Raw genomic sequence first — 72089 nt, 5'->3', positions numbered from 1 at the left:
TGGTGGCCTCCCTGGAGCTACGGGCGCGCACTCTCCTTGTGATGCGACGCTACAAGGAGGTCGCGCTCCTCTTCGCCGCGGAGCTGGAGAAGCAGGACAACCATGCGCGCCAACGCGGCCGCCAAGGAGCGCGCCACCGGCGCGGCCACGTACCAGCACCCGTCGCAGGGCGCAGCCGGGATCCACGCCCAGCAGGGCTGCAGGGCTACGGAGCTCCCCCGCGGGCGGGCACGTCGAGGACGGCGTTGGCGAGACCTGCCCCATCGCTAGGGGCACCGGCACGGCACGACCTAGCGCCGCGCACAAGGACCCGCCATCTTCTTCGCCGTCGTCTCGCGGAGGCCGTCATCTCGCGCTCTTCTTCTCGTCATCCCGGGGAGGCCTATTTTTAGCAGGGCCATGGATCTAGCAGGGATCCGCGCCATGCAGGGACCAGGGCCATGGATCCGCGCCGCCGCCGGTTGAGGGAGCAGAGCCGTCGCCGGGGATGGGGAGCAGAGGAGGAGGACGGGAGGAGCAGCCGAGCAGGGGAGGAGGACGAGGAGCTGGTGGAGACGAGCGAGGAGAGCGGCGGCACATAAGTGAGGAAGAGCGATGGCCCGCACCGCACGGGATGTGACGCCAATCAGCTACGAGGCTTGGCCAAAGCTTGGCCTCAGAAAAACGACCTCCACCTACGCTAGAGGTGTACGGATGGCCCCCCAATTCTAGGCTACAGCTATACTTGGCCATCGGGCCGGCCCGGCTCGGCACGGCACGGGCCCGTGCCAGGCACGGCCGGAGGATGTCGGGCCGGCACGGCATGTGGGCCTCCCGGGCCGTGCCCAGCCGGGCGTCGTGCCTGACCAAGAGCCCAGGCACGGCCTGCTGGGCTGTTTTTTGGGCCGGGCCGGCACGACAAGGCACGGCCTGCCAAGCGTGCCAGGCTGGCCCGAGCCCCACAGAGAAGGGAAGGGGAGAGTAGGACTGCAGGAGGCAGGGCGCCGCGGCAGGCGGCCGCCGTCGCCGGCGCGCTCGCCCTGGAGGTGGGGACGCCGCGCACGGGAGGAAGACGGCTACGCGTGCTTGAAGTGAAGCCTTGAACCCTAGATCCGCCACCGGGGAGCACGCCCGCCCTCGATCCACCGCCTGGGACGCCACCACCCTGGATCCGCCGCCGGGGACTGCCACACGCCTCCTCGCGCGTGGATCTCGTCGTCCTCCGCCTCCTCGCGCCGGATCTCGTCGGGGCTGCGAGCTCGGTGGATGCGCCGCCTGCTCCTGGCTGCACCGCCGCTGTGGTTGGAGGGAGACGTGGCCGCGCTCGTTGCCGTGGTCGTCTGGTCGAGCCACGCCGCCGTGGTTGGAGGGAGAGGGAGGAGGAGCGCCGCCATGGTGGGAGCGAGGAGGGTCGCCGGTGTGGTTGGAGGGAGAGGGAGAGCCACCGAGGGAGGGAGAGAGAAGGTGGGGAGGCGAGGAGCCGAGGAGGAGGCGGTCGTGTGGGGAGGCGACTGGGGCGAGGTCGTGACTCGCGACTGTGACTCGCGAGGATAGGGTTCGTCCGTTCGGCCTTCGGGCGTGGCCGCGTCCGCGTGGGGACTGGGGAGGGGGCTGCGCTACGCGGGCCGGCTGGTGGCCTGGTGCTCTTAGCAGGCCGGCTGGCGGGGCCGCTGTCGGGCCTCCCTCCATTTCTCGTGCCGGGCCGTGCTGGCCCACGGGCTTGGGGGTCAGCCCAAGCACGGCCTGAGCAATGGGCCGGGCCAGCCTGGGCCCGAGTTTCGTCGGGCCGTGCCGGGTTCGTGTCGGGCTTTTTTTCCGTGCTTCGTGTCGTGCCGTCGTGCCTCGTGCTGCATGGCCAAGTATAGCCTGAGCTCATATACAGCCAACCGAACAAGTCTCTCTGGCCTCCAGCCTACCCATTATGCTCGCGGGTGGGCGGCCTGTCAGCCCAGTGCGGCCTGTTCCGGCGCAAAAAAACTGATGCGTGGATTATGAAATTGAAAACAAAAAGGTAGCCGGCAAGAATCGAACACCTGACCTTAGCAATTGGGCATCGCCAACTTGGATGGGCTACCACCATATGAGAAAAGATGTTCTTGCCAAATGTTGAAAGATTCCATTTACTACATAGAAAACATTAAAAAAAGTGAACCAAGAAAGAATCGAACCTACATACGCACATATGTAAAACGTCGACATTACCGCTATCACATTGTTTTTGTTATTGATAGTCGCACGCTATCCTATATATGAGTGATAGAACTGCTACAATAGAATGATAACTTACTTTAATAATATACTCCCTCTGGTCCGGTATATGTGACGCACACCCATTTTTCGTTTTGGCCGTAATATCTGGCGGATTCGAATACCGAGAGTAGATTAATTACGGAGTTAATTACCGAAGCGTTGCATGTATGCATGCGTAGCTCGGTTGCGTTTTTGACCTACGTGTGGATTAGATTAAATAAAATTGTTATTTCTCTGATTAAATTTGCATGCAAAACACAATATTACTCGATTACGGCCCTGTTTGGTTGGGCTTTTGGCTTTGGCTTTTGGCCCCAAAAGCCAAAAACCCAACCAAAGGGGCTGCTTTTGGAGGGTGCTTTTTCAGAAGCAGCTGCTTTTTCGTAGTTCATTTTTGAAAGCTGGTTTGACACTGCTTTTGGCTTTTGGCTTTCTGCTTTTCGAAATTGGTGGAATAAAAAGCTCTTCCATAGTTGTTTCAAGAGAGATAAAGATAAAAGATATATTTTATAGTTGTTTAACCAAACAACTTTCAGCTTTTCTACAGCTCACAGTCCACAGCAGCTTTTCCACAGCTCACAGCCCACAGCAGCTTTTTCCCACAGCCACAGCTCAACCAAACAGGGCCTGATTATTTATATGAGCGGCTGATAACACCTGTGACTCTTATAAATAGATTTGTTAGGACGGCTCGTTTGATCACCGTCTGTAGACGTTGGTACAAATCCTTTTGCGCCCGGCCACGAAGTCTATCGGTCACAAAAAGAGTTGGCGCGTCCGTCTTTTGGTTTTCCTCCATATTTTTGTCAACCGAAACGAGTTGGCGCTGTCTTCTCGAGAGCTCGAGCATATGAAACCAAAATGAAACCAGCGCCCTTTTCCTCTCCAACTGTTTCTTCCGCCCTTTCCTCTCCACCAATACACAAAAACGAAATCTAATCCACATGTAGCTGAAAAAGGCACACGCAATCTAATCCACACGCAAATGTAGATTTATAGAGACGACTTTATATTGAGGCACTCATACAAATAGACCCCAAATTATAAAAAAAGTAAGCACTAAAATTTGTATTTTTTTTAAATGGTCTCGGATGGAGAAATGACCAAAATAAAAGTTGTAGATCTTAAAAAGTTATGGAACTTTGTTGTTTATAACTTTTAAATTTGAAATCATTTACTGCTTCAAAATATTGTTTAACATTTAATTTTAAAATTATTGAAAAACTATCGACAGAATATCGTCGGCAGTCCTCCGAGGAGTATCCCACGAAGGTAGATTGATCGGCAGAGGAGAGTGAGATCAAGAACAAGAAGGCAACAGAGACACACGAGTTAGACAGGTTCAGGCCGTCCATATGACGTAATACCCTACCCCTGTGGTCTGTTGGTTTGTTTTAGCTATCGTCTGATATTGTGTATGTTTGGAGGGGGTCCCTGCCCGCCTTATATAGTCTGGGAAGCAGGGTTACAAGTCGGTTAGATCTGAGAGATAACCGGAAAGTAATAACTGATTATAGGAATCTTGGGATCATACTTATCCTAACAGATTTCGTAGTATCTTTGGGATATCTTTCAGATGTCTTGCGGAAGGCGCCGACCAGAATCGTGCCCTGCAAGACTTCGTCTTGTGGGCTGGGCCGCCCTTGAGGCCGGAGCCCATGTAGTCTGTCGTGGGTATCCGGGGTCATATCCCCTATAGCTAGTCCCCGAGCACCTTGTACCCATTATGCAACGCCATCTTGAAGTTGTCTGAGTAGGTGCGAACAAAGCCAAGCAATCAAACTCATGGTCCGACCACCGTGATGAGTTATTGAGCAGTTGTGAGTAGTTGCCGAGCAGCGTGTACTATTTTTGAGCAGCAGGAACCGTAGCCGAGCAGCATAACCCAAGCACGGCTTGTCATAAGGGTGTAAGGAGCTCAAGTTCAGAATAAAAAATTTCTTCGTAGTGGATCAAGTGTGCCCACTTAGAGTCCGACCACGAGAAAAGGAGATAATCTTCTTCAGCTTCGAGAGGCGCGGAGTCTTCCAGAATAAAGCAAGCACATTTACCATGAGGTGAAGTGTGCCCACTTAGTCCCAGAGCCTGATAGTAGATGACGTGGTCATATGGTGCCAGGGTCCAAAGTAGAAGAATAGTAAAAGACCAGCCGAGGAAGGAGAGGAGTTCGTAGCCGGTAGTGGAGTGTATAACCTTGTCTATCTGAGGCAAACCGAAGGGGTCCTTAGGGTAGTATTTGTTGAGATCAGTATAATCAACGCACATTCTCCATTCTTTATTCTTCTTTTGAACAAGAACTGGGTTTACCAGCCACTCAGGATGATACACTTCTTTAATAAATTTGGCTGCTAGGAGCCATTTTATTTCTACCCTAATAGCCTCCTTGTCTGGCATGAATCGTCAGAGCTTCTACTTGATCAGCTTGGTTGTCGGTGAGACATTCAAGGAGTGCTCGATCTTCGTGTCTGCAGGTTTCCAAGCAAATACATCAGCGTTGACATGTAGGAAGGAGACGAGAGCGCTTTCCTATTTGGGGTCGAGATGAGCCCCAATCTTGGCGATCTTGGTGGGGTTGTCGAGGCTGAGGCCAACCTCCTTCGTTTCCTTAGACTTGGTGGAGGCACATGGAGGCTCCAGCGCTGGGATCTCTAGGTCATTCGCGAGCACTGTCTTGACGTCGGTGACCGTACTAGGCCATCTAGATGGAGAGGTCGGTGGCTTCGGTAAGGGAGAGACTCTGTTTCATAGGCATAGGCGATGGAGAGGTTGGCCCGCAGGGCCAGAACTCCTGTAGGTGAAGGCATCTTCAATACCAGATAGGCATAGTGCGGTATGGCCATGAACTTGGCTAGAGCTGGCCGACCAAGTATGGCGTGGTAGGCGGTGTTGAAGTCAGCGACGTAGAAGTTGATGTGCTCGACACGGAAGTTGCTAGCCATGCCGAATTGTACCGAGAGGGTGATCTCTTCAAGCGGTCGGGATGCCCTACCAGGTACCACCCCCAGAAGGAGGAGTCAGAGGGAGTGAGGTCTTCTACTCCAAGGCCCGGCTCCTTTAGAGCTCCAGTGAAGAGATGGTTCAGGGCGCTTCCTCCGTCGATGAGTACTTTCCTAAAGAGTACTTTCTTGATGGTTGCATCAAGAACAAGGGGGAAACACCCTGTGTAAGGTATGTACACCCACTGGTCAGTCCTGCTGAAGGTGATGGGGATCTCAGACTAGGGGTCGGTGATGGCGTCTTCTGTGTTGATGGTGAGCACCTGGCGGGTGATGAGTTTTCGATCTCTTCTATTCTCGACGGTGGCAAGGCCCCCGAAGATAGTGGCGACCACTTTGTCATGATCGTAGAAGGCATTATTATTGTCCCCTAGTGGTCAATGACCTCTAGCACCATCGTCGTTGTCGTCATCCTTCTTTTTGGCCTGGAACTCCTTAGCCAAGCCAAGACAGTCCTTCATCTTGTGCTTGTTGTTCTTGTGGAGGGGGCACAGGCCTTCGAGAATTTTCTTGTACTGCTCATCATAGTTACGTTTGGCGCGAGGTTCATCAACGGTGGTGACTGATGTTGTCTAGTCGGCGACAGCGATATTGACCAGCTTTAGACCCTTCTGGCCGATCGCGGCCACTGTCCTGATGGTGGCCGCGGTCGTCATAGCGGTGATCACTATGGCATCATTCGTTGGGGCGATCATTGCTGTGGCAAGTTGGGCGGTGAGTGCTCGCATCCTTGTTGAAATGAATTGCGGCCTCTTTAGCGTCGGCATATTGATTAGTGGTCATGATCTTCTCGTCAATCCCCTTTGGTGGCTTACGATTGAATTTGGAGCGAAGGTAACAGTGATGGAGTCCTCTAATGAAGGCAGTGATGACTTCTACTTCCGTGATGTTGGGAATAGAATTCCTCATCTCGGAAAATCATCTGATGTAACTACGGAGGAGCTTAGACGGTTTCTGATAAATGCGATTTAGATCATACTTGGTGCCCAGTCGAGTACACATAGCCATGTATTTGTCGATGAAGACCTTCAACTATTCCCAAGATTCGATGGAATCTGGGGTGAGGCTCATGAGCCAGTTCATTGTGCTCGGTGTGAGCATGATGGGGAGATAGTTCACCATGACACTGGTATCTCCCTTGGTGGCTCGCACAGCTATGGCAAAAGCTTGTAGCTACTGTGTAGGGTTCATCCGCCCCTCATAGGGCTCGACCCCAGTGATTTTGAAACCACAGGGCCACTGGAGTGTTCAGAGTGCTCTCGTGAATGCTCAGGGTCCTTCGGGATCATCACCGTCGGGATCAGCAGCATTGCCAACATTAAGTGGATGGAGGGCTACATCTAGATTACCAAATTCTTGCTCATATTCTTGACACCGACATACTTCCTCCTCATGCCGAGAGAAATAGTGCCCATCGATGTGACGTCGTGCATCCCAGAGGTTGTTGATGTGTTCTCGAACATCTTGATCGACTTCTTGGTCGTGTTGGTGAGGGTTGTTGATATGGTTCCCCTAGCTCCCCCCTAGAGGGGTTGTCTATTATCACAATGTTGGTTGGTGAAACGGCTTCTGCTAGGGCGGTGATTGGACCTTGGCACGACGGATCGGCGATTCAAGCTTGTCAAGTAGGAAGGTCCCTGATCCTAGTGGATCTCATTGGCCTAGTAGTGCATAGCTTTAAGCATTGTGGCAACCTTGGCGACCTCTGGCTGTTTGCTTGAGCTGAGCAAGCTCATTAGCGGCCAAGGCCAAGTTGGCGCTTAGGGGTCTTATAGACATTGTGGCCATCCACACAGACAAATTCATCATCGAGGTTGCGGTAGAGTGGGCGTGGCCTCCCTTGTGAGTTGAGTTGTTCTCCATTGTGAGCACCCTCAGGCTAGCACAATGGTAGCCTCATTCACTCAGCGCTGTGCACGGTTGGCGTTTCTATCGACGCGAGCTACGCTGGTCCTCATTGGTTTCTCCATCCCACGAAGGGCTGTCGATGCTGACATTATAAATCCCACCTCCACAAAAGGGTGGAAAAGGAGGTTGGGCAGCGGCGGTTTTGGCAACAATCTCCATAGAGCCCTAGGGCTCAAAGTCTAGATTTTCCTCCAGAATGGTGTGGAGGGATTCTTTGGGATGTTGGCCAATTTGCAGCAAGTTGATAGTCGGCGAGAGCTGGTCGGTGATCGGGTCGGCGAGAGGATAGATGTCTCCAATCTGGTTGGTGAATTTGTCCCTTAGGGCATCTTCATGGATGGCAGCCGTATCCCCTAGAGTTTGCCGATCGGCTTCCGATAGATTAGAACCAGAAGGTGGTTGACATTGAACCAGAGTGGTCAAAGCCGATTCCGTGAGGGAGAGGCAGTCGGTGAGCTTCTAGCTGACCTAATTGATAGATGCAATCAGATCGTCATTGTTGGCCTACTTCCTCGGGTAGTGGGGCAGCAGGCGGTGGGTTGTTGGTGAAGATGACCTCGGAAGCGGTTCTATGATCGGATCTGCTGTTGCAAGCATTGGTGTGGTTGGTGTAGAATCAATCTGCATTGGCTTGATGATCTCTCCATTTCTATCAGCATTGATGACCCAGGTGATCGATCTAACTGTAAAGATCTGGCCGGGCTTTGGAGCGGACGAAGAGCCTAAAAAGTGTACCATCTTGTTCCTTATGGAAATAGCACACACACACCCATACCTGGCACACCAACTATCGATGGAATATCATCGATAGTCCTCTGAGCGATATCCCACGAAGGTAGATTGATCGGTAGAGGTGCGCGTAATCAAGAACAAGAAGGCAATAGAGACATAAGAGTTAGATAGGTTCAGGCCATCTACGTGACGTAATACCCTACTCCTGTAGTCTGTTGGTTTGTATTAGCTATTGTATGATATTGCGTGTGTCTTGAGGGGGTCCCCTACCCACCTTATATAGTCGGAGGGTAGGGTTACAAGTTGGTTAGATTTAGGAGATAACTGATAAGTAATAACAGATTATAGGAATCACGGGATCGAGCATATCCTAACAGATCTCGTAGCATCTTTAGGATATCACCCTTGATGTCTTGCGGTACACGACCGAGCAGTACCGTGCACTGTAAGTCTTTGTCTTGTGGGCTGGACCACCCTATGCTGCGTAGCCCATGTAGTCTATCGTGGGTATCTGGGGTTGTACCCCCCACATAAGCGGTTTGTGACTCGATCGATAGATGCAATCAGATCATCGTTGTCGATGGATCTACTAACCCAGCGGTGGGGCACCGAGATCAAAGATGTTGTTGTAGCGGTTGGCACGATTAGCACACGATGATTCTACACCGCCTCCACAATCTCTTCGACCCCATCGGCGTCGATGAACTAGGTCATAGATCCAATCATGAACAACTGGCCTAGCTCGGGAAGGACCATGGAGCTTAGAATGCAGACCATCTAGCTTGCCATGGAATCAGCATGCACACCCCCTACCTAGCATGCCACTGTCGATGAAATCTAGTCGGCAGTCTACTGACGGGTATGCCCACTATAGTAGATGAATCGGTGGAGGTGCATGTGACGAGAACTAGTTGGTGACACAAAACGCAGAGACAGTGATTTAGGTAGGTTCAGACCATTAGCTTGACATAATACCCTACGTCATGTGTCTTTGGTGGAATGTATTATGAGCTGAGATGAAAATGAGGGGGTCCCTACCAGCCTTATATAGCTCGGGGGTAGGGTTACAGGTCGGTTGTATCTATCCTGATTGATTACATGATGTGTGTTTACAAGAAATACAATATCTAGCATATTCTATCAGATTCTCCTTCGTAACCAAGGAAGCTTCATGCAATCTTGCGGCACACGCCGACCTATGATGTGCCCCGCACGGCTTGATCTTGTGGGTTGGGCCTCCCCTGGCGACTCGACCCATGTACAACCCTCTGGGTATCAGGGGATTATACCCCCACAATTCCACGTCCCTCTCTCTCTCTCTCTCTATTTATCGATGGATCCATCCATCCAACCATCCATGGCAGTGTGTTTTGTTGGGAAATATTTTTGCATTGTATGCTGAAAACTGCAGCCTATGCAAGTTTTTGTTGAGATAATAATTTTGTATTAAACTTTTACTTTTTAGGAAACTTGTTTATACAAAAGTTGTAGGGGATTTAGTCATTTGTGCTGTCCGAAAATTTTATGATTTTATCTTCTCAGGTTTGGGAGATATGAATTTTTGAAGTTCACTAGTCAGGTTTTGACTGTGCGTTGTATAGTTCTGGACTGTGTATTTCGACCATGTTAACATCAAAACTAGCTCCCGTTGATAACTAGGAAGATTTAGTGCTTTTCTTAAGCTTTCCAAATTGCTAAAAAACAAAATTTTTGGTTCGGTAGAACTATAGATATGAATTTGTGAAGTTTCCTGTCAGGTCCTGCCAATGTCTGTGCAGCAATGCTTCCTTGTGCTCACTAATTGTTATCTTAGTTACTCTACCCTATATATATGATCACTAGTCTAGTTTGTATAGTTTTGATGTTAACATAGTAACATACTATTAATGTCATCCACTAGCAACATGTGTGTGCTGTCCTAATGTTGGATTTTATATATGATCACTAATCTGTTGGCTTAACCATTGTTGTCCAGAACATGAATTTTATTTGTAACAGCTCCTGTCATTTGCAACAGCTGTACTCAGGTCCTGTGATGAATTTTAGGTGGCTTTACCATTGCTGTCCACACCATGAATTTTAACCATGTGCTTGTACTCAGGTCCTGTCATTTACAACAGCTGTTGCTTCTACTACTACTCTTCTATATGGCAACAACTGCTACTTTTACTACTCCTCTCCTTTGCTCTACCCTCATTTGGCAGGCAGTAACTATGTAGAGCCTCCTCTCCTACGCCTCCTACTACTTCCACTACTGAAAGCTCTAGTTTGGTTTTGGTTAATTGATGAAACCCTAAGTGCTAACCTAGTTTATCAAGGTGGTCATGAGATAGGTAGCACTATTCCAAGTGTTGAAGCAATGACGAAGATCATGACAATGGTGATGGCATGGTTATAATCAAAGGCTTGAACTTAGAAAAGAAGAAAGAGAAAAACAAAAAGCTCAAGGCAAAGGTATAAAATGTAGGAGCCATTTTGTTTTAGTGATCAAGACACTTAGTGAGTGTGATCACATTTAGGACAGATAGCCGTACTATTAAGAGGATTGAAACTCATATCGAAATGCGGTTATCAAAGTGCCACTAGATGCTCTAATTCATTGCATATGCATTTAGGATCTAGTGGAGTACTAACACCCTTGAAAATGTTTGTGAAAATATGCTAACACATGTGCACAAGGTGATACACTTGGTGGTTGACACATTTGAGCAAGGGTAAAGAAGTTAGAGGTGAAATGGAGTTGGTCGCAAAGATGCTGGCGTCGGTCAACTGACCGGACGCTAGGTCGCTAAGCGACCGGACTCTAAAGGGTTGTGTCCGGTTGTGTTGTCGGTCAGCACAGTAAGTAGTCACAGTGTGACCAGACGCTGGCAGGGTCCGGTCGAGCATGACCGGACGCGTCCGGTCGGCAAAAGTCGGTTTTGGAACCTTACTGTAAACGATCGGACGCTGGTGTTCAGCGTCCGGTCAACTCAAGCACAGTGTCTGGTCAAGACTGATGACCATTTAAGTTAGGACACGTGGCTGACTGTGAGCGACCGGACGCTGGGTGTTCAGCGTCCGGTCAACTAACCGGAGCATCCGGCCAGCCCGTGTTGTGCCCAGTGAAGGGGTATAACAGCTCTATTTCATGGGGGCATCTATTTAAGCCCCATGGCCGGTTGAAGCTCACCCACTTGCACATTTTCATTGACATAGCAATCTTGTGAGCTTAGCCAAAGCACTCCCACTCATCTACATCATTGATCCATCATCTTTGTGAGATTGGGAGAGAATCCAAGTGCATTGCTTGAGTGATTGCATCTAGAGGCACTTGATATTCGTGTTGCGCTATGGATTTTGCTTGTTACTCTTGGTGGTTGCCACCACCTAGACGGCTTGGTGCAGCGGTGGAGGATCGGCATGAGTTGATGATTGTTCGTGGCCGCCTTTGATGATTGTGAGGGGAGTTATACCTTCCCCGGCGGAGTGTCGAAAGGTAACTCTAGTAAATTGCTCATGTCATTGAGTTACCTCACTTATGGGGAGGTTCTTACGGTGTCCAATCATGTGGACTGAGGTTTATGAAACACCTCTTAGCCACTGAACCACCAAGTGCTGGTCGACACATCAGGGACGTAGCATGTTGGCAAGCACGTGAACCTCGGGAGAAAATCGGTTGTCTCTTGTCATTTGCATTCTCTCGGTGATTGGCTTAGTCTTCATCTTGTGATTGGTTCATTCCTCTACACAGCGATATAATCATCCTACTCACTCATTTATATTCTTGCAAACTAGTTGTGGCAAGCTCTTTAGTGTAATTAGAATTGAGAGCTTGCTTTGTTGTTTTAAGTTAATCTAGTGGAGCTCTTTAGAGTAGCAAGTTTGAGAGCTCTTAGTGAGTAGTAACATTACAAGTTGTGTGCCTAGTAATCATTGCAACTAGAATTGTTGGATAAGTGGCTTGCAACCCTTGTAGAGCTAGAGCAAGTTTACATTTCGCCTTTTGTCATACTAATCAAATTGCTCTAGTTGATTTGTAGATTTTTAATAGGCTATTCACCCCCCTCTAGCCATACTAGGACCTTTCAAGTGGTATCAGAGCCATGGTCACCGTTTGATTGAAGGCTTAACAATCTCGGTGTCAAATTATGGCTCAAGTTGTATTCAACCATGTGGGGGGCAAACCACCATTCTTTGATGGCACATCCTACGGTTATTGGAAGAGAAAGATGATAATGTATCTTGGTTCAATAAATGATCAAGTATGGGAAGTGACCGAGAATGACTATGCTATCATTGATCCCGATGATCCCACCAACCAAGACAAGATCAACAAGCAATGTAACACAATGGCTCTCAACACCATATATAATGTTATTGATTCCAAGGTGTTTGAGCAAATCAAAGATTGTGAAAGAGCAAATGAAATGTGGAGGAGATTAGAGGAAACATATGAGGGCACATCGGCAGTGAAGAGTGCCAAGTTGTACATCCTCAAGGACAAGTTGATGAGTTTCAAGATGAAGGATGATGAGAGCATTCTAGAGATGTTCCATCGATTGTAAGTCATTATCAACGACTTGAAGGTATTGGGAGAGAAGATCAAGGATGATGATGTCTCTCATCGATTCTTGATGTGCTTACCTCCAAGATTTGAGATGTTGAGATTGCTCATCATAAGAGGAGGATTGAAGGACATTACCCCCAACCAAGTACTAGGTGATGTCATGACACAAGAGACATACCGGGTGAAAAGGGAGGGGGATGACAAGGATGACAAGAAGAAAGAAGAGGACAAGAAGAAGAAGAGTATAGCATTCAAGGCTAGCTCATCATCATCCAAGAATAAGGGCAAGTCCAAGAAAGAATCAAGTGATGATGATGATCTTAGTGACATTGATGATGAAGCCATGGCCCTATTTGTGTGCAAGATGGGCAAATTCATGAAGAAGAAGGGCTATAGTGCAAGAAAGAGAAGAGATCACACCAAGAGCAAAGAATATGTGAGAAGATGCTACAATTGCAAGAGCCCCGATCATGTTGTAGCAAATTGCCCCTACAATAGTGATAATGATGAAAATGAGAAGAAGAAGCACAAGAAAGATAAAAATGAAAAGAAGGAGAAGAAGGAGAAGAGAATGACATTCCAAAAGAAGAAGAAAGGTGGAGGCTATGTAGTCACTTGGGATAGTGATGGTTCCACGGATGGTGATAGCTCTAGTGATGATGACAAGAAATCTATCAAAAGAGCACTAGCAAGCATCGCCATCAACAAGAAGCTCTCCATCTTCGACACTCCATCGACATGCCTCATGGCAAAGCCTACCAAGGTAAAATATGATGAGAGTGATGATGATGAATGTGAAAGTGACTCTTGTAGGAATAATGATGATGATGAAGATGAAGAGTACACCAAGGAGGAGCTCTTGGACATGTGTGAGCATGTGCATGCTTGCAATGAGATAAAGAGAAAGGAGTGCAAAGAATTGTGCAAGAAAGTAAAATTTCTTGAGCAATCCTTTGATGAGCTCAATGCTACTCATGAGAGGCTAATGGAAGCCCATGAGAAGCTTGGCAAAGCTCACTCTAAGCTTGAAAAGGCTCACTCCTCTCTTATTGAGCAAGTCAAAGTGGAGGAAGCCAAGAAGGAGCAAGTGATCATCTCATGTGATGTGGGACTAACATGTGATCTTATTGATGAATCTATTTTTGTTGCTCCCACTTACACTTCTTGTAGCACTACCACTTCCACTTCACCTTTGAGTGATGGTCTCACTTGTGAAAACTCACTAAAAGTGGAAAATGAGACCCTCAAGAAGGAGGTGAATGAGCTCACTCGTGCCTTAGGCAATGCCTATGGTGGAGATGCCCGCTTGCTAAAGTGCTTGGGTAGCCAAAGGTTTTCTCTCAACAACGAGGGATTAGGCTATACCCCCAAGAAAGACAAGGCAGCCTTTGTCACTCCCAAAGCTAGCTTTGTGAAGGGCAATGGTCGGTTTTGCAATAGATACAAGCAAGTTGGGTATATAGAGCAAAATTGCAAGACTAACAAGAATAAGCTACTTAATGTATCCTCAATCAAATTTGATTCTTGTTACATGCTTTATAAGGGTGCTAATGGTGCGAAGGCTAAGTTCATTGGTACACCAATTGTGGGCCCAAAGAAGAAGGCCATTTGGGTACCAAAGACCTTGGTGACTAACCTACAAGGACCCAAGCAAGTTTGGGTACCTAAAAGGAATTGATCTTCTTTTGTAGGTGAATTATAAAGCCAGAGGAAGGCATTGGGTGCTTAATAGTGGGTGCACACAACACATGACCGGTGATCCAAGAATGTTCAATTCAATCAATGAAAACAAGAGCAATGGGTTTGATAGTATCACATTTGGTGACAATGGAAAAGGCAAGGTCAAAGGGCTTGATAAGATTGCAATATCCAATGACTTGAGCATTTCAAATGTGCTACTAGTAGAGAGCTTGAACTTCAACCTTTTGTCGGTAGCTCAATTATGTGATCTTGGTTTCAAGTGCATATTTGGTGTGGATGATGTAGAGATCATAAGTGTAGATGGCTCTAACTTGATATTCAAAGGATTTAGATATGAGAATCTATACTTGGTTGATTTCAATGCTAGAGAAGCTCAATTGACAACATGTTTGATCACTAAATCTAGCATGGGTTGGTTATGGCATAGAAGGCTTGGTCAAGTTGGAATGAAACAATTAAAAAAGTTAATCAAGCATGACTTAGTTAGAGGCTTGAAAGATGTCACTTTTGAGAAAGATAAGCTATGTAGTGCATGTCAAGCTGGAAAGCAAGTTGGTAACACACATCCTAAGAAGAGTATGATGAGCACATCTAAGGCATTTGAGCTAATGCATATAGACTTGTTTGGACCAACCACATACACTAGCATTGGAGGAAACAAATATGGATTTGTGATTGTGGATGATTTCACTAGATATACATGGGTCTTCTTTCTTGGTGACAAGAGTGATGTGTTTGCAACATTTAAATCTTTTGTCAAGGGTATTCATAATGAGTTTGAAACATCAAGAAAGTAAGAAGTGACAATGGAAGTGAGTTCAAGAACACTAGAATTGATGAGTTATGTGATGAATTTGGAATTAGGCATCAATTCTCAGCCAAGTATACTCCTCAATCAAATGGGCTAGTTGAAAGGAAGAATAGAACCTTAATTGATATGGCAAGATCAATGTTGAGTGAGTACAATGTGAGTCATTCATTTTGGGCCGAAGCAATCAACACTGGCTTGCTACTATAGCAGCTGACTCTATTGTCACCCCATGATGGAGAAAACACCTTATGAGATATTGAATGGAAGAAAGGCCAACATAGCATACTTCCGGGTTTTTGGTTGTAAATGCTATATATTGAAGAAAGGCACTAGATTGAGCAAGTTTGAAAAGAAATATGATGAAGGTTTTTTGCTTGGTTACTCCACTACTAGCAAGGCTTATAGAGTTTGGAATTTGGCTAGTGATACTCTTGAGGAGGTTTATGATGTGGAGTTTGATGAAACAAATGGTTCCCAAGAGGAAGATGAGAATCTAGATGATGTGAAAGGCACTCAATTGATCAAGGCAATGAGAATCATGGACATTGGTGAGTTAAGGCCTAGAGAGGTGATTGATATTGAAGATGACAAGAATCAAGTGCTCTCTAACTCAAATGTGCAAGCTAGTGGTTCTTATGATCAAATCCAAGCAAGCACTAGTGATGGCAATGTGCAAGATCAACAAGTGGCTAGTTCAACATCTCAACCAAGTGATAAATCAAATGCTAGCAATCAAGTGCAAGTGCTTCAACCAACCAATGTTGCAAGAGATCATCCATTGGACACTATCATTGGTGATATTTCAAGAGGTGTGCAAACAAGATCAAGATTGGCTTCATTTTGTGAGTATTTCTTATTTGTGTCATCCATTGAACCTAAGAAGATAGATGAAGCTTTGAGGGATGTTGATTGGGTTAATGCTATGCATGAAGAGCTAAACAACTTCACAAGAAACCAAGTATGGGATTTAGTTGAGAGGCCTAAGGATCATAATGTGATTGGAACCAAGTGGGTCTTTCAGAACAAGAAAGATCAAGATGGGATAGTAATAAGGAACAAAGCAAGATTAGTGGCTCAAGGTTACACTCAAGTTGAAGGTCTTGACTTTGGAGAAACATATGCCCCGGTTGCAAGATTGGAAGCAATTAGGATCTTGTTAGCCTATGCTTGTGCCCACAACATCAAGTTGTATCAAATGGATGTGAAGATTGCATTTCTCAATGGGTACATCAATGAGCTTGTGTATGTTGAGCAACCTCCCGGTTTTGAAGATGAAAAGAAACCCAACCATGTTTACAAGTTGAGAAAGGCTTTGTATGGATTGAAACAAGCACCAAGAGCATGGTATGAGAGATTGAGGGATTTCCTACTCTCTAAGGGATTCAAGATGGGAAAGGTTGACACCACTCTCTTCACCAGGAAGCTTGAAAATGACTTGTTTGTAATGCAAATCTATGTTGATGATATCATTTTTGGGTCAACAAATCAAGATTTTTGTGAGGAGTTTGGCAAGATGATGGCAAGTGAGTTTGAGATGTCTATGATTGGAGAGCTTAGTTACTTCCTTGGTCTTCAAATCAAGAAAATGAAGAATGGCACATTTGTGAGTCAAGGCAAGTACATCAAGGACATGCTCAAAAAGTTTGGAATGGATAATAGTAAAGCTATTAGTACACCAATGGGGACAAGTGGAAGCTTGGATAGTGATGCTAGTGGCAACATGGTGGATCAAAAGATGTATTGGTCTATGATTAGAAGCCTACTCTATGTGACCGCATCAAGACCAGATGTGATGTTTAGTGTATGCATGTGTGCTAGATTTTAAGCCTCACCAAGAGAAAGTCATTTGAAGGCAACTAAAAGGATATTGAGGTACTTGAAGCATACACAAAATGTTGGGTTGTGGTATCCCAAAGGAGCAAGGTTTGAGTTGATTGGATATTTGGACTCCGATTATGCAGGGATGCAAAGTTGAGAGAAAGAGCACATCGGGCACATGTCAACTATTGGGAAGATCACTTGTATCTTGGTCATCAAAGAAGCAAAATAGTGTAGAACTTTCAATCGCCGAAGCAGAATACATTTCAGCCGGTAGTTGTTGTGCTCAATTACTTTGGATGAAGGCTACTTTGAGTGATTTTGGAATTAGGATCAAACAAGTGCCATTGCTATGTGACAATGAGAGTGCCATCAATCTCACAAACAACCCGGTTCAACACTCAAGAACAAAGCATATTGATGTCCGCCATCATTTCATAAGAGATCACCAACAAAAAGGGGACATTTGCATCGAGAGTGTAGGGCACCGAAGATCAACTTGCTGACATATTCACCAAGCCACTTGATGAGAAGAGATTTTGCAAGCTAAGGAATGAATTGAACATACTTGACTTCACCAATATGTGTTGATGCAACCCCATTATATGACATGCCTCTCCTTCGACCAATAAAAGGTATAAATTGATTGGCATGACATACATCCTTGCTAAGGACATGATTAGTGCATCTAGACATATTTCACATTTGAATAGGATCATTCATGAAAATCAAATGAATTTGATGCTTGTATGTTACCACTATTGCTTATATGTTTGAAATGATCTAGTGGTAGCATATAACATGTTTGTGGGCTTGTAAACCTAGTGTTTGATCTATAAAATGAGCTATAAGTGTTTAACTCAACATGGTACAAGATAACCCTTATTTGGAGGTGTGAAGAAGCTTGTCCTTGGATCAAACCGAGTTAAATATCTTTTGTAAGTAAACTAGATTGAACCAAATTGAAAAATGATCTTCATTTCACATGGTTTCACCCCAACCTATCTATAATTTGAACCTATCTCTACTTTAAGCCTTTGTGGTCATTGATGACAAAGGGGGAGAGAAACAAAGATAAGTGATAGGGGGAGAAATAGTGTAGAGAGATAAAATATGACAAAGGAAAGGGATCAATTGATAAGATATGACAAAGGAAAGGGATCAATTAAAATTTTGAGCACACAAGTAGGGGGAGCAAGCTCATGAACTTGTGTGGTGCATTTGAATGTGCATTTCATGTGTTTACTTGCATGGCACAAGTTCTAAAATTCAACATCCATGCTTTTGTGGTGTATGCTAATTGTAAATTTGCATGATAAAATAAAAATCTAGTATGCATAGGTCATCTAATGATTTCATTCCCATAAATTTACAAGTAGTATCTAGCTATTAAGTGGTATTTAGCTAAAGTAATTAGACTTATGTTCATCATATGGAAACTAGACCCTTACTTGTAATATTGATCTCATGGGGTATTCTAGTTTTTATGTATGTCTAGTTACTAATGGTGCTAAGGATGGTATAATGGTGCACTCCTGATTGGTATCATGCTTCAAAGGTCCATCTCTTATACCTTAGCATCATTAGGTAAAAATTGTCTCCTATATTTTCTATCTAAGCATATGTGCAAAGCTACAATCCAAACTCTTAGCACATATGTAGGGGAGAGCAATTGCTACCATATGGAGTTCATGAAACTTGTCCATATCCTTTACACATGGTAAATATGCTTGGGCAAGCAACATGAATTCAATTGAATCTTATTTCATATCTTTGTGTAAGGGTTGTCATCAATTACCAAAAAAGGGGAGATTGAAAGCTCTAGTTTGGTTTTGGTTAATTGATGAAACCCTAAGTGCTAACCTAGTTTATCAAGGCGGTCATGAGATAGGTAGCACTATTCCAAGTGTTGAAGCAATGATGAAGATCATGACAATGGTGATGCCATGGTTATAATCAAAGGCTTGAACTTGAAAAAGAAGAAAGAGAAAAATAAAAGGCTCAAGGCAAAGGTATAAAATGTAGGAGCCATTTTGTTTTAGTGATCAAGACACTTAGTGAGTGTGATCACATTTAGGACAGATAGTCGTACTATTAAGAGGAGTGAAACTCATATCGAAATGCGGTTATCAAAGTGCCACTAGATGCTCTAATTCATTGCATATGCATTTAGGATCTAGTGGAGTACTAACACCCTTGAAAATGTTTGTGAAAATATGCTAACACATGTGCACATGGTGATACACTTGGTGGTTGGCACATTTGAGCAAGGGTAAAGAAGTTAGAGGTGAAATGGAGTTGGTCGCAAAGATGCTGGCGTCGGTCAACTGACTGGACGCTGGGTCGCTAAGCGACCGGACGCTAAAGGGTTGTGTCCGATCGTGTTGTCGGTCAGCACAGTAAGTAGTCACAGTGTCACCGGACGCTGGCAGGGTCCGGTCGAGCATGACCGGACGCGTCCGGTCAGCAAAAGTTGGTTTTGGAACCTTACTGTAAACGACCGGACGCTGGTGTTCAGCGTTCGGTCAACTCAAGCACAGTGTTCGGTCAAGATTGATGACCGTTTAAGTTAGGACACATGGCTGACTGCGAGCGACCGGACGCTGGGTGTTCAGCGTCCGGTCAACTGACCAGAGCGTCCGATCAGCCCACGTTATGCCTAGTGAAGGGGTACAACGGCTCTATTTCGTGGGGGTGTCTATTTAAGCCCCATGGCCGGTTGAAGCTCACCCTCTTGCACATTTTCATTGACATAGCAATCTTGTGAGCCTAGCCAAAGCACTCCCACTCATCTCCATCATTGATCCATCATCTTTGTGAGATTGGAATAGAATCCAAGTGCATTGCTTGAGTGATTGCATCTAGAGGCACTTGATATTCGTGTTGCGCTGTGGATTTTGCTCGTTACTCTTGGTGGTTGCCACCACCTAGAAGGCTTGGTGCAGCGGTGGAGGATCGGCACGAGTTGGTGATTGTTCGTGGCCACCTTCGGTGATTGTGAGGGGAGTTGTACCTTCCCCGGTGGAGTGCCGAAAGGTAACTCTAGTAAATTGCTCATGTCATTGAGTTACCTCACTTGTGGGGAGGTTCTTGCAGTGTCCAATCGTGTGGACGAGGTTTGTGAAACACCTCTTAGCCACCGAACCACCAAGTGTTGGTCGACATAACGGGGACGTAGCGTGTTGGCAAGCACGTGAACCTCAGGAGAAAATCGGTTGTCTCTTGTCATTTACATTCTCCCAGTGATTGGCTTAGTCTTCATCTTATGATTGGTTCATTCCTCTACATGGTGGTATAATCATCCTATTCACTCATTTATATTCTTGCAAACTAGTTGTGGCAAGCTCTTTAGTGTAATTAGAATTGAGAGCTTGCTTTGTTGTTTTAAGTTCATCTAGTGGAGCTCTTTAGAGTAGCAAGTTGGAGAGCTCTTAGTAAGTAGTAACATTACAAGTTGTATGCCTAGTAATCATTGCAACTAGAATTGTTGGATAGGTGGCTTACAACCCTTGTAGAGCTAGAGCAAGTTTGCATTTCGCCTTTTGTCATACTAATCAAATTGCTCTAGTTGATTTGTAGATTTTTAATAGGCTATTCACCCCCCTCTAGCCATACTAGGACCTTTCAACTACGCCTCTCCTATCCTCTCCTACTACTTCTACTACTAGTCTCTTATCTTCTTCCTTACTACTTGTACTACTCTCTTCTCTCATCCCTCCTACTACTACTGTCCTACTACTCCAACTACTTGTACTACTACTGCTGCTGTCCTACTACTACTCCAAGTACTTCTACTACTAATACTACTTTTGTTATCCTACTATTAATACTACTACTTCTATCCTACTACTACTCCTCTCCTTTTCTCTACTCTATGTTTGGCAGCAGCGGCTTTATTTTTTTGGCAAGCAGTTGTTGGTTTTTTTTGGCCAACTCTCCTCTCATCTGCCCTTTTTTTACAATGATGAAATTGTCAAACTCCATACATTATCTGAAATATGAGCTAATGATCGATTGATCGATAACTTATGAGGAACTTGCATCATTACCAGCCGCCCCTACCTTACCTTCACGCACTTCTCTGTTATGATGCCTTGATGCTCTAAGTTCATGATCAAATGATGATTGACATGTTTTAGAGGCCTATACTATTACTACTACTACTACTACTCGTTTTGTGATTTATTGTTGTTTTATCGGATTAATTTATGGCTCGATGATAAAAAAGGGTGTAGTAAGATAGCATGGCAATCAAGTATTTTCTAAAATTTGAATTTGACCCTACGCTTCTCCTAGACCATAATCTTATGGAGGAAACTCATCTCGAATAGAGTGCCATTGGATACTAGTCTCCTCCAGGAGTTTATGGTCGTGTAGTGCCATTGGGTTTTCTTTTGTTTTCTCCTCTCCTATTAATGACTGTCATGTTAGTCTATGATCAGTGATCACTCAACGGGCAGTCGATGGCTGTATAGTGTAGCAACCCGCTAATTTGAGAGCAAATATTTGAGAAGAGTAATGTGGCTTTGTCGATGATGATTTTTTACTATATATGAATACCTACTATGATTTCGTAGCCTTTCTCGCGTCTCTAAAGTCAAATTTCTTGCCTATATTAGAACATAACAAAAAAATCAGCAGACAACAGACGATCAAGAGAGGCAGTCTGAAGTGAACGCTGGACTATCCGACTAGACTTTCCATGTATATTTGGTTAGGGGCATATTTATCTTTTTCCATTGACTTATAAGGAGATTTCACAGTGCTGACCGTCAGAGATGATGATAGGAAAAAAAAATAGAGGTGCTCAATGGGGAAGATTTGAACTTTGTATGCTAAATAGGAAAGAGGAAGTTTTTCTAGTGTAAAATAAGGAATTTTCTCTTGAGGTAAAAACTGAAAGGGATCAGAGCCCTTAATAAATTTTAGAAAACTTAATAAATTTTAGAAAAGATAGAAGTATAGAACAGCATTTTAAAAATAACTTTAACTATTGACTAGGTAGCAGTGCCCGTGCGTTGCTACGGGATAGCTAACATTTTATACTAAAAACACACAGATCGCACGATAAGATAACAATGCTGTAAAAATTAAATACCAATGTTAAAATGAATATGCCAAGCACTCAAGAAGAATAGTAAAGTGTCTGCAATTGCAGGGCCAAGCTACTAAAAACTCATCAGGACATACCAAGTGACTACTGAAAGTTTCACTATATTTCAGAGTTTCTGCCCTGGTCTCTCATTCAGGTAACATCAATTATCAGAACAGTTACTTTAGTACAAAAACCTTGATATTGTTGATCCAAATGATTTGAACTGAAAGCATGCACAATTAAACCTTTTTTTAAGTTCATAATTGCTTACTCATTATGGAAATCAAAATCTTTTGTCTACAAAAATTATTTTGGCTGTACTCTAAAATATTCTCCTAACAGCATGATTTCGATTTTCCTGCGCTGTTTATCTAAAATTTGAAGATACCCAGACTTATAATTAGTAATAACCTAGTCATACTGATTAAATGATTTGAATATGAAAATCAACTATCAATATGAAAATCAATTATCAAACCAATCCCGGTTACAATTGCCGGACCATGAACAGTAGACAGGAGTGAAAACAATATATTTTTACAAATAATATCAGTACGTTGCACGGATCCTATAAATTTTATCTACACCTATAACGATGCATGTGCTTATAGCTTAGACGATAGAAATTTACAAATCTAAAATTATTTTAAAAATATAAAGCCTGTCTCATTATCTTTATGACCTATGTCCTATAGATTAGTTTGTACAAAGCTAATAAAATTAGTTTCTCTCTTTTTTTCCATACTATTTGTATGACCTGTATCATTCAACGCAGACTCCGCAGCAAAGCCAAAGCGAGGTGGTGTAGTTTTTTTTACGAACTCTACACTGTCCGCGGATGGACGACGACGCGGGCTGGGGCTTGCCTATGTAGGCCTTGTGCATCGCGGCGCTGTGTTCCTGCAGGGCTTGCCCATCGTCGTCGGCACAGACTCGACCAACGCACGCCGCCGCCACCCATATATGTCTTGCCCAGCGATGGAGCCTCTCAACAGCTTAGCAAAGAATTCACGGATGGTTGGAAGTTCTGACTTCTGAGGCACAACCATTGCAATGCTTACCATTACATTACATAATCTGAAATTTGGTAGTTTGAGTACATGCAAATCATGTTTTTTGTGGTCAAATACTCAAATGCAGTGGCTCCAAGCCTCCAATCAAGAGACCGGCTGTAACAAATATGCAACTCTGAATATGTTTTAAATAGGACAAGCAAGAAACAATGAAGCAATCAAAATTTCATATGGCCACCGTGGAAGTACCTGTGGAGCAGCGGTAGGTCCTTACAGAGCGGCCAGTTTCAACGTTGACGACGAGCCGCGCGTCGCTCTAGTGCGGAGCAGCAGCAGGTCCTTATGAATGAAACGGTCAGTGCCGATGTTTATGAAGCATCACTCCGGTGGATCTCGTATCTATGGAGGAAGGTGATGAAGGACAGGTAAAGGAAGAAGGGGAAGCAGAGGTATGCTCTATGAAGGACAAGTAAAGGAAGGGGAAGGAGAGGCGATGTGATATACGAGTTTTCTTTTAGGATACGGAATTTGACTGAGGAACGAGCGGAGCGATACGGAGAGGCGATGACTGATACCCTTACATATTTTTTAGGATATGGAATTTGACCCAGGAACGAGCGGACTACGACGTAGGCAAGGGGAGGGCAGACTGACGGAGCGACGATTATCGCACGAAATGGTGGTCTTACTTTCTTTCTTTTTAGTTGTCCACCTCGATGTCCTTGCTCAGCCTCCATGGCTCCACCTCGTCCGTTGCACGTGCGGCGGACCAATGGGGGCTCAGGATTGGCGGAGCAGGGAGACAGGGAGGGCGATGTCAGGGGCCTTGGTGTGGGTGGTGGCATGGCGGGGCCTGGTGAAACAGCAAGGTGAGCGATGGGCACACACGAAGCGAGGAGATGGGAACGGGGAGGTCATGGCAGCAGAAAACTGGTGCGGAGCGCCGCCAGTCGAGAGGGGGCCGCGTGCGTCACCACCGGCCAAAGGAGTGGGCCACGCGCACCACTGTCATCACGAATCGTAAGGTGAGAAGAGGGTTGTGGCTAGGGATTGAGGGAGGTAAGGTGCTGGGCGCTGGGCGACTGGGCGAGGATTGTGTGCCGAGGCCCCAGGGGTAGGTCGCCTGTCACGTGCGGTCCACGAGTTTCCTACTGAGGGAGACGTTGTTTGCGTGACTTCCACGACTTTCCTTCTGACTCAATCGTGGGGAGGCGATCGCACCACGAGGCAGAGCGGCGTAGGAGATTAGGACGCGCAGTATCACAAGGGGAGGGGCGGACCGACGGAGCGACGATTGTCGCACGAAACGGTGGTCTTACTTTCTTTCTTTTTAGTTGTAGGAGAATATGAGTGGTAGCCATAAGAAAGTTTTTGAAGGTATAATGCGCATTACTTAATGTCATTGACTTATTGCACATATGGCTACTATGCTTAGACATAAAGGATTTGTTTGGTACCCTGATCTGACTTGGAGCACAAATATTTTAAAGCGTGGAGATAAACATGTAGTGTACACAGGAGCGACAATGTTTAAAAGTCCACAAACATGTTGCCATGTCCTGTTGGTGCACTGAATATAGCCTCGTTCATGTTGCAAAATGACGAGCCGTTTTTGTTCATCCATATTTGTAGCATTAGGAACAGGGTCATTTTGATATTATTATCCATATTTGAAGCATTAGAAAGAGAACTATTTTTATATTGGTTCCAAATATACATACTTGTTAACAGGCAAAGAAGTTGTTTACTATGGCACTGTGTAAGCAGAGTCAAAGAAGAAGAAAAACAATAAGTGATAATGTAGGAAATATGAGTGCACCTTTGGTTACTTCTACTGCTGGTTGGATATGGTGTTTAGGTTCTACGCTCGTGGCTCTGCAAATGATGACACGATGAAATGTATAGGTAAAAAAAATTCCTTTTGGCTATGGATCTGTAAATGATATGTAAAATTAAGAACCTCCACATAGAAGCAAATATGTTTCTTTGTGTATATGTTTGCCTGTACCATAGTATGCAGTTGTGTATTATAACGTTTGAGGATCTTACTTCTTCCTGGGGGATTCTGTGAAGGAGGCATGGTTTTTTTGGGGCGCAGTTTGGGGAGCCTTTCTTGTATGCGTTTCTTCAGCGCTTCCTTTGTCCTGCATAGTTGAAATAGGATGTTTAGATTGAGTGCAGACCATATAAAGACACGGAAAAGGAGAGGAAAAAAACTCTGAAGCGATCACATCTAAATAGGCACATTATTGTTGGACAGCAAATGTGCTGAACTTTAAAAAAATCAGTGTGGGAGTTGATTGGATTACCTGTTCACTATTAGATATGATAAGTACTACCATTTGCACTCACCTGTAAATATAGGAGACATGGTTTTCTAAATGGTTAGCTTTCTGAAGGCATTCCACATAGATTCGTTGTATGTATGGGACTATCAGTGGTTCTCTTTAACAATATGTGGTTGCCAAATAGAAGCTATTTAGTTTTTTGTGCACAGATCGAATCATTAACAATTTGTCTTAACACGAAATTGTAGATAGTCTGTACCGAAATTCTAGCAGAATCGATTGTATCGTTGATAGAAATCATTTGGCTGGTTTTTTGCAAAATGACCTTAACCATCTCTTATGCTGGAGTAGCTGTAATCTGTCTGGTTGTTTCAACAGCAGAAGCTTTGCAGTGGAAGGAATTTAGCAAATAAATTGTGCCACAATGTAAAAACACAAAGGAATTAGCAAAATAGGCCTCACTCATACCAATATTCATAAGAGTTTGGTAACCCTCTTTTTTTCGCTACCTAGGTAGTGAGTGACCTGTAGGGAGATAAAACAGGACAACAAACAATCATACCACTTCAATAGCAAGCATTGCAGCAAGTTCTTCGATCTTGTCTGAATGCTCATTCATTGTTGCCTTTGAAAATCTTAACCTACAGGAATTGACGAACTAACAAATATTTAGATGTTGCAGGCATAAGTGACGATAAAAATAACAGAGGTAAGAATTACTACTCTATATTAGCAAAAAGACTATTGCTACTATTCTGAATAAACAGGTGAAGAGAATGATAGAAAGTTTGGTGATCCAGGGCATGTTATCTATTACATGACATAAATTAAAATGCGCAGTCATTTATGAAAATAAGCCTAGCGTTTCGGTAAGCAGCACATTGGAAGTCTAAAGTTGGGATATTTTGTTGTGTTCATAAGGAAACAAAGGTGACACTGCAAGAGTTCAAATCCAATCTTCCTTTTTTGAACTGACTGATTAACATACGGATAGTTTGCAATAATGTGTAGCAGGATGGGTCATGTCTGAGATAGTTGACATGTCACAATAGGAATGAATCAGTGAACTAATATGGTGGTTTTGCTCTGCATAGTTGAACTCTAGAAAGATCTACTTTAGGTGGTTATACCTTACTCTACGTTTTCATGAAGGCACTGCATAGGTCTCTAAAATTGAATCTTAGATATGGCCTTTGTTAAACAGTCACAGTCACATTTGTATCAAACACATCAAGTCGATGAAGGGAAATGGAAAAGGCTGTTGTAACCTTGACCTGAAACTTTGTTTTGTACCGAAAGAAACACAGAAAATTCGGAACATAACTGTCACACAAACAAATATAGCATTAACACTGATTACATGAAGGTAAGTGCATATCGACAGGCTGTAGGGTCTGTCATGGGCAGAATGATGTATATTAATTATTGATTCAGAAGATAGGTATGTCGAGCTGTCTCGCTAAAAAAAGGAACAAAATTATGCAGAGTGACTAAAGAGGTAAAATACGAAGATAGACAAAGAAGTAAATGTCCTCCTGATGCCTACAAGTAGTATGAAGGCAACAAATTTGAAAACTGAGACAGAAATACCAAACATTTATCTGAGTTTGGTTACTGCCATTTCCTATGATATATAACTATCCTACGAACACCATGGTGAGATGATTTATGTCATGACAAACAGAACGAACCGTTACGGGTTCCCAATCCATAGCTCTTACGAAATTCAACAATTATTTTGTCAGCGGTTTCACATGCACTTCTAATCATGTCTATTCTAACCTAGAAGGAACGATGCCAGGTTCATTCTAATTATAAATAGCTGAGAAATGAAGCTGGCAACACATGCTATAGGTTTTCATTCTTCATACTAAATTGGTCACCTTTAATTTTTGAAACTGTGTAGGCACCGGTAGATTAGTTATTCTAGTCAAGAGTCACTCCCTCTTCATAGTTTCTTCAACTTCCATCTCAACGAGCAGTTTTGACGACAACAATACAGGTAGTACTGCAATATTCATACTGAGCAGATAAGGATCATGTTGCAACGTTAATAGAAAATAACTGTACAAACCATTGAAAGCATGCCAAAATGGGTACACTAAATTGCAATGGACAACAAACGATTAGAGCGACCATTTCTATATTCTAATATATTTTTTTGTTGGGGCATTTCCATTGCATTTACCTATGTCAGAAAAACCTGCCGTGAAATTAAATGGAACAAAATTGAGTTAGTATAAAAGAAAAAACACGCCTAAAAGTAAAGTTGATAAAGCAAGGCACGATTGAGAACCAAGAGGAGCACCTAACATGGCATCATTTCGTTCCCCATCCACACCTCGATTGAGAACCAAGAGGAGCACCTGACATGGCATCATTTCGTTCCCCATCCACACCTCTGCTAGACCAATGCCCGGCTTCAACTTCATGTTCTGGACCCATGCCGCTGTCCATGAGCACACATAGTTCAGATACATTCATTCAACCAAGAAATTGGCAAAAAAATTATGGGAAAAAATTCCAAAGGAATCCCCAAAGTAGGGGCAGGACAACAGGCCAGCCGACTGCAGGCAGCAGGGCCAGAGGCACCGCACGCGGCCGCTGCCTGTTGTTGTCGTCCGCCTGCTGCCTCCTCGTGCTGACCAGGCACGCATAGCACATCGGCGGACAGGGGCCAACGGGCAAACGCAGACGCGCAACGCAGGCAGCCACACGCTGTAGGCCAGCTACGGCAGCGCAGATGCATGCCGCAACCCGCACGCCGGCAACCGCACGTCCACGAGGGAGAAGAGAAGGGGGTGACCTACTGCCAGATCGAGATGACGAGCTGAGACAACGCTGCCACCGTTGGCAGCGACGAAGGAGCAGCTAGGGTTTCGTCGAGCATGCGCGGACCGACGGGAGGAGGCAGCGAGGGGGAGGAGGAGGCAGACCGGGGGGGACACGCACCGGCGACCAAGGGCGCGAGGGGGAGGAGGAGGAGGTGGAGGGGAGCGCGTGATGCGGTATCGCAAGGGGAGGGTGGACCCACAGAGCGACGATTGTCGCACGAAACGGTGGTCTTACTTTCTTTTTTTTAGTTGTAGGAGATTGATATCTATATTTTTTATAGAGTGAAGACCAAACCTAGATGGACTCACATGACTAGAGGTAGTTGCGTTTTCTAACTGTAATCTGTTGACTCCTGTCTTTGGCCATAGAAATGGCTAGTTTAATCTGGAAATGTGTTACTCCAATGGTGCTCGGCTGTTCATTCAACAGCGACAATCTTTTATTATCATTACTACACGAATCCTGCCCTAAAAACTGAGCAAGCGGATCGAGGCACGTCGCCCGTTAGTCATATGACCGTCCAATCTGGCTAACTCACAATGACGTCCGTTCTGTCGTGGTCCCGTTTGGGTTTGCACCTGTTTCTTCACAACCCGAACAATCGTGAACTCTCTCGTTCTCCACCTCGCATCGTCCTACTCTGCGTCCCCGCCGCCCGTGCCAATGTGCCATCTCCCGCCTACTGGGCGTCTGCACCTCCTCCCTCCTTTGTCGACTCGCACCACTTGGCATCGTCTCCCCCCTCCGTTCGCCTGTTGGTGCCTGTCCCTCGCTACTACAGCCTTCGAGGCACTCCCACCGGCGCCATGAGGCCCTACCTCATCAGTCACTTCACTTCACTCAACGAAGCAGCGGAGACGGAGATATAGAACCAGCGGTCCAGCGCTCCCTTCTTCGCGTCGTGCCATGCATCTCCTCCATCACGGATGCAATGGCAGGCGGGCTGTCTGGGCGATGGGCTGCGGTGCAGAGACGGCACCACCACACCTGTCTCCACTGCTCAGCCGCTGCTGCCTCCGCAACCAGGCACCCTGGCAGCCAGGCCCTTCCACTGTGTCCTTGTCCAACGAGGGGAACGAGCAGTGTGCACACTGCTGCTAAGCAGCGCCTCCACACCATGTGCTCCACAGATTGCCCGCGAGAACTGCAGATAGCTGATGAATGTGAAAGGGCATGGTCTAGCAGCAGGAACCGAGGCACATCAGAGAAGTCAAGTTAGCAAGCCTAAATGGAAATAGAAAGCCGTTCCCAGCAATCCTTGGTGATCATTGCCCCTAAGTACAAGAGATAATATCTTGCTAGCTAAATAAATATAGGTATCCTATTGTTTCTGCTTGTATCTCTATTTTCACTTGTCAGGACATTCTGAATGGATAAGTCATTTAGAATAGACTCTTGTAAGATACTTTCTCCGTTCCAAGTCGCTTTGACCTTATTGGTACATCAATTTTGCTATACATCTAGATATAATAATATGTCTAGATACATAGTAAAATGGATAAACCAAAAAAGTCAAAGCGACTTATAATTTGAAAATGATGGAGTATTTAAAATCCATTTCACCATTGCAGCTGGAGAGCAGTCAATGCGCAGTGCCGTGTCCAACTTTAGAGAGAACGAACAAGGCCAAAGAGAAACGTGTTAACTTCAATTAGGCTAACTTCAATTAATATTAATGTATGTTAAGTTTATACTGACCTAAAACGTGTTGCACTAGCATCTCAACCAAAAGCCAAAGAGAAGCAACCTTCATTCATGTCAGTCCTCGATGAATAACCAAGGCTTCGAATTTTGCCCCTTAATTTGTCTCCATTTGCAGCTAGGCTGATGATTCAGATTTCTATTGTTTACAGCAAGTTACCATCGACTGCCCGCACATCTTCCTAGCGTGCGTTCACATTATTTGCCATCATCTGAGACTGTTGTATCCACCAACAAACTTCAGTGTCTTTAGTCTTCATTACTGTTTTCTGATAAAAGAAATGCAATAGTAAACCGAACCGAATTAAGTTTGAATCTTTTGCTTCTCTAAAACAAAAGCTTATGTGATTTTGTCTCAAGAAGTAAGATTGGATACCAAGGTCATGAATATAGGTTTGCCACTGATCCACGAACAGTATATCCCACGATGATAATTGGACGTGTAATAACAGTTACAGATTTTCATACCTTTTCAGTCTACTCACTGCCTCACTGCATCTTCATGAACATCCATAGCTTCAGCTACATGGATTGAAGAGGCAATCAATAAAACGAGAGCCTGCAATCTCTCACGACTAACAGTATCAGAAAGCCAAGCAACTGGCAGGTATAAGTATTTATTATTATACTAGTAACCTTGTCTTCAACATACATATTGTTATATTGACTTAGTGTAAATAATAATAAAAAACAGGCTTTAATATCAAATGTGTAGATGCCACAAGAATCACAGGATATCTCATGACTCTACAAAGGACCTTCGAAGAGGAGCTGAGCTACCTAACAGTTGTACAGATAACCTTATACGATGTAAAATATTAGCTTCCCAAAATAGTACTCCAGTGATACTATAAAAAAACACTATTCTAGCCACTGACACTTAGGGGGGAGGGGGGGGGGGGGGGGGGGGGGGGGGGGGGGGGGGGGGGGCATCATGTCATATTTTCTACCACAATTAGACAATAACACGACCAGCTAATCTGAGTAGCATTGCTTGGATACAATACAAATGTACAACTACCTAACACAATGTGGTCCCCCACTGATACAGTGGTAGGCTCCAAACAGGGCTCCGCAAAGCCGCGCCGGTTTTTCTAGTGCCAATCGAAATCGACTACAGAACAAAATCAATTAGCTTAACAGAAACATACAAGATATTCAGTCAAATCACAGACGTTGTATGTAACACTGAGGGTTGGTCCATACAATTCCAGATTAACTTATAGGAGCCACACAAATACCATGACAAACTGTTCCAAGCATTTATCCGCAACTTGCAACAGCGCAACAGCAACCGACACACTGTTTCCAGAAGGAAAGTATCAAGATAACTAGACGCAGTAATTTATACTTGAGAAACGACTTGGCAATATGCTCGTTGTTCCTCAAACTTTTATTCTTAGATGGCATAGCCCAACTGACAACTGACATCCAGACTGAATGGCCTTTTAGTTGCGGCAGCAACCGTCCACTCACCATTCTTGTGGTAGCTACATGTCCAATGAGAGATTAATCATATGGTCCGTGCAGAGCACCTATAATCACTGGATTCGAGTTTGTTTCATTAACCCTTTGTGTCAGCATTAAAGACCTCATATAATTCATCCCCATCAGACTGCCGACAGATCAATCATCCTCCACTCACTCTTTGGCCCAGAAGATGGTGGCACTCCCTGTAAATTGCAAACCAACCAAATAAGTGTACAAGCATATAAAAGATTCCACAAGAGAGACATTAACCAACAAAAGAGAACACAGTTTTGCAAATATATAGCAAAATTAAAAGCAAAAGGCCTATCTAGGCAAGCCCTGTAGTCCGAAAAATGACTATTCTAGAAAAATCTAAGTGAAAGCACCATTCCCCTGCACTCTGCAAAGTATTCCATCCAATTGGGAGAAGTCTAAATATAAGTCTATATTATCTAAAGAGTTAAATGCACCAGCGGCCCTTAAACTTGTAAGGATGTGTCCTTAGGTCCTTGAACTTTAAAAATGCATTTTTAGGGTCCTAAACTTATTAAATGATGCACTAGTCCACGCCAGCAACATAAGCCGCTTAGCAGCCTGTGAACGGGAACATGGCCCACGTTCCCGTTCCCACATTATAAAATGATACCCCAAGTTCCCATTCCTGTTCCAGGAACGGGAACGGGAACATGGCTGCTAAGCATAAGCGTTTCATGTTGATGTGGCATGCCAGTGTGGCATGTTTTTTTACATTTAACCCCTCCCCTTACCTCTTATTCCACAAATGGATCATTCACTACTACAAGATTGAGCATCAACGACCATTATCTAACGACCATGTGTAATTTGTGGTTGTCAGCGTACAAGGATACTAGACGACTAATCTTTTGTCAATCGTTATCTATGTTACACGGATACTTCCCTGGAGCCGCGTATCGCGTATCCGATACGTATCCGATACGGATACGTGTCCGATACGCCTAGGATACGTATCCTTCAAGTATCCGATTTTGTATTATTTTCGTGATAATCGGATACGTCACTGGACACGTATCCTTCGTCCTGATACGGCCCAGCCGAAGCCCAGAAGACATTCTTATCCTCTGCCCCGACGCCCGCAGTCGCATTCCCGCAGTCCCGCACGGATACAACCTCACGGCTGCGCCCGCGCGTCGCGCCGCAACCCCGCTCGCCGGCCGCCAGCCACCGGTGACGAGCCTCCCCCTCCGCCTGCGCTCGCCGGCGACAAGCCTCCGTCCCTACTCGCTGGCTGCCAACGACGAGCCTCCGCCTCCGCCTCCGCTCGCCTCCGTCCCTACTCGTCTCCGCCCTGGCGCCCTACGACGTGGATCCGTGAGGTAATCCCCTTCCCTCTTCTTCTCCATCTATGCTTGATTTCTTTGCTCCCCACGCCGCATGGCACTGACAGTAAATGGGGAAGCGCGGCGGGAGGCCGTCGATGGCGGCGCTGCTGCTGGCGTGCACGGCGCTGCTCCTGCTCCTGGCGCTCGGCGCGCTATCGCTGCCCAGGGCGTCCGAGGGCCGCGGCGCGGGGCTCGCGCGCCCGCACTTCCGCAGATCCACCTTCGACTCCCCCCCCCCCCCCCCCACGATCTCTCTACCGCGCGGTTTTACCCTGAGATGCTTACTCCTCTGAGGTGCTTACGCGTGGTTGCTCGTGCTTGCGTGCTGCAGGGGGCTACAGATGCGTGGGGAGAAGGGGGAGCCGTGGACGGAGGTGCTGTCGTGGGAGCCCCGGGCGTTCGTGTACCACGACTTCCTGGTGAGTCCCTTGCCTCATTCGTTTCTGTTTGGTGGGAAGGACAAGGACCACATGTTCTAGATGCGATTTGCTTCATACTTTTGGCCAGGAGATCTCGAGTTTTCTGTTGTTTCAGTTATGTTGAAATCTTGGATGAGCAGTTGGCGCAGCACCAGACCTGTTGATACCCTGATTATGGAGAGCGATCGAAATGGCTTAGCCCTTTGCCAGATTCCTTGCTCCTTTTTCAGTAACATTTACGGACGCTTTGAGAAAGCCTTTGCCCGAAGTGGCTGTACAAAAATAGTGGCATTGGGTTATGCTGCGAATGAGATGCCAAATTGTGTGGCTTTGTTAACTCTTCCAGATCTGGGTGGCAGCACTACTGTCAGTGTACTTGAATTTGCTAGTCTACATATGAGATATGAGATATGGCTGTCATTGAGCTTCACCAAGAGCCCAAGAGTTGAAACTGAGCCAGGGGTACAAATCCCCATTTACTGTCAGTGCCCAAGAGTAGTACAAGGTGATGTACTGAACTACTACTGAATACTCAAGTAGTCAAGTTTTAGTAATAAATTGATTGATAGTTGGTTACTTGGTTTTTCTGTGCAAATTCTGGACTTGGAGTCTTGGAGAACTCGAGAATGGACAATTGAAGAATGGAGATGCTTCCGGAGTTCCGGTCTTTACTTTGACTGGTAATTGCTATTGCAAGGTAATTTACTGCTTTCACTCTTTCACAATTTTAATATGCGCTATTATCTATATTTATTAAAAAAACAGTAAAACATACCCGCGTATCGGGTTTCTTAGGAAATTGCCGTATCCGCGTATCCGTATCCTTCCGATACCGATACGCGTATCCGTATCCGTGCAACTTAGGTCGTTATCTAGCGCTCTCTAGTGGTCGCTAATTCGCTTCATCTATTTTACCGGTCCCATCCCCACTAACTCCTTTGTTCCCCTTCACGATCTATTCTTCCCCATAAAGCCAGGGTCGTTTCTGTTAGTCGTTGAATTCTTACTCTTAGTAGTAGTAGAATTCTTACTCTCATCGAGAGAGGATGACATTAGGAGTTGGGGCAATTTTCTGGTTTATTTCCAAATGCCATGCCAACCTGAGGGGTTGGGGTACATATTTATAGGCTGCTAGCCAGCCAAACATATGCTAAGATGCTAGTCTAAGATGTTGTCCTAAATGCTAAGATGTTGTCCTCTATTTCTAAGATGCTGTCCTCTAAGATGCTGTCCTCTAGTCTAAGATGCTGTCCTAAAAACAGACCATGCAGCCACAAGGACCATGTGACCAGCACAGCCCCACAAAGACCAGCCCACACATGAGACTTATCCCATCATTCTCCCCCTAAGTCTTGTGCGTTGTCCTGTGGGAAAGTTGAACCATCCCGGTCCTAGAGCAGAGCTCAAGGAACTTGATCCTCCCAAGAGGCTCGGTGAGCAGGTCCGCAAGCTGGTCCTCGGTGGTGATGTAGCTCACCTTGATGCTCCCTTCCTCTAAACAGACTCGGATGAAGTGGTACCTCACCCGGATGTGCTTGCTGAGTTCATGAAACACGGGGTTCTTTGCCAGGGCCAGAGCGGACTTGCTGTCCACCCTAAGCTCCACCGCTCTAGTGTCTCTGCCGAGAAGATCACCGAGCAGTCGAGCGAGCCAGAGCGCCTGAGTCGAAGCGGTGGAGGCCGCTATGTACTCGGCCTCGCAGCTGGACAGGGCCACCACCTGCTGCTCGACCTGACTGCCAGCTAACGAGGCACTTGCCGAGGAAGAAGTGGATCCCGCTCGTGCTCTTGCTGGTGTCGATGTCGCCGGTGTGGTCGCTGTCACTGTACCCGACGAAGTGTGCCGCCCCAAGGCACCTAGGGTAGTAGAGGCCGTGATCGATAGTTCCCGCAACGTAGCAGATGATCCTCTTCACAGCCTGCTGGTGTTCCGTCGTCGATCGCTGCATGAACCGACTAACGTAGCCGACAGAGAATGCCAAGTCCGGCCGTGTGTGGGCAAGGTAGCGAAGGCTCCCCACAAGACGCCAGTACTGCGTAGCGTCCACCTCCGTCGTGCTGTCGCGGCTCAGCTTCAGCCTCTCCTCCATCGGAGTGAGAGCTGGGTTGCAGTCGATGAGCCCAGCTAACTCAACAACGCGCTTGGCATAGGCGGTCTGTCGAAGCGTGATCCCGGAGTCATCCTAGTGCACCTCGATTCCCAGGTAGAAGGAGAGAGGCCCCAGGTCACTCATCTGGAAGGTGGCCTTCATCTCTTCCTTGAATGCCGCCACCTCCGCATCCTTGGTGCCGGTGATCACCAAGTCGTCGACATAGACACCCACCAGCAGAGCATTTCCTCCACTACCCCGTCGGAAGATGGCCGCCTCGTGCAGGCTTTGCTCGAAGCTCGTCCCCTTTAGCGTGGAATCCAACTAGGCATTCCACGCCCTCGGCGCCTGCCGCAAGCCATAGAGGGCCTTGCGCAGGCGGAGCACCTTGTCCTCCTTGCCAGGGATCGCAAATCCCGGCGGCTGGTGCACGTAGACCTCCTTCAAGTCGCCGTTAAGGAACATTGACTTGACGTCCATGTGATGGACACGCCAGCCCTCCTGGGCAACTAGCGCAAGGAGTCGCACGGACTCCATCCGTGCCACGGGTGCAAAAGCGTCGTCGAAGTCGACCCCCTCCTGCTGCACAAAACCTCGTGCCACCAAGCGAGCCTTGTGCTTGACGATGGCGCCGGCTTCATCCCTCTTCAGCTTGTACACCCACTTAAGGGTGATTGCGCGGTGACCACGAGGAAGGTCAGCAAGCTCCCAGGTGCGGTTCTTCTCGACCGCATCCATCTCCAACTGCATCGCGGCGCGCCTTGCCGCGTCTCTCGGCCTCTGCAAACAACCAAGGCTCGCCGTGGTCACACGCAAGGTGCAACTGCGCCTCCAGGTCGTGAGGCACCGGTCCCGGCACCAGCTGGTCGCCGAGAAGGTTCTCCATCGTACGGTACCGCAACGGCATGCCGTCGTGGTACACGTCGATGCGCTCCTCGTCGTGAGAGAGCGAAGTAGCGAGCTCAACCGAGCTGTGCTCGACATGAGCTGGTGTTGGAGTAAACGTGCTCGGAGAGGTGCCTGTCGGTGCCGGCTGTGGTGGAGCCGGCGAAGGACTCATCACAGCCGAGGTCCTGGCTGGAGAGCGTGGTGCTGTCGGAGTAGCAGGCGCCGGGGTCGGTGTAGGTTCGAGGACTGGGGTAGACGCGCTCGCCGAAGAAGAGCTGCCTACTCCCCTAGCTCCCTCGAAGTGGACGTACTCGACAGTGAAGTCGTTATATGTCGGAGCCGAGCCGTCGTCCACCGCCTTGTCCCACGCCCATCCTCGCCCTTCGTCGAACACAACATCGCGCGTCGTGCACACACGCTGTGTCTTCGGGTCGAGGATGCGGTAGGCCTTCGAGCCCTCTGCGTAGCCGATGGGTCGAGGATGCGGTAGGCCTTCGAGCCCTCTGCGTAGCCGATGAACACTCCCGGAGTGTTCCTGTCGTCGAGCTTGCTGATGTGGCCAAGCTCCTCGGCAAACGCAAGGCAGCGGAAGACCCACAAGTGGGAGACCGCCGGCTTGCACCCATGCCAAGCCTCGTACGGCGTCCTGCCGTCGAGCGCCTTGGTAGGCGAGCGATTGAGGATGTAGACGGCCGCCACCACCGCCTCTCCCCAGAAGACAAGCCGGCATCCCCCTCTGCTTGAGAAGGGCCCGAGCCATCCCCACAACCGTCTGGTTGCGCCGCTCGACGACGCCGTTCTGCTGCGGGCTGTACGACGCGGAGTAGTGGCGCTAAATGCGCTCATCAGCGCAGTATGACGCGAATTCAGCCGCCATGAATTCGCCGCCGTTGTCGGTGCGCAGCACGCGCAGCTTGCGGCCGCACTCCGCCTCCACAGCAGCCTGCGAGCGCCTGATGGCGTCCGCAGCCTCTCCCTTGCTGCCGAGGACCATCACCCACATGTAGCGGGAGAGGTCACCGACGAGCAGCAGGAAGTAGCGTCGTCCTCCCGGTGTGGCCGGTGTCACCGGGCCACACAAGTCCCCGTACACAAGCTCGAGCCTCTCCTTGGCTCGAAAGCTCGCCCGCTGGGGAAAGGGGAGTTGCCTCTGCTTCGTCAACACGCAGGGCTGCTCCACATGGTCGAGGCACGACAGGCCTCGCACCATCTCCGTGGCACTGAGCCGCTTCAGGGCCTCAAAGTGAAGGTGCCCGAAGCGCTCGTGCCGCTGCCACGCCTCGTCATCCCGACGAGCAGCGAGACAGAGGGGTTATGCCCCCTACACGTTAAGGATGTACAGTCGATTTGCGCTCCTTGGCAAGAAGGCGACGAGGCGATCCCAAATCCTCATAACTCCATCCCCTACTACAGCTGGATGAGAACGGTTCGCGCGTGGTGGTTGAGGACGGAGTCATGAGGATTTGGGATCGCCGTCGTCGCCTTCTTGCCAAGGTATCCAGAAGCGCAAATCGACTCTACGTCCTTAACGTGCAGGTGGCACAACCCCTCTGTCTCGCTGCTCGTCGGGACGACGAGGCGTGGCAGTGGCACGAGCGTTTCGGGCACCTTCACTTTGAGGCCCTGAAGCGGCTCAGTGCCACGGAGATGGTGCGAGGCCTGCCGTGCCTCGACCATGTGGAGCAGCTCTGCGACGTCTGCGTGTTGACGAAGCAGAGGCGACTCCCCTTTCCACAGCAGGCTAGCTTTCGAGCCAAGGAGAGGCTCGAGCTTATACACGGGGACTTGTGTGGCCCGGTGACACCGGCCACACCGGGAGGACGACGCTACTTCCTACTGCTCGTCGGCGACCTCTCCCGCTACATGTGGGTGATGGTCCTCGGCATCAAGGGAGAGGCTGCGGACGCCATCAGGCACGCGCAGGCTGCTGCGGAGGCAGAGTGCGGCTGCAAGCTGCGCGTGCTGCGCACCGACAACGGCGGCAAATTCACGGCGGCTGAATTCGCGTCGTACTGCGCTGACGAGGGCATTCAGCGCCACTACTCGGCGCCGTACAGCCCGCAGCAGAACGGCGTCGTCGAGCGGCGCAACCAGACGGTTGTGGGGATGGCTCGGGCCCTCTTCAAGCACAGGGGGATGCCGGCTGTCTTCTGGGGAGAGGCGGTGGTGACGGTCGTCTACATCCTCAACCGCTCGCCTACCAAGGCGCTCGACGGCAGGACGCCGTACGAGGCTTGGCATGGGCGCAAGCCGGCGGTCTCCCACTTGCGGGTCTTCGGCTGCCTCGCTTTCGCCAAGAAGCTTGGCCACATCAGCAAGCTCAACGACAGGAGCACTCCGGGAGTGTTCATCGGCTACGCGGAGGGCTCGAAGGCCTACCGCATCCTCGACCCGAAGACACAGCGTGTGCGCACGGCGCGCGACGTTGTGTTCGACGAAGGGCAAGGATGGGCGTGGGACAAGGCGGTGGACGACGGCTCGGCTCCGACGTACGACGACTTCACTGTCGAGTACGTCCAATTCGAGGGAGCTAGGGGAGTAGGCGGCTCTTCTTCGGCGAGCGCGTCTACCCCAGTCCCCGAGCCTACAGCGACCCCGGCGCCTGCTACTCCGACAGCACCACGCTCTCCAGCCAGGACCTCGGCTGCGATGAGTTCTTCGCCGGCTCCACCACAGCCGGCAACGCCACGCACTCCAGCACCGACAGGCACCACTCCGGGCACGTCTACTCCACCACCAGCTCGTGTCGAGCACGGCCCGGTTGAGCTCGCTACTCTGCTCTCACGACGAGGAGCGCGTCGACACGTACCACGACGACGAGCCGTTGTGATACCGTACGATGGAGAACCTTCTCGGCGACCAGCCGATGCTGGCACCGGTGCCTCACGACCTGGAGGCGCAGTTGCACCTTGCGTGTGACGACGGTGAGCCTCAATCGTTTTCAGAGGCCGAGAGACAAGCGGCATTGCGCGCCGCGATGCAATTGGAGATGGATGCGGTTGAGAAGAACCGCACCTGGAAGCTTGCTGACCTTCCTCGTGGTCACCGCGCGATCACCCTTAAATTGGTGTACAAGCTTTAGAGGGATGAAGCCGGTGCCATCGTCAAGCACAAGGCTCGCTTGGTGGCACGAGGTTTCGTGCAGCAGGAGGGGGTCGACTTCGACGACGCCTTTGCTCCCGTGGCACGGATGGAGTCCGTGCGACTCCTCCTTGCGCTAGCTGCCCAGGAGGGCTGGCGTGTTCATCACATGGACGTCAAGTCGGCGTTCCTTAACGGCGACTTGAAGGAGGAGGTCAACGTGCACCAGCCACCGAGATTTGCGATCCCCGGCAAGGAGGGCAAGGTGCTCCGCCTGCGCAAGGCCCTCTATGGCTTGCGGCAGGCACCGAGGGCGTGGAATGCCAAGTTGGATTCCACGCTAAAGGGGATGGGCTTCGAGCAAAGCCCGCACGAGGCGGCCATCTACCAACGGGGCAGTGGAGGTAATGCTCTGCTGATGGGTGTCTACATCGACGACTTGGTGATCACCGGCACCAAGGATGCGGAGGTGGCGGCATTCAAGAGATGAAGGCCACCTTCCAGATGAGTGACCTGGGGCCTCTCTCCTTCGACCTGGGAATCGAGGTGCACCAGGATGACTCCGGGATCACGCTTCGACAGACCACCTACGCCAAGCGCGTCGTTGAGCTAGCTGGGCTCACCGACTGCAACCCAGCTCTCACTCCGATGGAGGAGAGGCTGAAGCTGAGCCGCGACAGCACGACGGAGGTGGACGCTACGCAGTACCGGCGTCTTGTGGGGAGCCTTCGCTACCTCACCCACACACGGCCGGACCTGGCATTCTCCGTCGGCTACGTTAGTCGGTTCATGCAGCGACCGACAACAGAACACCAGCAGGCTGTGAAGAGGATCATCCGCTATGTTGCGGGGACTCTCGACCACGGCCTCTACTATCCTAGGTGCCCTGGGGTGGCACACTTCGTCGGGTACAGCGACAACGACCACGTCGGCGACATCGACACCAGCAAGAGCACGCGCGGGATCCTCTTCTTCCTCGGCAAGTGCCTCGTTAGCTGGCAGTCGGTCAAGCAGCAGGTGGTGGCCCTGTCCAGCTGCGAGGCCGAGTACATAGCGGCCTCCACCGCTTCGACTCAGGCGCTCTGGCTCGCTTGACTGCTTGGTGATCTCCTCGGCAGAGACACTAGAGCGGTGGAGCTCAGGGTGGACAACAAGTCCGTTCTGGCCCTGGCAAAGAACCCCGTCTTCCATGAACGCAGCAAGCACATCCGGGTGAGGTACCACTTCATCCGAGGCTCTCTTGAGGAAGGGAGCATCAAGGCGAGCTACATCAACACCAAAGACCAGCTTGCAGACCTGCTCACCAAGCCCCTTGGGAGGATCAAGTTCCTTGAGCTCTGCTCCAGGACCGGGATGGTTCAACTTTCCCACAAGACGACGCACAAGACTTAGAGGGAGAGTTACTAAATGGGACTCTCTTACGGAAGAAAGTGTTAGCTATCATCAGATCAAAAGCTATGGCGAAGTCTAAGACTTCCTCTCCCTCCTGGTTCCTACTACCATATCTGAAACCCCCATGAACCGCCTCAAAACCTGCACTTGATGTACCTACATGGCCATTAAGATCACCTCCTATAAAGAGCTTCTCGCTACTAGGGACAACAACCAAGCGATCTAAGTCTTTCCAGAAAAGCCGCTTAGCACTCTTATCATGGCCTACTTGGGGCCATACGCACTAATTATGTTTAAGACCATATCACTAATGACAAGTTTAACTAAGATGATCCTATCCCCTTGCCTTCTCACCTCCACCACATCATCTTTGAGGCTCTTATCAAACAAAACTCATCCTTGAGGCTCTTATGAAACAAAACTCCTACTTCATTTTTATTTGAAGTTATCCTTGTGTACCAGAGCTTGAAGTCGGTATTGTCCACCTCCTTCACCTTCTGCCCCTTCCATTTAGTCTCTTGGACGCATAAAACATTTACACGCCTGACGCCTCCTAACCGATGTGTCCACTAACTCTCTTAACTTACCTATAAGGGACCCTACATTCCAGCTACCTAAATAGATCCTAGTTGGCTCGTCTAGCTTCCTTACCTTTTGATGGATAAGTCTCATGTGTGGCTGGTCTTTGTGGGGCTGTGATGCTCACATGGTCCTTGTGGCTGTTTTTCTGTTTTTAGGACAGCATCTTAGACTAGAGGACATCATCTTAGACTAGAGGACAGCATCTTAGCTAGGACAGCATATTAGCATCTTAGACTAGCATCTTGGCATATCCTTGGCTGGCTAGCAACCTATAAATATGTAACCCCAACCTCTCAGGTTGGTATGGCATTTGTATGAGCTTGTGTGAGAAATAGACAAGAAAATTGCCCCAACTCCTAGTGTCATCCTCTCTCGATGAGAGTAAGAATTCTCCTACTACCAAGAGTGAAAATTCAGCGACTAACAACTGGTATCAGAGCCGTATTATCCTGTAGCCTGAGCATCTCTTGCTCATCTTCTCTCCCAGCCCCACAACAGCCCCAGCTGTTGGCAGCAGCAGCTCCTCCGGCCGCTCCTATTCACTCCTCTCCCAGCTCGTCTGAAGCAGCCCTCTCCCCACGCAGCAACCCCCCGGTAGCGCGTCATGTCCGCAGGGCAGTCTCAGCGCTCGGTCGCCTCGAGCACGCGGCGTCGACAGGAGGCCGAACTTGCCGCGGCAGAGGAACGCGAGCGAGCGGCGGCAGAGACCGCTGCGGCGGCGGCAAGGGCGTCGAGGCTGGCAGCGGCGGAGCTGGCAGCAGCCAGAGCGGAGGCGGAAGCAGCGGCGGCGGCAAATGCAGCGCGTGCGGCGGCGGCGGAGGTTGAGGCTCTGCGCGGTAGCATCGGCAGCTCCATTTCCGCTGACGACACCGCCGACGCGGACCTCGAGCTGCTAGAGAGGGAGGCAGCGCGAGCGCGGGCAGCGCAGTGGGCAGCCGCGCACGTCCACGAGCGTGGCGGCAGCCCAGACAGGCGCGGACGCGCTGGCGGCGCTCCTGGAGGAGGCGCGCACGGCGATGGCGCTCCTGGGGCAGCCGTGCACGCCCACGAGCGCGGCGACAGCCCAGACAAGCACGGACGCGCCGGTGGCGCTCCTGGAGGAGGCGCGCACGGCGGCGGCGCTCCTGGAGGAGGCGCGCACGGCAACGGTGGCGGACGGGTCGATGGAGAGCGCGGCCCTCACAGGCAGCGTGGCTCTCTCTCCCCGGATCGGTACCGACGGGTCGATGGAGAGCACGGCCTTCACAGGCAGCGTGGCTCTCTCTCCCCGGATCGGTACCGTGGTTACCACGGGCTCCAGGCTGTTGTCAGGGACGTCGGTCCCGGCGGTGGGTGGCCTACCCTCACCAAGACCAACTACGTCGAGTGGGCTGCGGTGATGAGGGTAAAGCTCCAGGTGCGACACATGTGGGAGGCAGTCCGGCATGGCGACGTCCACTACGACCTAGATCGACGGGCGCTGGATGCTCTCATCGCTGCAGTCCCGCCCGAGATGCAGTTCTCGCTTACCAGCAAGCGGACTGCCAAGGAGGCTTGGGATGCCATCGCTGCGGCACGCATCGTCAGCGACCGCGCCCGCAAGTCCACACTGCAGGCACTTCGCAAGGAGTGGGAGAACCTGGCCTTCAAGCCAGGTGAGGACGTTGATGACTTTGCTCTCCGTCTCAACACTCTGTTGCAGAAGATGGTGCAGTTCGGCGACGACACTTACGGCGAGGAGAGAGCTGTCGAAAAGCTCTTCCGCTGCGTCCCCGAGAAGTACAAGCAGTTGGCTCGCTCGATCGAGTCTCTGCTGGATCTCTCCACGATGTCGATCGAGGAGGCGATAGGTCACCTCAAGGTCGTCGACAGCGATGAGCCACAGTCCCTCTCGGGGCCCATCACCACTAGCGGGAAGCTCCTCCTCACTCGGGAGCAGTGGCTTGCCAGCCAAGGTGACCGGAGGAAGGGGGAGCCTTCTTCCGCGACAGGCGGCCGCAAGCGTGGCAAGCCACGCAAGGCGCGCAGAGACGCCCAGGCCGAGGCGCGAGGACGTACCGAGGGTGATGCCCGCGGAGGCGCCCAGGGCGGCGCCGCCGACAGGCACAAGCCGGCACGAGACGACGCCTGCCGCAACTGCGGCCAGCTTGGCCATTGGGCCAAGGACTGTCGACAGCCACGACACGGCCAGGCCCACGTCGCACAGGCGGAGGAGGAGCCGGCTCTGTTCATGGCACATGCCAGCATCGAGCTACCTCCAGCGGCACCGGCCGCAGCGGCTCTCCTCCACCTTGACGAGCCAAAAGCACACGCCCTCCTCAGCGACAGCTCCGGCAACGACAAGACTGACGGGTGGTGCCTCGACACCGGCGCCACCCATCACATGACCGGTCGACGGGAGTTCTTCACCGAGCTTGACTCTAGCGTCCGAGGCTCCGTCAAGTTTGGGGATGCCTCCGGCGTGGAGATCAAGGGCGTCGGCTCCATCATCTTCACCGCCGTGTCTGGTGAGCACAGGCTGCTCACCGGAGTCTACTACATCCCCACGTTGAGGAACTCCATCAGCTTGGGACAGCTGGATGAGAACGGTTCGCGCGTGGTGGTTGAGGACGGAGTCATGAGGATTTGGGATCGTCGTCGTCGCCTTCTTGCCAAGGTATCCAGAAGCGCAAATCGACTCTACGTCCTTAACGTGCAGGTGGCACAACCCCTCTGTCTCGCTGCGCGTTGGGACGACGAGGCGTGGCAGTGGCACGAGCGTTTCGGGCACCTTCACTTTGAGGCCCTAAAGCGGCTCAGTGCCACGGAGATGGTGCGAGGCCTGCCGTGCCTCGACCATGTGGAGCAGCTCTGCGACGTCTGCGTGTTGACGAAGCAGAGGCGACTCCCCTTTCCCCAGCGGGCGAGCTTTCGAGCCAAGGAGAGGCTCGAGCTCGTGCACGGGGACTTGTGTGGCCCGGTGACACCGGCCACACCGAAAGGACGACGCTACTTCCTGTTGCTCGTCGACGACCTCTCCCGCTACATGTGGGTGATGGTCCTCGAAAGCAAGGGAGAGGCTGCGGACGCCATCAGACGCGCGCAGGCTGCTGCGGAGGCAGAGTGCGGCCGCAAGCTGCGCACCGACAACAGCGGCGAATTCACGGCGGCTGAATTCGCGTCGTACTGCGCTGACGAGGGCATTCAGCGCCACTACTCCGCGCCGTACAGCCCGCAGCAGAACGGCGTCGTCGAGCGGCGCAACCAGACGGTTGTGGGGATGGCTCGGGCCCTCCTCAAGCAGAGGGGGATGCCGGCTGTCTTCTGGGGAGAGGCGGTGGTGACGGCCGTCTACATCCTCAACCGCTCGCCTACCAAGGCGCTCGACGGCAGGACGCCGTACGAGGCTTGGCATGGGCGCAAGCCGGCGGTCTCCCACTTGCGGGTCTTCGGCTGCCTCGCGTTCGCCAAGGAGCTTGGCCACATCAGCAAGCTCGACGACAGGAGCACTCCGGGAGTGTTCATCGGCTACGCGGAGGGCTCGAAGGCCTACCGCATCCTCGACCCGAAGACACAGCGTGTGCGCACGGCGCGCGACGTTGTGTTCGACGAAGGGCGAGGATGGGCGTGGGACAAGGCGGTGGACGATGGCTCGGCTCCGACGTACGACGACTTCACTGTCGAGTACGTCCACTTCGAGGGAGCTGGGGGAGTATGCAGCTCTTCTTCGGCGAGCGCGTCTACCCCAGTCCTCGAGCCTCCACCGACCCCGGCGCCTGCTTCTCCGACAGCTCCACGCTCTCCAGCCAGGACCTCGGCTGCGATGAGTTCTTCGCCGGCTTCACCACAGCCGGCAACGCCACGCACTCCAGCACCGACAGGCACCTCTCCGGGCATGTCTACTCCAACACCAGCTCGTGTCGAGCACAGCCCGGTTGAGCTCGCTACTCCGCTCTCTCATGACGAGGAGCGCATCGACGCGTACCACGACGGCGAGCCGTTGCGGTACCGTACGATGGAGAACCTTCTCGGCGACCAGTTGGTGCCGGGACTGGTGCCTCACGACCTGGAGGACCTGGAGGCGCAGTTGCACCTTGCATGTGACGACGGCGAGCCTCGGTCGTTCGCAGAGGCCGAGAGACACGCGGCATGGCGCGCCGCGATGCAGTTGGAGATGGATGCGGTTGAGAAGAACCGCACCTGGGAGCTTGCTGACCTTCCTCGTGGCCACCGCGCGATCACCCTTAAGTGGGTGTACGAGCTGAAGAGGGATGAAGCCGGCGCCATCGTCAAGCACAAGGCTCGCTTGGTGGCACGAGGTTTCGTGCAGCATGAGGGGGTCGACTTCGACGACGCCTTTGCTCCCGTGGCACGGATGGAGTCCGTGCGACTCCTCCTTGCGCTAGCTGCCCAGGAGGGCTGACGTGTTCATCACATGGACGTCAAGTCGGCGTTCCTTAACGGCGATTTAAAGGAGGAGGTCTACGTGCACCAGCCGCCGGGATTTGCGATCCCCGGCAAGGAGGGCAAGGTGCTCCGCCTGCGCAAGGCCCTCTATGGCTTGCGGCAGGCATCGAGGGCGTGGAATGCCAAGTTGGATTCCACGCTAAAGGGGATGGGCTTCGAGCAAAGCCCACACGAGGCGGCCATCTACCGACGGGGCAATGGAGGAAATGCCCTGCTGGTGGGTGTCTACGTCGACGACTTGGTGATCACCGGCACCAAGGATGCGGAGGTGGCGGCATTCAAGGAAGAGATGAAGGCCACCTTCCAGATGAGTGACCTGGGGCCTCTCTCCTTCTACCTGAGAATCGAGGTACACCAGGATGACTTTGGGATCACGCTTCGACAGACCGCCTACGCCAAGCGCGTCGTTGAGCTAGCTAGGCTCACCGACTGCAACCCAGCTCTCACTCCGATGGAGGAGAGGCTGAAGCTGAGCCGCGACAGCACGACGGAGGTGGACGCTACGCAGTACCGACGTCTTGTGGGGAGCCTTCGCTACCTCGCCCACACACGGCCGGACTTGGCATTCTCCGTCGGCTACGTTAGTCGGTTCATGCAGCGACCGACGACGGAGCACCAGCAGGCTGTGAAGAGGATCATCCGCTACGTTGCGGGGACTCTCGACCACGGCCTCTACTACCCGAGGTGCCCTGGGGCGGCACACTTCGTCGGGTACAGCGACAGCGACCACGCCGGCGACATCGACACCAGCAAGAGCACGAGCAGGATCCTCTTCTTCCTCGGCAAGTGCCTCGTTAGCTGGCAGTCGATCAAGCAGCAGGTGGTGGCCCTGTCCAGCTGCGAGGCCGAGTATATAGCGGCCTCCACCGCTTTGACTCAGGCGCTCTGGCTCGCTCGACTGCTTGGTGATCTCCTTGGCAGAGACACTAGAGCGGTGGAGCTCAGGGCGGACAGCAAGTCCGCTCTGGCCCTGGCAAAGAACCCCGTGTTCCACGAACGCAGCAAGCACATCCGGGTGAGGTACCACTTCATCCGAGGCTGTTTGGAGGAAGGGAGCATCAAGGCGAGCTACATCAACACTAAGGACCAGCTTGCGGACCTGCTCACCAAGCCCCTTGGGAGGATCAAGTTCCTTGAGCTCTGCTCCAGGACCGGGATGGTTCAACTCTCCCACAAGACGACGCACAAGACTTAGGGGGAGAATGATGGATAAGTCTCATGTGTGGCTAGTCTTTGTGGGGCTGTGATGCTCACATGGTCCTTGTGGCTGTTTTTCTGTTTTTAGGACAACATCTTAGACTAGAGGACAGCATCTTAGACTAGAGGACAGCATCTTAGCTAGGACAGCATATTAGCATCTTAGACTAGCATCTTGGCATATCCTTGGCTGGCTAGTAGCCTATAAATATGTAACCCCAACCCCTCAGGTTAGTATGGCATTTGTGTGCGCTTGTGTGAGAAATAGACAAGAAAATTGCCCCAACTCCTAGTGTCATCCTCTCTCGATGAGAATAAGAATTCTCCTACTACCAAGAGTCAAAATTCAGCGACTAACACCTTTCGCACCCGCCGAGGTAGGTGTGAAGACCCTTGCTCATTTTGCACCACCCGGGGCGCCGATGTGGCGCGCCACTAAGGATGCGACGACCCGATCCTTACTCACTTGACACCGTGTCCAGATCGCGACACGGCGCGTCACGAGGGTGACGACCCGGCCCTTGCTCATTTAACACCATACCCGGGTTCCGACATGGCGCGTCGCTAAGAGGGTTACGCCCCAACGGGAATGGCACTGAATCATTTATAAATTAATATCATTGATAAACTTATTAATTATAACTAATTACCATGCTCCCTAACAAACCCATAAATGGCACTGAACTAAAACAATCCAACGTGTAAGATACCACAAAAACTGTTGACAATAGCAATATAATGGGATGGCTTACTCCTTTTGGCACTAAAGGAAAGTGGACTAAAAAGATCTTAGTCCATTTTACAGCTGCATCTAGAAGAAATCAACCAAATAAACTGCAGAAGTACTTCAACCGATTTTATGATATTATTAAGTCATCTCCCATTGAATACATCAAAAATCAAAAGAACAAAAAGAAAGAGAAAACAAATTGAAAGGGTGCAAGTCTAACCGGAGGCTGTGCCACGTACCAAACATAACAGCAGCCATTGTCATGCTTCAAAGATCACCATTCTCAAAAGAAATTTAACACCATGAGAGTGCTGCAGGTATGGGCAAGCTCAATAGGTCAGGCTGTGCTACTTAATCCAATAGTCCCCAGCAACTCCTACATAAATGAAATAATAGAACAAAGTATAAATGAGAACTATAACATCTTCATACACGTGAACCAAATTTCGCTGCAAGAAAATAGAACACAAAATGAAATGATAGTTTACACTTGCTAAGAAGAATTATTTGTAATGTTGACAACTGGAAGGAGTGTCTTTACCAGCAATCATCCTGGTACAAGTTACTGAATCACACATGGTAACTGCTAGACCAGATAGAATTTGCTGGCTCTTGTTCAGCTATTCGACCACTTTGCTGATTTCTTTGGTGGTAATTTTGGAACATATTCTGTTTTGAAGGCTCAAAAAGGTGGAAATCGTGCCATGTCTTCTCATTGGCCCCTTGTGCATGTATCCCAGAGACCTGTTGTTTCCCAGGGAAGGGGAATGGAGTGGAAAATGCTGTGCTAGTATCACTGACACCAGGATAAACAGCTCTTAAATTGTTAACATGATCAATCGATGGCTGATAGCCATCTAGCCAGCTGTAATCATCGACTTGTGGGCTCTGCAGTTTTTCAACCAGAATAGAATCATCTTGACGCTTCGGGGTTACATGATTAAATCCTGGAGGTGGCCCAACAGGCTTTGATGGACGACTAACAGGGTTCTTCTTTGAAGCAGTTAGTGGTGCTTCTGTGAATTTCATTGGCATGCCACCTGATGGTGCAATTGAAGGTACAACTGAATCAAGTGTAGAGGGGACAGTCTCTCCAGTAATGTTCACATGATTATGCATCGAGTTTTTAGTGGTACCAGCAAGTTCAGTAGACGAATACTCAATAGACTGTACACCACTCAATCCAGCCTGCAATCTCTGCTCTAGATAGCCATTTTCAGTTATGTTGACAGTCTTCAGTCCATTCATTAACAGCATTTCTTGTTCACTGAGAAATTTCGAATAGTCAGGACTACTAAAACGTTGAACCATTGATGCAGATACACGTGGTTCAGAGATAACATCTTGGAAAGTTAAACCTGTGTGCTGAGGACCAACATGCTGTGCACCACTGCTTGTCCAGCTGGAAGCAGGCTCCTCAACAGGCTGCATGAGCTCAAATCTTGGAGCAATGCTAGGAATAACATTTTGCTCACCATTGACAGCCCAACCAACAGAAGACCTGGGAAGCGACTGGTTAATGTTATAATTACCAGCAGCTAGAAAAGAATGTGACCCACCATTGGGTAGCCAACCAGTCGCAGACATTGATGCAGTGCTCTGAACAGACACTAAACTAGCATTGGTTGGCCAGCCAGCAGCAGACATTGGTACAGGATAGGTGTATCCATTAACCAACAGGTCTGAAGGAGCTTTCGGAAACTTTTCAGAAGCTGTAGGCTTGAAAACAATTTCTTCATCATCATCACCATCAGGACCAAAGTGCACATTAGACTGCAGTGTGCCCATGTTTGAGGAAACTGAGTCAAATCTTCTAGCAGCCTCATGATCCATGTCAGCGCCATTTGTTTTAAGTGCATCAGGAGAATCATGAAGAGGTATGTTAACTTTAGAAACAGGAGGGTTCTTGGCCATGACAAATTTCCTGGAAGATGGATCAAAATATATCCTCAACTGATCGATCTGAACAAAGTTCAGCAGTGACTTCCCTGCGGCAAAAATTCGTTGAACCCGTGCTTTCTTCTCCTTGGTGCTTCCAACACTTCCAAATCTGTGTTTGCTTGAAAAATCCAAAATGGTATGTGCAGGAACTAAGGGCAAAAAACCTCTCAATTCAAGATCTTCCCAAAGGGCAAGCCTGTTGCCAGTTTCACCTTCCTCATAAATGCTCATATTAGAAAAGCAAGCCTCATCATCATCATCCTCCATAGATGCAAGGTTGGTAAGGATCAGCTTATTCATAAATGAGATACATTGGTTCCAGAAGAATGATCTGGCATTTGCATGCTTTTCCTCCATCTCTGAATCAACAGCCAACTCTGGATGGGACGCCAGCCATTCAATGTACACCAGAATGGCTGGCAGATAGAAGCTTGATGCGATATCACGGAGCTCTGAACACCTTCTGAGAATTCGTCCAACAAAATCAAAAGCAGCCGTAAACGCACTTTGGAGCAGTACTCTGCGTTGCACAATTTCAGCATACGACTGGCTATCAGATTCCTTCTTTACATTGTGTACTGTGAATATAAGGATGACAGTAAGCCTAACAGCAGCTAATGCATTTTCTGCAGCATCACAACCGAAATTAAGCTCGTCCTCAAGACCAGAAGAAAGGAGAATCTGCAAATCATTGCTAACTGAAGAAAACAGCTCCCCAAATGTTTCCAAACTGTTAAAAAGGGAGAGGAGAAGAAAGAATTTATTAGGCAGATTGAGACCAGTGAGGGTTGAAGAATTGATTCTGATCATGTAAGAGACTGGGCTGAACCTGGTCCTCGTGAAAAGAATTCCATTGAGCCTGACAAATCGTATATAGAAGGCCTTCAATGTATCATGAATATTGCACTCCCGTTCCCTTTCAGCTGTTTCAGCATTAACATCTTTTGGCTGAAACCTTACTTCTCCCCGTCCTCGGCCCCTCCCAGATGACCGTGGGGGTAATGTTTTAGCACTGGGAAATTTGTTGTTGTCTGGCAGCTGTCCATAGATTTGGCGATTCTGCATAGGAAGTTGTACCATCATTAAGAGAAGCTTAATAGCACAAATCTGGAAATAATTGTTACATTTGATGATGAAATCATTTCAGTTCTTTTTTTAATACAAAAACTATGTTCTCAGTTAGTGTTGTGTATTACTCAAGAATATGATGCAAACATGACAGCGAAACTAACAAATATTGAGAACCATATGGAATACAGATTGGAAATCATCCTACCATTAGCTATTGATTTAATATGTTCATTGAGTAAGGGTATCATGAACAATTACAGTCCCATATAAGCCACAAAGAGGTGATATCTTAGGCTATCGATATCAACCTGAATGCTAACATTTGCAAATGAGAACACACAAATATAGATGCCTCAAAAACTATTTGCACTTATTTCTACTAACTTATCGAATCAGTGACACTACTGTATGACTGGAGGTACTAAACAACGAAACATCTCAAGATAAATTAACATTATATAAACATAAATTTACATAAGAAAGTATTCTGGACAAGACAGCTGTATACAAAGTAAAAGCTGAAGAACAAAGGAGGAAATAAACATTTGCTATGTAGGAACCTGCAAATTAAGTGCCATTACAGGGCACCTATATTATATATGGTTGTACAATGTAAGGCCATGTTTAGATTGCAAAAAATTGCAACCCAATGAATAGTAGCGCTTTCGTCTTATTTGGTAAATATTGTCCAATCGTGGACCAACTAAGCTCAAAAGATTCATCTCGTGATTTCCAACTAAACTGTGCAATTAGTTATTTTTTTTACCTACATTTAATGCTCCATGCAAACGGCTAAAAATTGATGTGATGGAGAGAGAGTGAAAAAACTTGGAATTTGGAGGTGATCTAAACAAGGCCTAAGTGACTAAATGCCAAGGGTTATCAGACATATTAGATGCGCAGAAAACAATTAAAATGCTAAAAAGAAATCCAACCAAATTTTCAACCATCTGGTCTTCAGATATCATCAGACGAACAATACAAAGTTTGCCAGATAAGTCAGGAAATAAAGCAAAATTCTCATGTCATATCAAACAATACAATCTTCTACTGAAGGTATCAAACCAAAATGAGAAAGCATGATAAGAACAATACTTTGGACATGAATTAATGAAGACAGCAACAATACCTTTTCAAAAAGAATAATCAAGTTGTCCCGTGCAGTGGTAAAAGGAGTATCTGCAGCTAAGCTTCGGAAGTACCTATAAACAGCTACCACCTCGTTGCCTGAGTAAGAAGCTAGTATAGCAAGCTGAAAAAGTAATAGCAGCAATAATTAAAAGACTGAGTAGAGAATAAATAGTCAACTGAGAAAGTATAGTAATGTGGTAATACCTGATGATGAGGGTTGCCACTGGAAGGGTAGATAGAAGCTGCCTCTTTGTAGTAACTAGAAGCAGCTGCATATTCACGACTAGCAGAATCACCATCACCATGCAAGCTCTTGTAACGAGCAAGATCTCCCAAATATATCAGACAGCGATGGCATGAAATCAAACCTTTCTTCAACTGAACTGTTTTCTTGTCATCTCGCACAGAGTTGTTTGCATTGTCAAGGCCCTCTGGAAAGTAACTGAGTGGAAGGCCCCAATTTGATTTGATCTTGAACATCAAGTCGTGATAGAAGCCAGTTGCTTCTGAAAGGAAGCTTTTGAAGGCTGATTTAATTCTCTTGACTCGATCTGGGTTAGCGTTGCTCTTCCCACTAGATGCAACAGAGCTTGCAGCACTAATGTTCCTCCTGAAGTCCTCAATTCTTTTGTAGTGCAACTGCCACAGGAGATATTCTACCTCTTTCTGTTCAGAGAGGTCATGATCTAAGAGAATTATCTTCTCAAAGTTGTCACGCATCTGAAGCCATATGTTGGGATCCGATGGGACTTTGGATTGTGCGGACTTGCGGAGCTGATCTTCGAGTTCATTATTCTGCATAATAACATTACAATGTCACAACTTCATCATTGTGCTTCACATAAACATGAGTATCAATTGCATCTCCTTGCTATTATGGGAGAAACCCAAATACAAGCAAAGCTCGACTTACATCCAAGGAAACAATTAGCTCAGGTATTCTCCTTTCTCAAGCAATTTATCATACAAACCCATTATAACCTATGTAAAGAAAAAAACTATCCCAAGAACTGCTCGAGGATCCACAGCACCAAGTACCCGACAAATAACCTAACAAGCAGCGCAAGCCATCCAAAAAACCGTGGAAAACCCAGGGGCACAGCGGAAACCACTGGATCAAAAACCCAGAGTGTAGACCAGTAGTATTAGCTGTACCATGCAAAGGAACAAAAAAGGAACTAAGAGGCTTTACCCTAGTAAGGAGACGCTCGGCAAGGTCCCGCACGGAGGATGGGGCTACGCTAGCACTATCCATGGGAACAGTCATCATCCATCAACCGCTCACCGGTTTCAGCACCTGCAGCCAAATTACAAGCCCACGAGTCACCAACGGAAAGCAAACAACATGCCAGAAAGTACCGATCCAATCTCGCAAGCAGGTAGGCAACAAGAGTATCCGGAACCTAACCTGAGGAAAACAAACCCTAATCCCCCCCTTCTAGACCAATCCTAGGACGATGAATCTACGCGCCCGACTAACCCCCGGCCACCAGCAACGAATCGCGGATCTCCTCAAACCCCGGTTAACCAGAGGCGAATGGCCGCGAAATCTGGGCTCAAAATACACGGTTCCGCAACGGGAAAGCTCGCGATCGGGTCAACGAGAGGGTGAATCCAAGGAAATCGCGAGTGCCCGGGAGGAATTCGTACCTGCGCGTTGCTTGCTCGCGCGACGCGAGCGAGGGGAAGAGGGGAATTTGGGGGAGATTGCAGAGCGAGGGAAAGAGGAGGATGCGATTTGTCTGTGTCGTCGCGTCGTCGCCGTGTTGCGGTTGTACTCCAATGTCCAATCCCTCGGCGAGGGCGAGGGCGAGGGCGAGGCGGCTGGGGGCTCTGACGCCTGGGACCCACGCGTCCGGTGTCTTTATTTTGGGCTGGTTGCTTGCCGGCTTGGTTGTAAAAAAAAAACGTATTCCCTCTCTCCCCGATTAACATTCGCTATTGAATTTGGTATCGAAAGTTTAACTCAATTTATAAAAAATATATTTAATATTTATATCTCTAAATAAATTTATTAAAAACTAGATTTAAATATCTAGCTAATGATAGTAATTATGTATCATAAATATTAATATTTTTATTATATATATTTAGTTAAAGTTATTCCTCAAGAAGCGAAAAAGATAGATATGTAGAGACGGAGGGAGTAAGTGTGCAAATAGACAACGATATAATATTAGCTATGTTGGATAAGACAGATTTTTGTTTGATTGGGATTCAAATTTAAATATGAATAGTATTAGCTATGTTGATAAGATACGAATGAATATTGACATCATCAATATACGATTTGAGTATTCGGATACGGATACTGTATCTGATGTTATATTCAAACTCGATAAGGACCGAACTGAACTCCATTAAACATCAGATACGGTTGGTAAATATCCGTACCATTTGCACCCCTAGTCAAATGACTGAGAAAACAAATCTGAGCCATCATACCTAGACTCCTAGAGATGGCAATGTGTACCCGATACCTGAATATCTGATGGGTTTTACCCGACAAAGAGACGATATGAACAATTTTACGCAACACGGGTATGTTATTGGATGGAATCCTCGTCAGGTACATGGGTGCGGGTGTGTATGTTTACTACCCATACCTGCCTACCCGTAGAACCTGCATTAGACAACTAGTCATCCTACTCAAATGTTACTTTTATTATGTACTTGTTCTTGTTGTTTATTATTATCATATGTTGATACGCTCATGTCAAGTATGTGTATGTGATGTATAAATTATGATTATTAGACGTCTTTGTGCTTGGAATGTATGATTAATGAATGCCTAAATTGATGATATTCTTATGTGTTAAACCGGGTGTGTGTTGGTATAACTTATGCTCAAGTAGAGTATTCCGCAAGCGCATGGAATATATCGTTGCAGCACTTCATCCGAGAGTATTTCAGGGTATCGTTATTTATTCTATCCCAAGGAAAAGCGGTTGCTAGAAATGATAATAAACAGGAGATCATAGTATTTACCACAAACTAGTATAAAATAGTGTAGTGTGGTGTTGATGGTAATTTCACCATGTTTTTACATCACCAAAACCGTCAACAAAATACTCTTTCTATAAGCTAACAAGTAAGAACATAGTGACTTAGGTACAAATAACTTGGTTCCACATTTATGTCATTATTTACTTGTAGGTACACAAAGCATGAACTTTAGGTGGCTGGAGGCTCCATATGCAGGACGCCCAACCTCTATATGGGTCCACTGCCCCCTCTCAAGCCTCCCATGATCCTGCCAACACTTCCTAGAGTCGATCTCTACCTTTGGATCCCGAGGTTCTGTTCTATTATTGGCCAAAAGGGAGAGCACACAGATTCATGGGCCCATAATAAAAGCATCCAGCGTGAGAAAAGTATCCAACCTTCACTATGACACATGGGGACACCTTCTAAAAGATGGTGGCATGGTCCACCTACCATAGGGAGGTCGGCCAACCTCCTTAGGTGGCTAAACCAACTCAACTTTGGTGCACCGCTTGTATGCATGCCTCCATGCATTCTCCTTGATCAGGACCATTGATCAAAGGTCGGTTTGATCCAAGAGCTAGGAGGAGAAGTCACCTAGATCGCTGACATGGCACTACCCCTCACTCTAGCTATAAATACCCCCTAGACTTCACTCTCATTCATGACACATTAGAGTAAACCACTCTCTAGTAGCTTTTAGCGAAGCTCTGCGTGTGGTGCTATGCACTTAGGGAGAGAGTGAGGGGAGTGTGGAGAAGAGCCAGGGCTCTCTAGTGTCTTCTCCAAGCTATACCTCGGTGGATGCAATCTTCTTGTAAGTGATACATCCGAGTTCTTTATAGTATTTGATATTCTAGTCTCTGCTAGTAGTTATATAGCCTTTTTACCTGTACGTTGCTTTACTTTAGTAGAGTGCTCTAACCTCTCGAGAAGGTTAGAGTACTGAGTGTAGTGTAGACATGGTGTCTAGACTATATCTTACCTATGTAGACTGCTTGTCGCACAGATAGTTAGTGGTAGCTAGCTGGTGGTGCAGCCCTATCTAACCTTTATAGTCCACCACATGTGTAAGACAAGTTCTTAAAAGGTAGGACCTCAATACAACATAGTAGCCGCTTCAGATAGGGTTTCATTCCCTATTGTCTTGCCTATCGCCTCTTGTAAGCGGGTGGGATGACTAACCCTTTATAACTACTATATTTACTAGATATCATTGCTATCTAGATCCTCTCTACCCAGGTTCCATAGGCTCTTTTGTATCATCATAGGATGATCTTGAGTCTTAGTTAGTTCACTTCACATTCCCCGTGGAAATACGATACCTAGAATACTCCTGGTGAAGGCTACATTGACTACCATACTCTTGTGGTATATCCATTTGTCACTTCTGGTGTCAACAAGCTTTCAAGCGCCATTATCCGAGGAACGGTAGCTGTTCTAACTTAGAACCGAGTCATCTGAGTTTTCCTTATTTTATCTTTCTCTTCTTTTATCCTTTCCACATCTTGAACCAATCATCCATCTTTCATCTCGTTGCTCCAAAGGGCGCTAGTTTGGAGCCACCACCATCATCAAAACCCATCCTTCCACCTAGCTATGAGTTTTGCCCTAGTCTCATAGCCAAGGTTCAGGAATAATCTTTTGCTAGGCAAGAAGATGAAAACCCTTATACTCATTTACGTGATTTCGAGCAATTTTGTCCGTGCCTTCACATTCAAGGCATGACATGAGATACCTTGAAATGGAAGCTATTCCCGTTCTCTTTAACGGGAGCAGCTAAACATTGGTATGCTCGGTATGTAGAGTGCACATGGAGAGTGGGAAGGCCTTCAATCCAAATTCTACCTAGCTTTCTTCCCTATCTCTCGCGTTGCTCATCCTCAAGTAGAGATCCTAACCTTTAAGCAAAAGGAAAAGGAGCCTATAGGTGTGGCATGGGCCCATTTCACTGATCTAGCATCCTCTAGTCTTAGCAACATTGTTACAACACTTTTACCTCGGTCTTAGCAAGGATTCCGTATGATTCCTCAATTTAGCCTCTAGAGGAGCGTTTCTTCGTTGTACCATTGGTGAAGGGAAGAAAGTTCTTGCCAAAATTCTTGAGAACACTCCCCACACTAATGACTATAATGAACCTCCTAAGGAACAAAAGGAATCCATCCCCAAGCAAAGAGAGAGCTCAATGGATGAATCACCACCACTCCCATCCAAAGATTCTGCCATCAATCTTGAACCGTAAATATCGAAGGAGGAAGAAATTCATCATCTAAACCTTTCCTTCAATTATGAGGCTAAACTCTTGTCTGATCTTGCTGGTTTTGAGAATGCCTTAAATTATCATTTTCAAAAGAGACCTTTAAAGAAACATCTTTCAAAACCTCTCAAGAAAGGATTTCTTCAAAAATCTTCCAAATCAGCATCATCTTACACCTTGAATTCCCATGTGGTACATCGAGAAAAATCTGAGATCTTAGATGAGCTTCCACAAGGAATGTCAAGTGAGCCTACAGAAGTAAAACATGTTGTCCATGTTTTGTAAACTAGACTAGCAAATTTATACAATTACCGCGCTGCTCTAGGAAGATGATGGTAGCATCCAAAAGACTCTTGGATTTATACTAGTTTAGGCTGGAGCCCTACGTCTAGTCTCAGAGATGATTGAGTGTGTGTTTCTCGCTTGAATGCTCTGAAATTCTTACAATGGGGGTGCTAGAATGGTGGAAGAGGTAGGAGACCTAAAGCTAGGAGATGGGCTACCCGAAGGGAAGCTTTAGGAGCCCTTTTACGGTGTAAGAATGAGTGAATGATTTCGATCCACAAGCGGGGTGCCCTGGCTGCCCTTATATAGAGTTTGGGGCCAAGGCGTATACAAGGAAGAAGGTTCTCCCAATCGAAGGGTCAGTGAGCCTGAGTAAGGTCCTAACTAACTTGGCTTCCAAGCTACGCCGTCTTGTGGAGAACATCTAGGCGTGGTTGTTGTTATGGTCTTGGGGCCATATGATGGCATGGTGTGACATAGTGCTACTGTTCCTACTGTGGCGGCACTAGAGGCATGGTGGTAGTTCACCAGCTATCCTATGCGATGTGGTCCTCATCATGGTCTTCGTCATCACCTCCTGGTTTCTTTAGGCGTCGTATGGGAGTTGGTAGCTATCCCTAGGTCGTTGGTCGTCTTGTTGGCTAAAGGAGCTAAGGGCCATGATCTCGATCATTAGGGCCATGGCTCTCGCTAGTCTGGATGGCCTCTAAGTCAAGGCCTTCGTCATGGATCCCATACCATAGTGGGTGGAGTCATACATGCGTCTTGTCGAGCCATATCTGGCATGTGGTTATCATACCGATCGTCACCGCCTTGGGCGGTGTTGTCTTGTCTATGCTGTGTGGCCACAGGGATGGTGTCTGACTGGACTGAGGTGACCGTTGTCCCCTCAGTCCTTGTGAGGTTAGAGTGGCATGCCTATCCTTATCAAAACGGGCATGCCTGGCTATGCTCGACCTCTCCCCGTTCCTCCTAGGGGTTGGAACGATGGAGAGGTCAGTGCATCTCTCATGCGTTGTGCGGCTAAGTCCGCTGAAGGGGTCATGACAAACCTCCGCCTTAGCGCTTGTCCTGGTTTTCTTTGATTAGCTAGGCCTTGGTCGTTTGGACCTTTGCTAGCTAATATATTGTGGGCCGCATGGCCCACTAACTAATCGGTGCTTTGAGACACCCTGGGGTTATAACCCCAATAGTAGCCCCTGAGTGTTTTTGCGATCACTAAGTGATCGTGAAAGCACTGAGATGTGTGTGCGTTTGTGCGTGGGTTCATAGTCGTGGCCTGCCCGAGCTATGTCGCCTAACCCTTCATGGGCTGGTGCGTTCAATGCAGTAGGTGACCTCTACATTTAGCCTTGTCAGGACACCCTAACAACATGGTATGCTGACTGCTGAGCCCTGCCAGTATCAGTGTGACCTAGGCGGGGCCGAGTGGTCTTGTCGACAATGTACTAGCCTAGCCTTTGGGAGGGTCATGATTTTCCCAACCTCGCTCTGGGCATCTGACTTTGGCTAGTGACCGCTATGGTCTGCCATGCGGCGTGAGGGTTTCAGGCTGCTCAGTCTATCCCTAGCCTATAAATGGAGGCCTTCCTACCATTTGAACCACTCATGGCTTGTAACTTTGAGTCCTCTCGGGTTTCCCTAAATGGCTAAATGTGAGAGGGAGAAGAGACGAGAGAGAAAAGTTTGAGGAGAACCTGCACGGTTCTCGTTATATGTCGCATTGGGGGTCGCCCATGGTGGCTGGGGCCGATGTCACCCCTTCCAACAGCTAGTGCTAGAAGGGAAATTGCGAGCAGTGGTGGACGAGATGCTGTGGAGGCCGGCTTCGTGATCATACGGCCTTGGTTTTACCTGTGCTTGAGTGGCACGGGTTCTTGTGGTGGCCGTTGATTAGGGGAAGGTTCACCCACTGCCATGAGCCATCAAAGTGTGTAGGTAGCGAGTCGATTCTCTAGAGAGAGCATCCATCGCTCCTTGGCCACTAAATGATGGACTTGGGGTATCGTTCATCACTATGCCCTATCGTGGCATCATGATGACACAGCGAGATGTTCTACACTGGGGGCCATTTCACCTTCCTCTCCTCCCTGCGTTCTTTAGTTTCATGGGGTCATGATGATGCGGGAGAACCTTCAAGGTGTTATTTTCCACCTTGTGTTGACTGTGCTCATAGTTCATACCCCCGGTGGTGTCGTCCTCGAGGCAGGGTCGGGCTTTTCTCTTTCTTGCCTTCGTGGCTTGGCCGCGCGTGTAATGCTCGTACCCACATAATGTAATATTCAAATTTTATATTCCTCCCTCGAGGTTGTGTCGAGCCCTCGGGCCACGAGGTCCTATTATGGGGCTTTGTTACCGAGGTTGATACTTCCATGCGTGTTGCCTGACCTCCATTCCTACGGAATAGGGAGGCTATCCTCAACTCAGGAGTCTTTACCTCATTTGTGCTTTGACTATGTTGGGCCAAAGGCTCCCCATTTACCAACAGATTGTAGTCTTGTTTTTGAATGACGACGTGATCATGAGGTGTATCCCCTAGCCAAAAGTTGTCACTTAGGCTCAAGTGGGCCCAGATCATCCGTGCTCGGATTGTGGTTGGTTGTTTCTATGGGGTTTGGCATTGCCTTGAGAAGAGGGCATCGCCACGAGCCCTGAGCACCCGAGTGACCATTCACGAGGGGTTTATCATGGGGATTCCGCCTTGCTTATTTTTAGGATCCTTGGCGGCCCCGAGGGTCGCTGTGGCCTACTTTTTGATCAATTTTGATTTCACCCCACGTAGGGAGAGGATGTCCACCATAACCTTGCAGTCAGAGCGAATATGCCTCGTCGGGGTCAATTGGTAATCTAAGTGGGACCTGATATCCTCCCCAATCGATGCGGAGTTCGGCTATGCCTCATCGAGAGACGTCCCATAAATCGTTGGCCGTCAATCCTATTGGCCTCCAACTGCCTCCGCAGCGGCGAGATGGCAAGATGCCTCTCCCTAGAGGGGGTCAGCCCAGGATACTTCAAAGCGAACAACTCGAACACAGGGAGAGATGGTCGTGTGGCTCCACACCACTGATTAGAGCCATAGGGGCCCATCTCCTCCCTTCCCCTATCCCTTTGTGGCCTTGAGTCCTTCTAAGGACTAGCCAAAAGGACAAGTTCCTAGATATGATGTGGGGTCATGGATGCGGTGGGTCACTCTACACGTGGACTTAAGGGATTGTTGCCTCCCTGGTCGTTGTGCGGCTTCACGATGACCGCTTTCACATGATGTATGAAAAGGTTGTTTAGGGAAATTAAAGGGATGGATAAGGGGCACTGGTCTTACTTGCGCTTGGCCTATTGCTTCTTTCAGTCCTTATCCTCCATCTCATTCTGCTAGGGCCATTCATGTCCATGACCTTTTTACAAAATGGTGAGTTTGCAAATTTGTGATGATAGGAGGGTTAATATATGTTTGGAAGGAAGGGCTAGGGATAGAATGTTCATAGCTATTTGATGTTTGAGGAGTTGTAGATCTCGCCTGCATCGTTCATGAGCTGGTAGGATCCTGGGTGGATGACCTTGGTGATGATGAAGGGTCCTTCCTAGGGTGGCGTCAGCTTGTGCACATGTCCTTGGTGGTTTGGATCCATCACAAGACGAGGTCGCTTGACCTAAAATGCTCGCTCTCGGACATTCTTGTTGTGGTACTTCCATGGCGCTTGTTGGTACTTCAGTGGAGCGGAACGAGTGCTGTCTCACGGGCCTCATCTAGTTGGTTGAGTGCATCTTATCGATCCTTCTCTGCTTTGGCTTCATCATATGCTAGGACTCAAGGTGCTCCATAGTAGGTTAGTCAGTAGGACAGCTTTGGTGCTATACACGAAATCGATGGACTGGTTCAGAGTTGTTCTCAAGCCCTAGAACATGGCTAGTACGTCCCCCGCCCATTGACCCACAAACTTGTCGAGCCTATCGATGATGCTGGGGCTTGAGGGCCTAAAATATCATGGCATTCGCACGCTCCACTTAGCCATTGGTTTGTGGGTGGGCGACGGAGGCCCTAGTCGACTCGAATGCCATATTCGTCGCAGAATCGAAGGAACTTTTTCCTAGTGAAGAGTATGTTGTTGTCGATAAATATGAAGTTTGGGACTCCAAATCTGTATACGATGTCAAGGAAGAATTCCACCATGTCTTTAGATCTTACTCTTGTTATGGGTTTATCTTTGATCCACTTGGTGAATTTGTCGATCGTCACCAGAAGGTGGGTGTAGCCCCCAGGCACTTTCTTGAAGGGTTCGAGCAAGTCCAGCCCCTAGGTCACCAAAAGGCCACGTTAATGGGATGGTTTGCAGCTCTTGCGTGGGTAAGTTTGTTTGTTGTGCAGTAGAACTGACATCCTTCGCAACTTCGTATGATTTGTTAAGCATCCTGCAATCACTGTGAGCCAGTAAAAGCCTTATCGAAAGACATTCCCAATGTGGTAGAACCTTCCTAAGTTATAGGGCCCACATGCACCTGTCACTGTCCGACGACCTTTGACATTTATGCATATATTCCTAGTAACTTAAGAAGACTGTCGGGTGTCCTCGGGGAACCCCGAATCATCCACGATTTCTGAGCAGGATCATGTTACAGAGTCATTATAGTATTACAACATTTATTCAAATATCAATACCAGAGTAAAAACAGCGGAAGTCTTACAATAACATAATTTTCAAAACAGTAGTTTCAAACCTCGCAACTAGGTTTGATGTTTATTACAAAACGAAATAGTGGAGTGGCATTATAATATAATACAAAACACACAACAAAACTGCCCTGCCCAAGGGCCACACATTTACTTCTCATCATCATCACAAGGTACAACTGTCATGCAGCACGATCCGAAACAGATTTGCTCATGAGGCTCACTTGCAACAAGGGTCAACGAACCCTGAGTACAAAAGTACTCAACAAGACTTAACCGAAATAAAACTGATAGAACTCAGGAATGCTGGCTCATGTGATTCAAGGTATGGCTTTAACAATAATCAAAGTTCTTTTGCGTAAAAGCTCTTTAACAAAATTCTTTATATAGAAAACTTCATAAAATCATATACAAAGCTGACACTGATCCATGTTGAGATCATGAAACTTCATATCCAACACCTTCACAAGCCTTATTCGAGTTCCAGTTATTAGTACTACGATGATGAACAGAGAAGTGAGTCTCCATAACCGAGGAGCAACGATGATTCGAACCGATTAAACCCAGCTGGGGATTCCAGACCACACGACATATGTAGGTCCCCGACCTACATATATCAACCTACTCTTAGATCCTCTAAAGCAAGAACGGGTCCGCGCCACCTGAGAATACAGTACTCCACCTAATCCAGCCCATTGCCACGTGGGTACACGCTATTCCTGCCATCTCTCCACTCCTAGTGCGCGAGTAGCCATTCTCGTAATAGAATCGCCAAGTTCAGGCTTACCAGAGTATGTGGTTAGTACTACAAAGTCTCACCGCACACAGTTCAACAACGGACGTGCCTTAATCGACATAGGCGGAAAGAACCTTCTCACAAGACCTCCATGTCTGGTGGCTCACACACACCGAGTCCGCTCGGTCTAGATTTATTACTCCACATTCCCATATCACATGATAACATAAGTTAATCAAATCCCGTTTAAAGTTCGCAGGTGATAGGTAATCACCTGACTTTCATCGTTCTACGCATAGCTAAGCATAACTAGGCATATACGAATTTAAAACTGGTAATATGGTAATTATGGACTAACAAGGTGGGTAATGTACTAATTTGACTTGTACTTGACTCCTACTCACTTAATGCAGTAAAGAGAAGCAAAAGCGAAATCAATTTGTAAAATACAAGGTAGGGTTGTATGTATCCGGGGCTTGCCTTCGTTGATGGAAAAGTCCGGTTCCTACGACGTTTCATAAGTATTCGATTCCGACCTCAACAAACGGATTAACTTCCTCAACAACTTGATTAATTACCATGTGTTCACCTTCATTCACTACACGTAGTAATAATGCTATGTTTAATATGATGCAGAATACGAAACATGATGCGCGATGATGGATGCAAAAAAAATTAAGAATTTGAATACAACTTTCCTTCGCGGTACAATGGCAAGTCAAACTAATCAAACCTTTTTCGCAATACCCAAATCAATTGCCAAGGATCATTATCAACTAATCACCCAAGGACATCACTCAATCAAAAATTCAAACAAAACCTAATTCATTAAAGGTTACAATTTGCTTTTATGAATTAATTATTTAATTCAAAATTATGAAATAAATCAACTTATTCTAATTGAGCTCAAAATTTTAGTAAATGTTCATTACATGATAACTAAGTATCAAAACAAATTTCATAATTTTTGGATAAATAAATAAGCCTAGAAAAATCATAGAAATCTATTTATTAATAAATTGAGCAATTTTTATCACATTCAAAAATTACTGAAAACATTATTTCATATTTTTCTTAAATAATATACATCACAGAGAAGTCACACAAAAATTTTCATAATTTTTGGAGCTCTAAATAAATCTACACAAAAATAACAAATTACATCACTATTCATTCAAATCTGAAAATAGAAAAATCCATTTGAACGCTGCAGTCACTGACAATCCGACCCCACCTGTCATCCCTAACCTCGCGTGTTTGACCACAACGGCGACGGCGCTGAACTGGCATAAACTCATCGACGGTGAGTCCAACGGCGACTGGCCAAAGTACCAAAATGATCACCAAGACTAGGCGCATCGATTGACGTCCCTGTCAGCACTGATTACGGCCCTATACTAGCTCGTCGTCGGCCATGGCGGATGCGGTGGCACGGCAGCGCTACGCCGGCGATGTATTACCTATACAGCTAAAATAGAAGGCCTAGGAAGCATCAGCAGCTCACCCCAAACACGACTGAGTAGAGCACAAGGCCGGAGGAGCAACGGAGAGGTGGGTCGACGTTCCGAGCAAGCACGACGGAGCAGATCATCGTCGATGGCGATGTTCTGGGAGCTGTGGTAGGTAAAAATGAGAAATCAATGGGTCATGGAGGACTACAGCATCGTGGCGAAGCTAAAACAAGACTCAGCAGGGGCAGAGGATCACCGTAACACGCTGGCCACGGTGAAGCACTCGCGACGGGGACGCTGCCGGCCGTGAGGAAGAAGAGCGCGCACCGCGAGTTTTCGATGAAGACAAGCCACAAGGACTGGTTTGCTGGACGCACAAGGAACTAGCGGAGCTGGGACATGCTTTGCTACGATGGCGCGGGCACTAGTTCGACGGCAAAAGCTCAACGGACTTTTGGCAACGGCGTCAGGAAAATAGAGGAAGGGAAACGGCGAAGAACGGCGACGGCTTAGGCCTTAAGGAGCGGCCAGAAGCACAAGGAAGCCACGCAGGAGCCTTTCCCACGCCAGCGCGAAGCCGAGGACGTCCACGCGTGCGTCTAGAAGCGAACCGAAGGTCGCCGACGGTGTAGCTACGGCGGTGAACACTGTTCACAGTATTTACAAGTTTGTCCATTCGCCAAAATTCACAAATTACTCTCAAATTTTCATAACAACTCAAAAATCTCCAAAAACAAAAGTTGTTGAAAATCAAAAGTTCTACAACTTTACTTTTATAACCAACTCCTAATTCAGTCTAGATTTTGAAATGAACTTTTGAATTCAAATGGGGAAATTTAATGAATTAAGCCTTTTTGAATTACTCCAAATTTTACTAAATAACTTGAAAAACTCCAAAAACAAACTTTGCTTAACTTGTCAAGCTCTACACTTTTGCTTTTGGACATAACCCCAAAATATGCATAGATTTTGAAATGGATTTTCAGGGTAGGATTTAAATGCTGAAAATCGGGGTTTTCACGAAAAATTCAAAATCAAACAAACTTTGAACTTGAGTCAAACAATACAATTCACCACATACCCCATGAATATAAACTTGTTTTAGTGTATGCATCTCAAAGTTTGCAATATGAACAATTGCCTTGCAATGCATATGATGACATGTCATGTTTTTAATATTTAAACACTCGGGGTGTTACAATCCTTCCCCCTAAAAGAAATCTCGCCCCGAGATTCAAAGCCATAGAGTAAGTAATGGAAAAGGAAATGTGTCAGTTCAAAAACATCTAGAACTTATCTATAAAACAGCTGAGGTTCCTTTACAAAACACAATTTGTAGTAACCGAGCTCAACTAACATTACTCTATTCTATATTGACGCTAGAAACTCTGGAAACTTTTCTAACAAGTAATCTTCTGATTCCCAGGTAGCTTCCTCTTCTGAATGTTGATTCCATTGTATTTTATAGAACTTGATTGTCCGTCTTCGAGTAACACGATCTTTCTGATCTAACACTCGGATAGGATATTCGGAGTAAGTTAAATCCGGTTCTAGTTCCACTCCTTCAACTTCAACATTTTGTTCAGGCACTTGGAGACACTTTTTCAATTGAGAAATATGGAACACATCATGCACAGCTGCGAGATGTTCAGGTAATTTCAAGCGATATGCCACTTTTCCATACTTCTCCAAAATTTGATATGGTCCAATGTATCGGGTGCCAACTTTCCTTTAACACCAAAATGGTTAACTCTCTTCATTGGTGATACTTTCAGATATACAAAATCTCCTTTGTTAAATACCAATGGTCTTCGTCTTCTATCCGCATAACTCTTTTGGCGGGACTGAGCTATTTTCAAATTACTCTGTATTTGCCTAACCTTGTCTTCTGTTTCTTTCACAAGGTCAACTCTAAAGAATCTTCTTTCCCCAGGCTTCGACTAACTCAATGATGTTCTGCATCTACGACCATAGAGTGCTTCAAATGGAGCCATTCTAATGCTTTCCTGATAACTATTATTGTATGAGAACTCGACCAAAGGTAAGCACTCATCCCACTTATTGGAATAGTTAAGGACACAACACCTTAACATATCTTTAAGTACTTGATTGACTCTTTCAGTCTGTCCATCAGTCTGTGGATGATAAGCTGTACTATATAGAAGTTTGGTACCTAATGAAGAATGCAATTGTTTCCAAAAGTTGGAGACAAACTATGTACCCCTATCTGACACAATAGTCTTGGGTACTCCATGGAGACTCACAATTCGTTCTAAATACATCTTGGCATACCATATAGTAGGATATGTATTCTAGACTGGAAGAAAATGTGCTGATTTGGTTAGTCGATCTACAATAACCCATACTGAATCAAATCTCTTTGATGTCTTGGGTAGACCAACAATAAAATCCATACTTATGTTCTCCCATTTCCAAGATGGAATAGGTAATGGTTGTAATTCACCAGCAGACCTCAAATGTATAGCTTTCACCTTTTGACAAGTATCACACTTTGCTATATATCTAGCAATATCTATTTTCATTTTAGTCCACCAGAACCTTTGCTTCAAGTCATGGTACATCTTGTTACTTCCCGGATGGATAGATAACCTAGTAGCATGTGCCTCATCTAGAATTGACTACCGCAACTCAGGAACCTTTGGTACCACCAGACGATCCTTGAACCATAACACATCTTCATCATCTATGCTGAAGCATTCTGCTTTTCCATTCTTGACTCTTTCCTTGATATGGGCTATACCCTGGTTTTCCTTCTGAGCAACAATAACTTGATCTTGAATAGTGGCTTCAACAATTATGTTGGTCAAACTACCTTGTTGAATTACTTCTACATTCAACTTCTCCATTTCTTGACATAGTGTCAAACCCATTGTTCTCACTGCTAGACAATTGCAATAACTTTTGCGACTAAGGGCATCTGCAACCACATTTGCTTTACCCGGGTGATAATGTACTTCCAAATCATAATCCTTAATCAGTTCTAACCATCTTCTTTGTCGCATGTTCAATTCTGACTGAGTAAAGATATACTTTAAGCTCTTGTGGTCTGTACACATATGGCACATATTACCAAGCAGGTAATGCCGCCAAATCTTCAGAGCATGAACCACAGCTGCTAACTCTAGATCATGAGTCAGATAGTGTTCTTCATGTTGCTTAAGTTGCCTGGACGCATAGGCAATGACTCGGCCTTCTTGCATCAACACACATCCAACACCAATACCTAAAGCATCACAATACACATCAAACGGCTTCTCAATATCAGGTTGGGCTAATACTGGTGCAGTAGTCAATAGTCTTTTCAAGGTCTGGAAAGCCTCTTCACAATCAGATGACCAGACAAACTTAACTTGGTTCTTCAACAATTCAGTTATGGACTTTGATATTTTAGAGAAATCTGGAATAGACCGATGGTAATACCCTACCAATCCCAGAAAACTCCGAACTTGATGAATTGTGATTGGCGGTTTCCAATCAAGCACATCCTTCACTTTATCGGGATCAACTGCAACTCCTTCGGCAGACAAGACATGTCCAAGAAATTGCACTTCCTTAAGCCAAAAATCACATTTGCTGAACTTGACATATAGTTGATGTTCTCTCAAGCGGGTCAGAATAATCCTAAGATGTTCCGCATGTTCTTTCTTATTCTTGGAATATACTAAAATGTCATCAATAAACACCACTATAAACTTGTCTAGCTCAGGCATGAATACTGAGTTCATCAGATACATGAAATGAGCAGGAGCATTTGTCAAACCAAAAAACATTACCAAGTATTCATATAATCCATATCTTGTGGTAAATGCCAGTTTTGGGAATATCTTCAGGCTTTATCTTAATTTGATGATACCCTGATCTCAAATCTATCTTGGAGAAAACTTTAGCTCCGGCCAATTGATCAAAAAGCAATTCTATCTGAGGTAAGGGATACTTATTCTTGATGGTCACTTTCATTCAACTGGACGATAGTCAACACATAACCTTAGGGTCTCATCTTTCTTTTTCACAAATATTGCCGGATATCCCCAAGGTGAGGAACTAGGTTGGATAAACCCCTTCTTAATCAATTCTTGTAACTGAGTCTTCAACTTGGCCAATTCCTTAGGTGGCATCCTATAAGCTCTCCGAGAAATTGGAGCTGTTCTAGGTTGCAACTCTATGTTAAACTGGACATCCCTATCAGGTGGTAGACCGGGTAGATCTTCTGGAAACACATCCAGGAAATTCACACACTACCTGGAATATCTCTAATCTCTTTGACAGCAGTTGCACAAACCTTGCCCACTGATCTTCTTAGGGTTGGAAGTTGGATGAGAAGTTGAGAATTACTATCAGGCAAACTTACTCTTAATGTCCTATTCAAAGCATCTATAACAGCCTTATGCTGATACATCCAATTCATTCCCAAGATTACATCTATATCCTGATCCTTAAGGATAATCATGGTAGTGGGAAAAATATGCCCACCCAGGTTTACGGGTACCTAGTATACCATTTCCTTAGTACACAGACGTCTCCTGGGCGACTGTATAAAGAAACTTTCCTTTGTTGCCCCAATTGAAATTTCATGCTTCATGACAAATGTTCTATTGATGAATGAATGCGATGCGCAAGAATCAAAAAGTATAACTACAGGATGATTGGCAATAGGAAACATACCCATCATCACTGGCTCCCCTTCTAGAATTTCTCCAGCTTGAATATAGAACACCCGTCCTATCTTCCTCTCATCTTTGCCCTTCTGAGCATTCTGATTGGGGTTCTTGTTTGGTGCCTGACCCTGTTGTTGATTGGCAGGGGCCTTCTGATAATTTTGATTAACTTGCCTAGAATATGGATATTCCCTGGAGAAATGACTAGTCCTTCAATTGTAACATGGATAGTTATGACCCTAGGACGTTGGAGCATTGCCACCAGGAGCATTGGTTGACTATGAGTTCGGATAGGTTATAGTAGGATGGACATTTGATTATTGCCTAGCTTGAGACTGTGGCGGACGGTAAGGAGGACGATTATGATGTACTGGATGATAAATCACCCCCTGCCTCTTCTGATTTCCCCCAAAAGATCCGGATGGCATACTCTTTTTCTTTTTGAGCTCCTTATGCTGCCGATACTTTGACTCTGAAGTAATTGCAATATTTATGGCCTCATGATAAGTGACATTGGTGCAAGTTGTCATTATTGTTTGCAGCTTGGTATTCAAACCTCTCATAAACCACCTCTTCTTCTTAGCATCAGTATTGACATGTTCTGATGCATATTGTGACAGGTGATTAAATCTTCCCACATACTGTATCACGGTTTGATCTCCTTGCTTCAAAGCAAGGAATTCATCTAACTTCGTTGCCATCACTCCTTCAGGGATATAATGGGCTCTAAAGGCAGTACGGAACTTAGCCCAAGTTATTGGAAGCCAGCTGGTTGCATAGCCACTAAGTTCGCCCGCCAAGCACTCGCTGCACCTCTTAGTTGCTGGGCGGCAAATGCAGGTTTCTGATATTCGGTGCATAGAATAAGGTCAAATTTCTACTCCATGGTTCGAAGCCAGTCATCAGCCTCTAATGGTTCATCTGCCTTGGTGAACACTGGTGGTCTTGTGTCTGTAAAATCAACATATATAGCCTCCTGTCTGTTATGGTGACGACCACAGTTTCCTTGCATCTGATTCTGATTACTTAGAGCGATCTCATGAAGCAAACGGGAATTTTCAGCTGTCACATTGACAAGTGCGGTTATAGCATCAGCTAGATTTGTTGGAACTAGTGGTGGATCTGGAATACCATCCTCATCTTGCGAAGTTCCAGGAACATACAAACCCCACGTACGACGCATCTGCTCATAACAAACCAAGCTTTATTTACAAGCCTTTATTGAATTGCACAAAAGCTTACTCCAGACACATTACATAGGGTTTACTAATATAAGCACCAACCTATAAGTACTAAAATAAAGATACATAGCTTAACTATAACTAACTATTATACAACTCTACTCTTTTCTGTGATTATTTCAAACTTCAGGCTTGGTATCCATTCCAGAATTATTACCGCCTTCATCATCACTTTCATTGATCATTACTAATTCTTTAGGATCTTCTTCTTCTTCCTCTTCTGATTCGTTATCATCGGCAAAGATGATACCAGGGTCCATGGCATCAGCTTGGGGCTCATGATTGGGATTTAGCAGATTACTAAGCCTATGAACTTCCTCATGCAGATAAGTATTATGTTCTTCTAAATCTTCTACATAGAATTCTAGCTCATGAGTTCTAGCTCTAGCTACATTTTCCCTATGCCAAGCCTCATTTCATCCCTCCACTGTACGAACTAACATGCTTTCGCAGTTCCTGTGTGCGGTAGTGAGACGCCTCAATTGATCCTGTAATTCTCCTACCTGTATAGCATCCAAAGCCCTATCTCTAGTAGCTTGTGCTAACTCTGTAAAAATCTTCTGTATCTCTGCTTGGGGATCAGGCCTAGAACTACTACTGCTAGCACCATCGCTTCTAGGGGCAAGTTGGTGACGAGGAACTCCTTTAGGTCTAGTGGACTTATGGGGCGTCATCTTGGCACGAGCCATACTATAGGAAGCCAATTTAATCCAAGTAAGACCATTTGATCAAAGTCTAAAGAGCAGCTATGATAGGATTACATTACTCAAACCAGTCTCACTACTCAACTCTAGACTAAGAGGTGAAGGAAAGTAACGAGTGAATTAATAATGATGCATGAATCGTTCTTACGAACCAAAAACATCAAAGTTTATAATGCACATAAACAACATTTATTTTTATATAGGGCATAGTAATATTACTACTCCACCACACAAAACCTTTTTAATCAAATAAGGAATGGTGAGAAAGAAATAAGATAAGTCAGAAGCAATTTGGACCAAATTAGCAAGTTAAATTTAGTCATCCCAAATTATTTTGAAGTTTTTGTAAAACAATACAACAAAAACCTTGTAACGATCGCTCTAATACCATTCTGTGGTAGAACCTCCTAAGTTATAGGGCCCACATGCACCTGTCACTGTCCGACGACCTTTGACATTTATGCATATGTTCCTGGTAACTTAAGAAGACTATCGGGTGTCCTCGGGGAACCCCGAATTATACATGATTTCGAGCAGGATCATGTTACAGAGTCATTGCAGTATTACAATATTTATTCAAACATCAATACTAGAGTAAAAATAGTGGAAGTCTTACAATAACATAATTTTCAAAACAGTAGTTTCAAACCTCGCAACTAGGTTCGATGTTTATTATAAAACGAAATAGTGGAGTGGCATTATAATATAATACAAAACACACAATAAAACTACCCTGCCCAAGGGCCACACATTTACTTCTCATCGTCATCACAAGGTACAACTGTCATGCAGCACGATCTGAAACAGATATGCTCATGAGGCTCACCTGCAACAAGGGTCAACGAACCCTGAGTACAAAAGTACTCAACAAGACTTAACCAAAATAAAACTGATAGAACTCAGGAATGCCGGCTCATGGGATTCAAGGTATGGCTTTAACAATAATCAAAGTTCTTTTGTGTAAAAGCTCTTTAACAAAATTCTTTATATAGAAAACTTCATAAAATCATATACAAAGCTGACATGATCCATGTTGAGATCATGAAACTTCATATCCAACACCTTCACAAGCCTTATTCGAGTTCTAGTTATTAGTACTACGATGATGAACAGAGAAGTGAGTCTCCATAACCGAGGAGCAACGATGATTCAAACCAATTAAACCCAGCTAGGGATTCCAGACCACACGACATATGCAGGTCCCCGACCTACATATATCAACCTATTCTCGGATCCTCTAAAGCAAGAACGGGTCCGCGCCACCTGAGAATACAATACTCCACCAATCCAGCCCATTGCCACATGGGTACATGCTATTCCCGCCATCTCTCCACTCCTAGTGCGCGAGTAGCCATTCTCGTAATAGAATCGCCAAGTTCAAGCTTACCAGAGTATGTGGTTAGTACTACAAAGTCTCACCGCACACAGTTCAACAATGGACATGCCTTAATCGACACAGGTGGAAAGAACCTGCTCATAAGACCTCCATGTCTGGTGGCTCACACACACCGAGTCCGCCCGGTCTAGATTTATTACTCCACATTCCCATATCACATGATAACATAAGTTAATCAAATCCCGTTTAAAGTTCGCAGGTGACAGGTAATCACCTGACTTTCATCGTTCTACGCATA

The 72089-nt window shown here is 47.1% G+C and overlaps 1 protein-coding gene across 3 annotated transcripts; it reads right to left on the bottom strand.

Annotated features, from left to right (window-relative positions):
* Positions 1-30833: 30833 nt before the first annotated feature.
* On the bottom strand, positions 30834-53278 carry LOC136549706 (nonsense-mediated mRNA decay factor SMG7-like). Of its 3 annotated transcripts, none has more exons than XM_066541083.1 (8): positions 53105-53278; positions 52647-52751; positions 51659-52249; positions 51453-51575; positions 50082-50311; positions 47853-49982; positions 47532-47687; positions 30834-31349 (listed from the first exon to the last, which is right to left on the bottom strand). In XM_066541083.1, the coding sequence occupies exons 2-6, from the start codon at positions 52722-52724 to the stop codon at positions 47882-47884; spliced, it is 3123 nt and encodes a 1040-aa protein (XP_066397180.1). In that variant the 5' UTR covers positions 52725-52751; positions 53105-53278; the 3' UTR covers positions 30834-31349; positions 47532-47687; positions 47853-47881. The 3 variants fall into 3 exon arrangements, with proteins under 3 accessions (XP_066397180.1, XP_066397178.1, XP_066397179.1); XM_066541081.1 differs by having other exon boundaries at positions 47551-47687; XM_066541082.1 differs by lacking the exon at positions 53105-53278 and adding an exon at positions 52863-53077 and having other exon boundaries at positions 47551-47687.
* Positions 53279-72089: the final 18811 nt, after the last annotated feature.

Source organism: Miscanthus floridulus, chromosome 4 (assembly GCF_019320115.1).
Source record: "Miscanthus floridulus cultivar M001 chromosome 4, ASM1932011v1, whole genome shotgun sequence".
In the NCBI taxonomy this organism is placed as follows: Eukaryota; Viridiplantae; Streptophyta; class Magnoliopsida; order Poales; family Poaceae; genus Miscanthus; species Miscanthus floridulus.
Note: the sequence above shows the minus strand (reverse complement) of the source record. Positions and strands in the feature narration are given on the sequence as shown.

Excerpts from the sequence above, each read along its gene's own strand:
- LOC136549706 (XM_066541083.1), bottom strand. The coding sequence starts at position 52,724 with ATGATGACTGTTCCCATGGATAGTGCTAGCGTAGCCCCATCCTCCGTG. Across the intron at positions 52,250-52,646 it reads CCGAGCGTCTCCTTACTAGG|AATAATGAACTCGAAGATCA; the intron begins GTAAAGCCTCTT and ends GTTATTATGCAG. Across the intron at positions 49,983-50,081 it reads ATTCTTTTCACGAGGACCAG|TTTGGAAACATTTGGGGAGC; the intron begins GTTCAGCCCAGT and ends CCTTTTTAACAG.